A 60,948-nucleotide genomic window follows, 5' to 3' on the forward strand; every position below is an offset into this window, starting at 1 on the left:
ACCTTTGTGCTGCAGAAAATATCAATAAAATCGACTTCAGATTTATTTTTCGTCCTTTCATTTAATTGTACTAACTTGCTCTCTTTTTCTTCTTCTCTTTTTCCTTTTGATAGCATTTTATACTAAACAAGTTTGCTCTGATATTACACTGATACAGATGCTTGTTGTCTTATACTTTTTACTTTTCACAGCTTATTTGTATTGCCTGAGTTGATGTAGTATCTCAGCTCATTTAATGCCTTCTATTCTAGTTCTAGAAAATATTAATAATTGACACAATGAAATCTTTGCTCAGTGGTTGACTGACAGGCATAAAAAAGCTCTCTTTGAGGCTTTGGAGAAGGTTAAGGCCGGTAAGATTTTGTGTTCTCCTCTTCTTATCATATTTTTTTAGAGTGGACTTGTTTCCATTTTGATTGAATGCTCTAATTATTGCAGAGTTGATGGTTCTCGGTTTCATCTCGTTAACCCTTGTATTTAGTCAATATTACATTGCTGGAATTTGTATCCCCCCAAGTGTTGCTGATACAATGCTTCCATGCCCTGTGGTGCACAAAGCTGCCGACAAGGAGGAGGAACACCGTAGGAGACTTTTATGGTATGAGCGTAGAATTTTGGCTGGTGCACAGCCTAAATGCAAAGAGGAGGTAATGTGTACATCACCCTTGATAATATGGGTAAAACTTCACTCATGTATTTAGTTGCGCTTTTAGTAATTAACTAATCCTTTCTTGAATTAGATATGGTGACAAGACTAAATGTTTTTCACTTTTATCAATTGACCTAGACAATGAGATATTCTGAGCAAACCTACTAAAAGTTCTCGCAAACTCCCTTGGGATTTTTGTCTCTTCAATTCATATAAATAGACAGTTCAAATAACGTGATGAATCACTAAAAAGAACTGCAAAAGAAATTTTACACGAAGCTCCTTCAGTCCATTTGGTGTATGACAAGTTGTCTGCATTACACTCGTGTAGCCTAATCAAAGATTAGAAACACTTAGCTTTTTACCATCACTGTTTTACTCTATGATTGTCCTGTCTGAAGTTGGTTGAAGCATTGAGATAACTAGCTGATATCTGTAAGATCCATCCAAAATGATTGTTCTGCTCCGTCTTCTGTAATGCAGTAGTACCTCAACAGCTCCCTAGGTGGTCGGTGGAGGGGTTTGGCTATCAGATAGAATGTGCAGTAGGTTAGCAGAAATTTTGTGACACCATTAAAAGCACAATGTATTTGCTTCAAATGCCTTAGACTACGAGCTTCTAAAAGTTGTTAGGTCAGCTTAGGTTTTGGGTAAATTTTTCATGTAAAAATAATATTTGAAGGTAAAGTTGTTCTACCAGATGCTGCATCCTTGCATTCCTAGCACTATGTTCCGGCCCTTCCTTTTCAGCTATATTTTGGATCTTTATGTTGTACTTCATATTAGCATTAACAGCCTGATTTATTTTCTTCGCTAAACTAATCAAAAGTATTCCTAACAGGGACATGTCCCTCTCATTACTGTTGACGCACTGCATCAAATACACATCCTTATTTTCTTTTTGGCCGTCCTTCATGTGTTATACAGTGCTATTACCATGTGGCTGGGAAGACTTAAGGTAATTCATGATATACTTTATTTAGTTATTCCGCTTTTATGCTTTAGATGCCATCTATACTGCTTCTTAGGTAATCCAGAAAAGTTGTAGATGCCAATTATTGACTGTGCAATTTTAGTAATTTTTCAATTAATTCACGAGATCAATCAAATTTCATGGGCATTCAATACCTGGTGGTATTAATGGAAGGATGCAAAGTTAATATGACACAGTCAAAAATGTTAGGAAATTAAGTTGCATGACGAACTGGTCTTGGTATGATAGAAAAGTGTTACAACAACAACATACCCAGTGTAATCCCACAAGTGGGTTCTGGGGAATGACAGAAAAGTGTTCAACTTCAAATTATTTTATGACAGTTAATTGTTTGGATCATTCAAATTGTTTTCCCCAAAATTTCTGCTGCTATACTCCTAGCTAAAATTGACCAGCTGCCAAGGCTCAAATTTGTTACTGGAATTGACCGCTTGTCTAGAGTAATAGACTATTTTATGATGCTTTTATGGTAATAATCCATTTGCTAAATTCCTGAAACTTTGTTCTTCAGATCCGTGGCTGGAAACGCTGGGAGCAAGAGACTTCAACCCATAGTTACGAGTTTTCAAATGGTATACATTTGCTTGCTGCACAGCCAAAACTTTGTACTGTTGCTTGCTCTCTCTATTTATTTGCTCATTTGGTTCTGAGTCTCTCACTATGTTTCTAACTTGGGACTTGCAGATCCTTCAAGATTTAGACTTACTCATGAGACATCTTTTGTCAGAGCGCATACTAGTTTCTGGACAAGGATCCCGATATTCTTTTACATTGTGAGAAATTACTACGATGTGAATTGCATAGGTTTGTAGCTGAAGGCCAACTAGTGTTAAGGCGACTGATTGTTGCAACTTAATTCATGCAGGGTTGCTTCTTCAGACAATTTTTCAAGTCTGTCAGTAAGTCAGACTACTTGGCCCTGCGCAATGGTTTTATCAGTGTGAGTTTTCTTTGTGCTTTGTTCTGTCTTTATAATTCTTTGTTTCCCAAGAAACTAAAAATGCTCCTTGTGCAGGTTCATCTAGCTCCTGGAAGTAAATTTAACTTCCAAAAGTATATCAAGAGGTCATTAGAGGATGACTTCAAGGTAGTTGTCGGTGTCAGGTAGCTAGATCTGCTATTTTCTCTCTCAATCTTTTTCAGCATATTATGTGTGTGCATGTGCGTAATAATTAGAATAAATCGCCTTGCTCTCTGATTGGCTTTTACTTGTTTTTTTTTTCCGGCAGTCCAGTTTTATGGGCATCATTTGTGCTTTTCTTGCTTCTAAATGTTAGCGGTAAGTCATGTTCTGTGGTGGAATCTATTTCTGGAAATTGTTTAAGGCTTCTGTTTTAGTCACTACCAATTCAGTCTGAGTACAGTTTTCACATAATCTGAAATTACTTGACCATTGCAGGGTGGCAAGCATTATTCTGGGCATCCTTAATTCCTCTAGTTGTAAGATTCTTGTCCATTATTATCCATCTTCCTGAGTTATTTTTAGGGGAATTCTTATGACGAAATCTTTGACAGATTATTTTAGCTGTTGGAACAAAGCTTCAGGCGGTTTTGACTAGGATGGCCCTTGACATCACAGAGAGACATGCAGTAGTTCAAGGCATCCCTCTTGTACAAGCCTCAGACAAATATTTTTGGTTTGGTCGACCACAACTGGTTCTTCACTTAATCCACTTTGCCTTGTTTCAGGTTTGTATTTCCAATTTGCAGAATTCTAAATAAGTAATATTGGTAAAACCAGAGGGCTGGCATATCTTTTTGTTTCAACTTTGCAAGTACATACTTTCCATAAAATAAGTCACAAGAAATGGTACGCCAAATAGTTTGCTTTTCAGATCTTAATCTCTATATATTCCTTGGCTAAACTTTCTTTTTGGCTCTTATCTAATACTAATATATCTTTAACTTTGCAGAATGCATTCCAGATAACATATTTTCTGTGGATATGGGTAATAATTCTTCTCCCTCTAACAAAGATAAAACTCTGATATTGCAAGATATTCTTTTTCTTTTACTTTGTGCCATAAAACTATCGTTAGAGATGAGGATTCTATTTTTTCTGTAGTATGAGTATGGGCTAAAATCTTGCTTCCACGAGGCGTTTGAGCTGGTCATTGCAAAAATTGTTGTAGGGTATGTTTGTTGCTACAAAAACACACTTTTCGTAAATTCATTATCTTAGTTCCTAAGCTTCACGAATCCAGCTTAGTTCCTAAGCTTCACGAATCCAGCTTCCTCTTGTTAAATCAAATTTTCCGTTATATTACAGGGTGGGAGTCTTATTCGTATGCAGTTATATCACTCTACCGCTTTATGCCCTTATAACTCAGGTACCATTACAAACTCATCTCTCGAAAAATAGCCTAATTATATCTACATTTTATTTCATGCCATATAAACCAATAGCACAATTGATAAATCATTGGCCTTTCTGCAGATGGGATCCCATATGAAAAAATCTATCTTTGATGAGCAAACCTCTAAGGCACTGAAGAAGTGGCATATGGCTGTGAAGAAGAAGAAGGGAGCGAGGGGAGATAGGTCTCCTACCCGAACGCTGGGTAATGCAAGTCCAAGGTCCACAATGAGCTCGCCCGTGCACCCAGCTGGCCCTGGTCTTCATCGGTTCAAAACTACCGGTCACTCAGCACGTTTGCAGGGCTACATCAGTGATCAAGAAGCATCGGACCTTGAAAACGATCCAAGAACACCGATGAATCGTGCAGAGACTGCAACTACACGTATGAATATTGATCATGATGACACAGAAATTCATGTGCATGTTCCTCCAAATGGAGAGTCTACTAGGAATGAAGATGACTTCTCATTTGTGAAGCCTGCTCCTCAAAGGTGAAAAGGAAGTAGATAGCCAACTAGGTTGGCACCTCTTTTTTCTCCTTTTCCTTTTCCCCACTTTTTCCTCAAGTCATATCAATGTGCTTATACTTTTTAGGTATATCATATAAGCAGTTAGCAGTTCCTTGGCACATATAGGCGAATTCCTTGTATATTTTCTACATGAAATTTCCATGTAATGATCTGTAACACAATGTGTAATTGCTTGCCTTCATAAGATTTTTATTGATGGTTACCAACTTTAATAAGGTTAAAACTTGAAAAGAATGTCGTAAGTCACAAATGTTAGGGGATTTCTTTCCATTTGCCTAAACTTTCATCGGTAGAGCTACCCGGTACTTGTGTTTGGGTAGAAGATATCCGCTGAAATAGTAGAGGTGTGTGCAAACTAGTCTAGATACCACCGTTATGGGGGGAAATGGTAGCTGGTGCACGAAGCATCTCCTGCATGGGTTATTCTTACTTTAACACCGCTGGCCTGACCATGGATTACATGGAGACAACTTTAAGTTGCTCCTAGGATCCCTTCCAATACCGCCATTATCAAAAAAGGACAAGAAAAATCTCCTAAGTCACATGCAAAGGGTCTTTTGGCTTTCAAACAAGGAGAAAAAGCAAGGAAATGAGTTACAATCAATCATTTTCCACTATTTCCCACCTCTAGATTTTTCTCTCTCTTTAACTTGTTGCTAACATGACTCGCAAAAAGGATGAGAAGCATCTGATCTTTTAGCAATGTACAGAAGCAAATCACATGGAGCACTAAGCAATCTTCTTATGGATGGGAATTTGCTTTTAGGGATTCTCTTCTAATTATGGGAAGTCTTGTTTTCAGATGATATTTGAGTTTGTTTAAGTTGGAAATGGGAATTGAATCCTCCAATAATTCATGAATGAACGAATTTCTTTTGTTACCTGCATTTCAGTTTAAGCTAGACTTTATCTCTCTTTTCCTTGGAACAATACAGTTGGCTAAGTTTTGGACCACTATAAAATTATAGAAGTAAATGCATGGAAAACCTTTTCTGTTGTATGATTTGTTTATTCCTAACTAGGAGTTTTGTTGTAAAGAAGAAGAACTTAAGGTATACAATGTGATAGGGGGAATAATTTTTACTTTATTATTATAGTTTAACTGATCGTAAGTTTAGAAAGAGACTACTTGCCTAATTTACAAGTTACTAATTCATATACATTATATTATAGAGAGTAACAATGTAAGCGTGGAAAAATTAAAACCAAACATAAAATAAGGAAAAGAGCTTAACATGGGTGTGACCGTGTGAGTTATCCTCACCTTTATGAGTTAATTTTTGATGCTTGAGTTAAATTTCCCGTCTACTCTTTTAAACATTGTACCAAAGTCCAACTCATCACTGATTCTTGAGTTATGTAATGTTGAAATTACATAAGTGAAATTCTCACTTACGGAAATTAAAATATATAGAAATAGACACACGAAGAAGCTAACGGGAGCTTGAGAACACACACAACAAAATTTTCAAAATTTAAATTAGAAGTATCTAATAAGACACTTTATCATGTGTTTAAATTTTTAATTGAAATAGACCTCAAGTAAAATATTCTGATAAGTTTAGGGATTATGAATGTATCAAAAAACTATCTATTCACACAATGTAATGTTCTACCGAACGAATATCCTTTGGACAAGGGTGATTCTGGCACGAGCCCATTGAACCTCCGTATTATGTTATCTATGCTTTCATATAAAAGTTGTATAAAAAGAAAAGCAAACAAGAAACAAAACAAGTGGAACACAAGCCAATCATGGGTTTGCACGAAGATATTGAAGAAAAAAGAAACAGTTCACATGTAGTTTAGGCTGTAGGCACGGCCTATAGCCTATACAAACAAAGAAGATGCACCCATTGTTTGTCCAGGTTGTCATTCTCAATTTATTAAATAAAAAAAATCAAACCCCAAATCTAAATCTTTTTAAAATTATTATTTCTCTAAAATGGTACTAATTGTTTAGTATAATATATAATCTCAATTTATGTGAATGTATTTAGAGTATGAGCATTCAACACCTAAATTCAATGTATAATTTTCTTCTAAAAATTTAGATGATATATTTTAAAATTATAATATGTCAACATAATTAATAATTAAAAAATATTTAGGGCAAAGAAAAAATTACTTTACAAACAATAATATATTCATATAAAATGAGAAGTATCAATCTTATCCACTTGAACAAATATCAAATTGAAGTAATTATATGTTTGCAATTTTTATTTGTCACTAAAATACGGAGGCAAGAAGTCGTGTCAGGAATCCTTCTAAAGGTGAAAAGAAGAATCTTTTCTTTTTAAATTAACGGCTGTTCTCACTCTAATTTAGATTAGAAAAAATTATCGCTAACATAATCATGTATTACTTGTCGAATCCAACTTGTTAATTATTCGAGATGAAACAAAACTTTATTGTTAATTATAGCTACAAAGTACGGACATGCCAACTTGTTCTTGGATAATAATACACTTTTATTGAAAATGTCACGCAAAATCAATGTACAACGAACATGTTACCCATCTCATCCTCAAAACTTTTTAATGTTACTTTGTCTTTCACAAAAAGCAAAAAAAGTAACCATGCCACTTTAGCATCCTTAGTCCACACTCCATAAGTCCACTATTACGGTTAGAGTGTTCAGATCAAATTGAAAAATTAAATTAAAGGACTAAAAAAATTGAATACTATTTAATGTGGTTCGGTATAAAATTCAACAAATTGTTATATAAATATATGATTTTTCAAAAAAATATGTCTAAAAATACATTTGTGGTCCTCGCATAAGATGTAATATCCAATAAAACTATAATTGTAATGCATCTATCTTATGTACTTGAAATGATACTTGATTTTAGTGTGCTTATGAGATTGACTCCTCAATATTTCTCCGATAAAAATATTTTAATAGATCATATATTCATCAATTCACTGAATTCTTAGTAAGCATAAATTGACTTATCTAAGTTTTATCCATAACTCTAATAAAGATGGATTGACTCCACATTTTATGTGACACGTAAAAGTCAATAAAAATCAAACCTACCAAATCGATAGAGTAGGTCTGGTTTTGATTTTGGTAAATATCAAACCAATTTAACCAACAAAAAAATATATATATCTAACCAAACCAAGCCAACCCATAAACACCCCTAATTACAATTATAATTTTTTTTTTTACTTCGTCGGGGTTAATCTTTGTTGAGACTTCACTGATTATAAATTTGAAGATCATTCACGCGTTTGCGTTTGTTTTAGATTAGAAAATAGATATTCCGTTCGTGTTCATGTGACTAACATTTCATTTGAATTCATTTCATAAGAATAATAACTTTATAAACTTAAAAACAATTAAACTTAGACTTTCAACTTTATTCTTAATGAGGAGCTTTTATAACCACACAAATATGGTGAAACATTAAAACTACAGGTTTCAAATATTGTATAACCATACAAGTATAATGACATGTTTATGATCACAAATTTTAAAAATCTCACTTTCTTTCTCAAAATTCCGTGCTAATTCAATTTTTTTACATATAAATTGGGACTGAGGGAGCTATAAAAAACAATTGTAACAAGCAACATGTACGTAGCTGACGGTTGAACTTGAAAGGAGATTTACTGTGATGCTTTTAAGGTCGGATTGAGAGGAGAAAATTAGAGGTTATATAAGGTTAAGTTTGTGATTCAATTGTTAGGATGTTATTTGAGTTAAGCCTCAAAGCGATACAATTATGAGAGGGGATAATACCTTAATAATTAGATATGAGTTGCGACAAATTTACGTTATATATATTGTTAGTATATTTAATTGAATATAACATGTTAATATTCTATTTTCTAGGTTACCATACATATTGTTTTAGATAAAATAAAACTATGCAGTGTTCATGTACATAATTTAAATTCGAAAAATTACTCCGCGTTATTTTTGGGACACAAAATAAATTGTTTAAAAATAGCAGAATTGATTTCTAAAAAGTGGTTCTACAAATAATTCAATCCTAAATCACATTCAAACACAAAAATTTGGAACTATTTTGGAATCCGAAAGGCACAAATATTTGGAAGTTTCTTGAATTTTCTATGGACAGTTTTCTAATAGCAATGGTGGTTTTGAAAGACCGATAGTCGCCCTTAGTTTGAACCAAGTTGTTACACAGATCCCTTTCCTTTTTCGTCTTTTACAAGAGCTTTGATAGAGTTGAATACAAACAAAATAAGGTAAGTTCACATGCCTTTGTTCCTTCAATTAGCGTTATCCACCTTTTAAGCACTAATAAACAAAGGGATCCTAATCCATCTTAAACCCTACTTGTTTATACCTTTTTTAATGAAAGTGGTGTAAATAATAATTTATGCTCGTCTCGATTATTTCATCGAAATATTATCAAAATATTATTGTAGTTGACTCTCTCGAATCACTAGTAGATTTAATCGTCGATAACCTTGCACACCAAGAATTTAATAACCTATTCGGCAAAACTTCTGAAAGGTGCCATTCTTTTTAAGATAGACTAAAAGAAAAGTGTGTCATATAAATTGAAACAAAGGGATTACTTATTTTAAAGAATAAAGAAAAATGTGTTTTGGTCAATTTTTATGAATGAATAATTGTTTTGAAATAGTAGAAGAAACTATTTTTCAGCTTTAAACAAAACAAGTTGTTTTTAAAAGTTTAACTAAAAGGCAAATATAAAAAATCACCAACCGATTTCTTGTACTACTTAAATTTGACCTCTAGTAGGCGATTGGCCATGAAAAACAAATATTTTTCACTTTATTTGGTATTTTAGAGTTAAAGTTGAAGATGGAGTTGTGTTTGGTTATAGTTTTTGCAAAAAATATTTGGTTGTTTGAATGTATTGAAAGTGAAAAAAGTGGAAACAAGTTTTGTGGTATTTTTCAAATTCCAATACAACTTCAAGTTGTATTTGGAATTCTCACGACCAAACGTTAATTTTCAAATAAAGTGAAAACGTTTTCCGTAAAAAAGTGAAAAAATTTCATGGCCAAACAGGCTCTAGTCTATCATATCAAAAAGATGCTAATCACGATTTAACCCCAGATGATTATCCTAAGCCGCAAGTTATTTTCTTTCTTGAACTTAAACAACGAAACGTGTCTGCTTGTGATAGCCAGTACAACATTTAATTAATCAATTTGTACTTAAGAATAGTAGGGACCTCACAATTATGTTCTCTCAATACCTTCCATTCAGCGGTCCACAAGATAAAAGGACCCGTTTGGTCATGATAAATTTTCACTTTTCTCCGGAATATCTTTTTATTTTATTTGCAAATCAGCATAGTTATATTTAAAATTTAAAAAAAAAACCTAAAATTATGTTTTTATTTTTTTTAACTTTTCTCACTTTTAGTACATTCAAACAACAAAATATTCTGAAAATTTTAGTAACTCAGTTAATTGGCTACCTTAAACTTTCATCTTGTTGATGAGTATTCGACTTCACACCTTGTAATTTCTTCTCCCGTTTTCCCTTCTTCTACCCCTATATAATAATAATAAAAAAAATGAATATTATTTATAAAAATTATAATCAAATACAACTCCATCTTCACCCGCAACTTCAAAATTACAAATAAAGTGAAAAATATTTAATTTTTCATGGCCAAACTCCTGCCATATCTATATATACACACACATATCTACACACTCAGCAAATTTTCATCTATGTTTCACATCACTTACCGACATTTCAACCACAATATTTTCCCCCCGTTCTTCTATATTACCAGCTACTTATATCCATATTGTTGTTTCAATTAAATTTAATTTGTTTTCAATTATGACTCGTCATGCTAGATTTCTGCTTAGCACCACAAACTCATCTTCAACTTCACCTTCACCGCCGTCACCCACGGCGGAGCCACCGTCAGCTATAACAGTAGAATCCGATTTCGTCGTAATATTAGCAGCTCTTCTCTGTGCCCTAATTTGCGTTGTCGGTCTAATCGCCGTCGCTAGATGCGCTTGGCTCCGCCGTGGAACCCCCGTTACCTCCGGCGCCGGTCAACTGTCATCGGCGGCGAATAAAGGATTGAAGAAGAAAGTATTACAGTCGTTGCCGAAATTCACTTACGACCCTACAAGTACGACGGCGAATGTTGCGCCGTCGTATACGGCGGAGTGTGCGATTTGTTTGGCGGAGTATGTTGTAGGAGATGAGATCCGTGTGTTGCCACAGTGTGGACATAGTTTTCATGTTCAGTGTATTGATACTTGGCTTGGTTCACATTCTTCGTGTCCTTCTTGTCGACAAATACTCGTCGTTGCGAGATGCCGGAAGTGCGGTGAGTTTCCGGCTGTTTCCGGTAAATCTGACTGTGCTCCGGTAACACCTCCGGCATGTGCTACATCGACTAATAGCTCAAGTAATTTCTTGGTCTAGGAAAAAAAAAGAAATTAGATTTAAATTACGTGCAGTTTTACCTGTAGTAACAAATCAGTTACTGTGTTATGCAAGTTAGGTTACTCATGTAGGGGAAGTTAAATGTAATTAATCTTTATTACTACTACATCTTTCAAGTGAGACCTGTGTAAATTTCTATTTTACAGTTTTAGTGTATGTTGAAGTTAAATTATTACCAGAGATAAAGGTAAAAAACACATCTAAATTATCATTTGGTTGTGATTTTCATGCTTCAACTATCGTTCCATTTTTATTATTTGAACTATCATCATCTATGTGTTAAAATAGACGGTGGTAGTTCAAGTAGGAAAATGAAGTAACTGATACCTGGAGTGTGAAATTTGAAAAAAATTGATAGTTCAGATCAGATGTGGTTTTTTACGATTAACTATGATTACTAGTCACATTGTAAAAAAACCAAGTAGGTAGGATGGTGACCTCGTGGGCTAAGAGGAATTAAGCACCGACCAATTATTGTAATAACTGTAAGATGGTGAAGGTGTAATAATCTAGACATGGACTCCATTGAAGCTGGTGAGGGGTATGCTTCAGTTTGTCAAGTAGTAGCAGGAGTACATAATAAAGAAGAAGGAACGTGCTTGTGATGTGAATCAGTAGAAGGTGACAAACGTGAAATGATAGGCTTTTGTTGGCTTCTTGTTGGAAAAGGCCAAGTAGTAATGTAACTCTGATGAAAGTGGTAGGGCAATTGACAAGAAATTGCTGCAACTCTGAGTTGGAGGGCATCCTTTGCTTAGCTAGTTATTAATTGTACATTTTGTTTCTCTAATTTTTTTTTTGATAATCATTTGCTTTTCAAAATCTATTGACCCAAAATATAATAATGAAAAAAGAATTAAAAATAGGTGAATCAGGGCCAATTTGTTGTTCCATATGTGAATTTCTTTTGTTTTTATTCACTTTTACGATAAATTACACCTCCCTGTAAATTTAGTAATAGCTCATTTTGACTAGCTTCGTACCGTAAGAATAGTCTTCACTAAGATAGTATTAATTATTGAATTATTTTCAATAACAGTAGAGCGTTAATTGTTGCAAAAGAAGTGGAAAGTTGACCCCGTTTCCCTTACGTAATAAAATAGTGCACCACAGCCTTATCTAAATGGAAACTTCTAGTTGAATGTGAATACGGTGGTTAATATAGGAGGAAAATTACAAAAATGGTCCCTTAAACTTTGGGATAGGTCTAAAATAATCCCTCAAGTATACGATTGAACAGTTTGTTCTATTAAAATAGCACCTCATTTGGAAATCTTCTTGTTTTCCACTGCCAAAATTTGTTAAATGGAGACCAGAAGTGTTCACTTTTGACAACTTAAAGGGTAAAAATGTTCCAAGATTATACTTAAAAGACTATTGGCTTAACCTTCTCCGCTTAGTGCATTTCGTGCTCAATCTTATTTTTAATTTTTTGTTTTGTATACACATACATAATCTGAGTTAAAAGTAATGGATTAGTTGAACCCACTAACTCACTAGTTTAGATCCTCCTATGCATAAAGTGACTACATCATCTTAACCATTTTTAACTTGAATAATAGAGATGCTGGGATGTCGAAGCATAGACATAAGTCCTAGTAATAATCTCTTTGAAATGGTAGTGGTTGACGAGTTGCCTCGTCTATCATTTAGTCATTGTTCACAAATGATTCTAGTACTATAGATTAAAAGGTACTTTACATGTGGGCAACTTGCGGTAGTAGGAAAAGAAGGATGACCAAACTATAAAAAACAGACTTCAGCTTCCTTTTACAATCAAAGAAAGAAGATATAGCCAATCTAAAACGGATCCCACGACTGTATGCGAAGTTAAAGGCGCAAGGGGTTCGTTCGGACCTCTGTATTGAAAATTACGCTTTATATATAAGTTTAAAATTATTTATTATATCAGAGTCAAATGCTTTCTGGCTTTTCGTGTGTATATATTTATATTATGATTTATGAACCCCTTATTGGTGAAAACTCTGACTCCGTCATTCTCTATAAATGTAACTAAATTCATTATTTTTTACACGAACTACTACACACATACCAAAAGATTAAATGTATACACACAGCATATCTGACTTCAGATTTTGGATTTGCATATGATATCATCTATGCACGACCTTGAAAGCAATTTCCAATTTCCTCCTCAAAAGGAGGAACATCTCCAAAAGAGAACTGGAAATACTAATAAAGCTAGCTAGATAGAGACGAAGAGTGGATGCAAATTAATGTTTCTTTATTGCACCCAACTTGTCATTCTCTAGCCACAAAAACACTCGGAAAAAAACTAAACATCTCTTTTACAAAAAAAAGACTATAAAAAAATAATTAACTATGTGATCGAAAAGGGGAGATGAATATCAGCGTAAGTGCCTTTTAAGAAGATATTTATGAATATCAGCGTAAGTGCCTTTTAAGAAGATATTTATACTTAAAATTAGTAATTTTGGCCGACAATATTATATGCTAAGTATCCTTGACTAATAACCACCATTCTTTTCTTAGAAAGGTTTGGCTAATGTTGGGAGAGACATTGTTCCACGGGCCGGCCGGAGTAAAGCGTTGCACTAAATATATAGGTATTGTAATGTGTGCCATGATTTTAAAATACTCCCACTGTCTCAAATTATCTGTCGTGAACTCGTAATTTTTAAAAATATTTATCTTAAATAATTTATCATTTTAAAAGTTCAAGAAAATTAATTATATTTTTTCATTTTACCTTTAGTAGTTATCGTTCTTGAAGACTGCAAATACCTCAATTATGAGAAGAGGACACATAAATAAAGTAAATATCTAATAAAGAGAGATTATATCTTAAGACATAAGTAAGAGTAATCAAAACCCCTCTTAATTAATATTTGTTTTTAAAGATATTTAAAAGAGAAATATGACAAATAATTTGAGACCGAGAGAATAATAATTTCACGCAACCCTTTGAACTTTCAGGATTTGTTTGGACATCACTGTGTAATTATATATTGTATAATTATTGCTATCGATGCTTTCAAAATGTCTTCCTTAGGCTGGGGCAATACAATAATGAGTAGTTCTCTTCACGACCTCATTCCCTCGAGAGCAAGATATCGGTTGAGATGAAGTCACGAACAAACCTAACATCATGTTTGATTGCACACAAGTGATAATTATATGGTTACAAATTTTTAAAAATAAATAGTAATTATCAAAAAGTTAAATAAGTGTTTCTTAGTATGATCAACATGTGTTTAATTATTGACAAATATGCGTGTATTTGAGACACATTAAATAATGTTATTCATTTTACTCCATATTTGAATTTTGAAGTACATATTTTTATTTTGAAAGATATTTTGAATATAATTACATTATATTATTACAAAAACTTTGACCCAACCCCAACCCCCAAAAATTAAAGAATGTAATTTACATCACTGTAATTACAATCAATTCAGAAGTTATGCTATCGATCATAACTTTTAACTTTATGTCACATATTTAACTAACACTTAAATACTATTATCAAGCTTTAACACTTAAAAAGTTTCATTTATACACTATTCTTTTTGTTAACAGTATTTTCAATCTTTGATATAAAGTTTTTTTCCCAATCAATACCAAAATTTGTTTTTTTCCTCCTCCACGGCCCCCCTTTTTTGGCGGGTGACTGTTAAAGGGTTAATGATGAAAAAAAAGTGTTAAATAAAGGGTTAAAGATAAAACAAAGACTAAAGTAAAACAAAGACAGGCGAAAGCTTTAAAACAAATGTAGTGCGCATTATTTAAGGTGATTGATGTAGCTTCCAAGTTTAACTGCCTACCAAATTAAAGTTAGAAATGCTTCGACATAGGGAGCAACTTGCTTAGTCTAATCCCAAATACTGGCAAAAAGTTACAAAAATAGATAGAGATAAAACCCCACCACCATAACCAAAAACTCTTATCATTGGGTTAAATACAAAATGGAAGGTGAAATACTCAATGGTCAATAATACAATCAACTTGTTCCAGTCAAATAATCAAGCATCAACTTGTATAGGCAAAGGCTGGCAGGTAAATATTTGATCATATTCGATGTTTCTATCAAATCGAAAAATTTAATTTTAGTAGTTAAAATCAAAGTAAAAATATATATATTACTCAACTATGGTCTAGTGATAAATTTGTGTATAAAAAGCACATGCCTTGCATTTATTGATTTGATATAATTACCGAGTAAGATTAAGTTTTTATCAGGATTGCACAACTAATTAAGAAAGTTCCCAATAACTAATGTAGGCAGGTAAAAATAGATATTATTTGCTCTACATAGGTATATCAAGAAGATATCTCCTAGGATAATCAAAAGTTTATTTTATAAATAAAGGGGATGCAGATATCTAGTTTTTATGACAAGGAAAAGTGCACAAGATATTTCAATGTTTCACATAATAAATCATGATTACATATTACTATTAAACTATGATTGAGTGCTAAACTTATCCTTGTATTAAAAATAAATGAAAGTTTCCAATAGCTAATGTAGACAGGTAGGAATTGATCTACATAGGTAAAATCAAGAAAATATCCCCTCGGACTATCAAAAGCTTATTTTATCCAAAAAGGGGCTGCAAAAATCTAGTTTCCATTACAGGATAAGTGCACAAGAGATATTTCTATTTTTCACATAAAAAAGCATGATCACTAAGCCCACTTCCAAGAACACATCCTAAAGATACTTAGGAAGTTGCAGATCCTATTGAATATGACATCCAATTAGGTTGTTTTCATGGCTTTCCCCCATATATTCCATTGCTTTTACTGTTTTATCTACATTGCATTCTAGATGACACCAGAAACCAATCTTTAAATTTTTAGTAAACCAAAGTAAACTGGGATGAAATGTCACGGAACTTTAGTGAAGACAAGAAATGTCTAAGTACCTTAGGTCATGGTCTCATGGATGCCCTATCCCATTGGCATATTCTGAAAGGAGTTGAACTATGTGAACATTCATTAGAAAAGACATATTGTTGGTGATATTACAATGAAATTACAATTACAATTGAAAAATAAAAATATCTTCGGCTGAGGCCTTGATATCTCGCTTCTCTTTAAGGAGATTCAAGCCCATCGTAGCAAATCTATTGGTCCAACAAGAATCTTTCGACTTGTCCCTCCGGGATACAACGCCCGATCACGTCGTATAACTCAACAAACTCTGGACAAGATGTTGAGTCCAAAGCTCCACCAAAAAGAAGAACACCTTCCTTCAACTAATAAACTCTCTTTTAATTTCCTCACTTTTTAAGAACTCTCCAAAGTATATATTTTCCTCTACCTCCACAAAATAAAGATGACAAACTATTTATAGTTGAAAAATTCATCCTTAAATTGAATTGGATGAAAGAGTGGAATAATGGTGTATTAAAATGATGAGAATGTGGAGTAGTAAATAAGATAATGGAGAGAAGAGTTTCATAAGAAGTAATGGCCATACTCAGCCAAGTAACGTTGGGAAACTGAAAGACTAAAAGGACACACCATTACTGCCTATTAAGGTCACTTTAAGGCACACAAAACGTAAGAAATCAATCTGCTATCGATGCTCTTTAATATTCACAACGTGCAGATCCTAGTAGGCCTTAGAAAGGCACTTTATAACAAGATCCTATTAGGCCTTAAAAAGGCACTTTATGACACATTCATTTTTAATATAAAAATGTCCAAAAGAACCATCAATCCCCCACTCATTTTTAATATTAAACAAGAGAGTATATCAGTTGAAGGTAGATTATTATGCTTAATGAAGGTGTGCTCTGCATTGAACCTCCATTTAATAAAACAATAATCTTTACTCCAGAGCCGTAGTGGTCTCAGACTTGAACTATGACTGCTTTAGAGAAATAAAGAATTACTGCTTACACATAATAATCAAGGTGTTGACATGAGCTTTAACAGCCAGCACATTACGGCCTTGTGCTATCCCGATTTTCATGAGTGCATTTGAGAATGAGCCCAATTCTCATAGGAAGCGGCCTACTTCCACACTCACATAGGTGAAATCTGTCAAGTGTGCTTCTGTAACTTAACACCCCACTCATACGAGCTACAGAATTTCATTAAGAGTTTATAAACTCAACCTCCACAAACTGTTACAGAATAATGCACCCACACCATAGGGAGGGAATAAATAAAATAGTGCATTTTTCTCAACAAGTCATCATATGATTCGTTTTTCCCATTGAACCTGGTTATAGGATCTCTAGTCGCCAGGTTGGGTTTCCTCATATACGACTCATGAATTTATGAGTTTCAATCCCATCCCCCTCGATGTGCTCCAGACTCTTTCTCTTGCCAAGACCTTGGTTAGTGGATCTGCAAGATTATCACAAGATTTGACATAATCAACGTTAATGGTACCACTTGTCAAATATGATCTCACAAGATCGTGTTTTCTCCTTATAGTCCGGATTTACCGTTATAATAACGGTTTTGAACTCTACCAATTGCGGTGTTATCACAATGAATTAAAATAGGAGGAATTGGTTTTTCAAAATAAGGAATTTGAAATAATAAATCTCTTAACCAATTCGCTTCTTCACTAGCTGAAGCTAAAGCAATTAGTTCAGCCTCCATGGTAGAGTTAGCAATAATAGTTTGTTTTTTTTTTATTTCCAACAAATAGCACCACCTGCCAACGTAAAAATACAACCAGTGATAGAACAGGAATCACCAGATAAAGTGTTCTAATCTGCATCAGAAAAGCCTTCAAGCACAGCAGGATATTTTTTTATAAAACAAGCCATAGGTTTTTGTACCAACTAAATATTTCATAACTCTCGTTATGGCATGCCGATGTTCACTACCTGGCTTGCTTGTAAACCTACTAAGTACTCCAACTGCATACGCAATATCGTGCCTCGTGCAATCGGTCACATATCTCAAACTTCCAATTAAGCTAGCATATTCCTTTTGATTTATCACATCATTTTCAGTTTGAACAGGAAACAAGTGAACACTTGAATCAAAAGGAGTTACAACATGCTTGCAATCAAGAAAGTTATATTTTTTCAAAATTTTCTCAACATAGTGTGACTGGTCAAGGAATATTTCATCACATGTTTTAGTAATTTTTATTTCAAGAATTAAATTTGCCTCACCAAGATCTTTCATGTCAAAATGGCTTCTAAGAATATTTTTGGTTTCACCAATAACATTCATATTAGAGCCAAAGATCAATAAATCATCAACATATAGGCAAACAATAACATGTGAATTATTCCAAGACTTATGATAAATGCACTTATCACACTCATTTGTTTTAAAACCATTCTCAATCATGCAGGAATCAAATTTCTCATGCCATTGCTTTGGTGCCTGTTTCAAGCCATATAGGGATTTAGTAAGTTTACATACTTTGCTTTCTTGGCTGCTTCAACAAAACATTCGGGTTGTTCCATATAAATTTCCTCATTTAGGTCCCCATTTAAAAAAGCAGTTTTTACATCCATTTGGTGAATATGCAAATCAAAAATTGCAAAGAATAGCAATTAAAAGCCTTATGGATGTAATTCTAGTTACTGGGAGAAAAAGTATCAAAAAATTCTAGGCCTTCTAGTTGTTTAAAACCTTTAGCAACTAGTCTAGCCTTATATTTATCAACAGAGCCATCCGGTTTTAACTTTTTTCTAAGGACCCATTTACACCCAATTATTTTACAACCCGGTGGTAAATCAACTAACTTCCAAGTTTTATTGAAAATAAGTGATTCCATTTCATCATTTACAGCCTCTTTCCAAAAAATAACATCATGTGAAGATAAAGCTTCTTGTAAATTGAGAGGGTCATGTCCAACATTAAAAACATAAAATCAGGACCAAAATCTTTTTCTACTCTAGCTCTTTTACTTCTTCTTAGCTCAAAATCATCACTTTCTTTATTTTTCAAAACAGAAGTAGAAGAACTAGGTAGTGATAAAATATTTTCGTTAGTCCTATGTCCCCCACTATTTTTAGAATCAAATGGAAATTTATTTTCATGAAAAATAGCATCACCTGATTCTATTATTATATTATCTTCAAGACTAAAAAATCTATAGGTTGTACTATTTGAAGCATAACCAAGAAAAGCCCAAGTAGTAACTCTTTTACCCAATTTAGTTATTTTTGGGATCCATTAACCTTGCATAAGCTAGACAACCCCAAACTCTTAGATATCCCAAATTTGGCTTGTGACCTTTCCACAATTCAAATGGCGTTAATTTTGTCTTTTTATGAGGCACACGATTCAACACATAACAAGCAGTTAAAATAGCTTCACCCCAAAAATTTAGAGGTGCACTAGACTCAATAAGCATGGCATTAGTCAACTCAACCAAAGTTCTATTTTTTCTCTCCGCTACACCATTAGACGCAGGAGAATAAGGTGGAGTAGTTTTATGAATCATTCCCAATGATCTAACAAAAGAATTAAACTCATTAGACTCATATTCACGGCCTCTATCACTTCTAATTCTTTTTATTTTTCTACCAAACTGATTTTCAACTTCATGGAGATAAATTTTAAAATTTTCAAAAGCATCACTTTTATTTTTCATCAAGAAAACATATGTATACTTAGAAAAATCATCAATAAAAGTAATAAAATATCTATTTCCTCCACGAGTTAAAATTCCTCCAAGTTCACAAATATCAGTATGAATTAACTCTAACAATTCAGTTTTTCTTTCAACTTGAAAATGAGGCCTTTTTGTGATTTTGGCTTTACTACAAGCCTCACATTTTTCAAAATCCTTTTTAATCATTGGGATTAATCCTAGACTACTCATGATTCCCACATAACGATTATTAATATGACACAAACGAGCATGCCAAAAATTAGTAGAAGAAAGCATGTAAGCAGAACTAGTAACTTTATTCATCTCAACATTCAACTTGAACATCCCATCACAAGCATACCCCTTTCCCACAAAAATACCTTTTTTCACTATTACATATTGATTAGACTCAATAATTTGCTTGAAGCCTGCTTTATTAAGAAAAAAACTAGACATTAATTTTTTTTCTCATGAAAGGAGTAAAAAGTACATCTGTTAATGTTAACACCCTTCCTGAGGTAAAGCTCAACTCGACATCTCCCTTTCCAAGCACTTGAGTAGTGTGAGACTCACCAAGCATGATGGTTTTGAGCTCCTCAAATGGAGTATACACTTTGAACCAATCTTTGTCATAGCGACCATGACGGTTTGCACCGAGAATCAGCCCACCATCCATCAACATTTTCAATCATATTTATGTTCGTTATCACCGCCACAAGTGGCTCTTTGGTAACGTTCGCCTGAGGTGTAGGACCACGTTTCCGAAACTTGCAAAATCGAGCAATATGCCCACTCTTGCCACAGACAAAGCATGGTCCTCCATTTTGTGCTTGGTTGTTACCACCATTATTTTTCTTGGGAGGTCTACCATTATTTTTCTTGAATATTTTCTTCTTAGGCTTCATTGAGGTATTTTTGTTAGCATTAGGAGCAGCATTATTTGAATTAACCAAATTTACCTTATTTGTGATGGGTTGTAAGTTGCTCTCTTCCATTTGCAAAAGTTCATCTTGGCCCCTTGCCTCTTCCTCCATGCGGATTCGCATAATCAACGTCTCAAGAGAGGTTTCTTTTTGTTTGTGGCGCATAGTTTTTTGAAATTCCTTCCATGAAGGTGGAAGTTTATCTATTATGCCACAAACAACAAGGTTATCTCTAATTTTGATCTCCTCGGACCTAAGCTCTTCAACAATCATTATAAAGTCTTGAGCTTGATCTACCACTGATTTGTTGTCCACCATTTGAAAACGAAAAAATCTACTAGCGAAGATATTTTTTCGCTCCACCTCCTCGGTATCATATTTACTCGCAACGCTTTCCAAATTTTCTTTGCGGTAAAGAGAGTAAGTTCTATCATAATAATCATAAAAATTATCTGATAGACAATTAAGTAAATAATACCGACACTTGTATGAATCTTTATCGTACTTTTCAATTTTTTCTTGAAGAGAAATAAGTTCTTCATCATTCATGGAAGAGTTGTCTACTTTATTTGGATTCTTCTCAGTTAACACATAAAAAACATTGAGAAGACTTAAGTAGAAAAGTACTTTACCCTTCCATCTCTTAAAATGAGTACCGTTGAACCGAAATGACTTGTTAAGATCTCCTACTTTGACATCCGCCGATTTTTCAATTGTAGCCATATGAATCTCCTTAAAATTGTTGGTGATATTACAATGAAATTACAATTACAATTGAAAAATAAAATGAAGAAATAAAAATATCTTCGGCTGAGACGCGGATATCTCGCTCTCTTTAAGGAGATTCAAGCCCACCGCAAAGAAATCTACTAGTCCAAGAAGAATCTTTCTGACTTGTCCCCTCCAGGATACAACAGCCCGATCACGTCGTATAACTCAACAAACTCTGGACAAGATGTTGAGTCCAAAGCTCCACCAAAAAGAAGAACACCTTCCTTCAACTAATAAACTCTCTTTTAATTTCCTCACTTTCTAAGAACTTTCCAAAGTATATATTTTCCTCTACCTCCACAAAATAAAGATGACAAACTATTTATAGTTGAAAAATTCATCCTTGAATTGAATTGGATGAAAGAGTAGAATAATGGTGTATTAAAATGATGAGAATGTGGAGTAGTAAATAAGATAATGGAGAGAATAGTTTCATAAGAAGCAATGGCCATACTCAGCCAAGTAACGTTGGGAAACTGAAAGACTAAAAGGACACACCATTACTGCCTATTAAGGTCACTTTAAGGCACACAAAACGTAAGAAATCAATCTGCTATCGATGCTCTTTAATATTCACAACGTGCAGATCCTAGTAGGCCTTAAAAAGGCACTTTATGACAAGATTCTATTAGGCCTTAAAAATGCACTTTATGACACATTCATTTTTAATATGAAAATGTCCAAAAGAACCATCACATATCTTTCTTTACGTAATTAAATTTTTAACATACCCTTACGTGGGGTTTTGATTCTTTTTCATAGACCAAATGCGTAAAAATTCTTTTTGATAACAATGACGGTAGAAATTGAACTAAAACTTTTGTTTGCTCTTGATACCATGTTGAACTGTAATCACTTCATCTAAAAACCTAAATTGTTAGAAGGAACACAATTTTATTTATCTACTTATATCTCCAACAAGGTAACATATTTGTTAGATGGTTCATGAATTTAGTGCACCACTAGGGTCATATGGAAAACAAAAACAGCTTCTCTGATTAATCAAATCCTCCTTCATCTCCACTGCTATCACCAAACATAGCAGCCATTTTCATTGCCAAATTTGCAGCCATTTCCCTCCTATGGGAGTTTGGCATTAAGCTTAAGCTGCCTCGAATGTTTCCAATCTCGGACATCAAGTGTTCCAGATCCTCAAAATCAAATGATGTTCCTTTATCAGCTTATGATTCGCCTACAGCTGCATCTGCTCTGGGAATTTCTTCTGTGTCAATATTGCCTTTCAACTGCGATGCTGAAGACGAGAGTTGCAATTCTCCTCCATTTCCCCTGATTTCACTCTTTCCACTGGGACCCTCATCATCAGGATCATATGCAACTGATTCCTCACGACCTGTGGTTTCAATTTGACCATCTGCAGATACCCAAGCAACATCTCTGTCATCCCAGGGTCCGCTGAGCCAGCAGATAAGATTTCATATTCAAGTTCATAGTCAGAATCTTCATCTGACAGCTCTGCAGAATGCGGGTTAAAGCATTTCAGTTAATTGAATAGCCTCCTAGAAAAGAAAGAATAAAATTTTAATCATTCATCATCAAGAGAAAATTGCACAACCTTGCTATTCAGGTAATGAAGGTTCATTTATCTTACCACTCGACTTCAAGATCATTCCAGGCCACATAAAAGCTGAAAGAGCCCCATAGAGCCGCTCAACACCCTGGAATCACCATCCACGGATAGCCCTGCATAAGAAAGATTTCTTCCTGCTGAACTAAAAATAAAAGAAACGACATAGGTAGAGGAACGCTCCCAGTTGGCTGGCATTGACTAAAACTAGCTCATGTAGATGCAACTGAAAATTACGAAGCATATCTGTTGGTGAAGTGAAGCAGGCACGATGCCCCCATGTAACACCATATCGAGAATAATTGCATTAACTGCATAACGTGACATTTGTAGAGACATTGAACAGGAGGTTTATGCCATCTTTCAAGCAGTATGTGACACATTCTCAATTTGCCAAAATAGAGGCAAGCTACAAGATAAATCAAAGGCATTACTAGAAACATGTATACTAAATACCTTCAATGACACAGACCAAAGATTCAACGAACATAAATGAGTTGCTCCTTTGGTAACATGTAGATCGGGTTGAGGCATGGAAACAACCTATTTGTAGAAATGCAAGCTAGGTGCATACGGTACACACATACTATACCCTATCCGGACACTGGCCAGGGAGCATTACATATACATGGTAAGCCCTTTTAGACATATTAGGTATGATAGACTATGTAATAGTATAAATATTGTAAATATTCCCTTCCTTATGTATTGTAATCAGGTCCTGTAATTTAGGCTAGTATCATTCTAATTAGGGATACCTACTTTGTATATAATAACTTTGATACGTCAATACAAGCGCACGGATTGATTTCCTACGTGGTATCGAGCTAGGTTCCTTCCCAAACCCTAGCCGTCACTCTCTCTCTTTCTCTTTCAACCCTAACCCCAGCCGTCCTTCCTCCTTCCTCTCTCCCTCCCATGGTCGACAACAAAAATTTCCATTTAACCGTCACGAATGTGAAATTTAATCCCAATCACTGACATAAAACCGGCCATTATCACGAATGGGCAACCCTATTCAAAGTCCTAGCCCGCGTTCACTCCGTACTCGAGCACATCATACCACCCGGCCGACACCGCCGAACTCACCGCGTATGACGCAACAAAGGCGGCTAACCTTCCGCTGCTCGAAACGCCTAGATGCGGTAGCCCTTGATCAACGGATATACGCCACCGTCTCCCATGATATTCTTCTCTATTCTCGTGGCGGATGATGTTGCCGAAGGCTTGGAATCGAGTTGCTCAACTTTTCCAAGATAACAAACACTCACGGGCGGCGTACCTTGAAACCGAATTCACCACCACAAAAATGGCCGACTTCGCTTCCGTTATGGCTGCCTATTAGGCTCGAGTCTCTCACGGATCGCTTGCCAACGTCGGTCGCCGGAGTGTCCGATCAACGTCCGGTCTTGCGACTTCTCGCCGGCTTACCGGGAGACGTATGCACACTTTGTCACCACCATTCAACGAAGATGTCTTGCCTTCTTCTCTGAAGTGTGCTCCGGACTCGAAGCTTGAAGATGCGGCCGCCGAAGAACGTGCCCGCGATTCCAACCCCCGCGGCCACTATGTGATACGACACTCCTCTCCACCCGCTGGCGGTCACAATAATTCCGCTAACCGACGTGATAATAATCGTGGCGGGAATTCTAAGCCGGAATGAGGGCAAAAATAACAACAACAACGCCAACCGCGGGAAGCAAGGCCGCGGCCCGAGCACGGGAGGCGCCGGTGGTGGCCGGTGGCCGACGGGACAGACCCACGGCGGGGGCTGCCACCTGCCCGGCCGCCGCCGGCGGCCAGCGGCCACGCCCCCGCCCGTACCCGACGAGGCAGGTGGCGGCGGCGACCCGCCACGTCGCGGCCGGCGGCCGGCATTCTTGGCGGGTCCTCGGCCTCGCGAGCTCATTCCATGCACGTTCCTCCCAACTCGGGGTACACTCCGACGTACGTGGAGCACACGCCAGCATACTCTATCCTTGCATCAACCGGATGACAATTGGTACAATGGACACGGGGCGACTTCTCACATGATCGCCAACTCGGTACTCTCACGTCTTATTTTAATTTGAGCAATAATTCGGGAATCATTGTTGGTAATGGTAGCACTATTCCGATTCGAGGCTATGGTCATACATCCCTTCCCCACCTAATGCTCAATTACGTCTCGCAATGTCTTGCGTATGCTCCAAAAACTCATCAAAAACCTTGTTTCCGTACGTAAATTCACTAAGGATAATAATGTTTGTTGAGTTTGATCTCTTGGGTTTTTCGTGAAGGATTTACCGACGGGGAGCCGCCTAATGAGATGTGAGAGCAAGGGGAATTGTATCCTCTCAATGCCACGGAATGGTCCACTCCACCATCCACCTTCTTGCCGCATCACCTAGCTTTGTGGCATTTCCCGCCTCGCCCAAAGGAAAAGCTATCCTTAGTTCTCGTAGTAATGCCTTAATTGAATGTAATAGGGCCGTACTTCTTTTTGCACCTCTTGTCCTTTGGGAAACATGTTAAATTGCCATTTTTCGATTCGTTGTCGTTTACTACTATGCCGTTTGACATTATTCATAGCGATTTATGGACATCTCTCGTTTTAAGTTCTAATGGGCACCGCTATTATGTTTTCTTTCTTGATGATTATAGTAATTTTCTTTGGACTTTTCCTATCTCTAACAAGTCCCAAGTGTATTCTATCTTTCTATCTTTTAAGGCATTAATACGGACTCGGTCGAAAGAGACATTAAAAACATTCAATGTGACAATGGGCGGAATTCGCAAATGGGCAATTTCAATCTTTTTGCGCCTCAATGGTATAAATTTTCGATTTTCTTGCCCCCATACATCCCTCAAAATGGCAAAGCGGAACGAAAATTAAATCCATTAACAACATAGTGCGCACTCTTCTTGTCCACTCCTCCGTCCCCCCTCTTTTGGCATCATGCTCTCCAAATGGCCACCTACCTCCTCAATATACTTCCCACTAAAGTCCTTAGGCATAAATCACCAACCCAAGTTCTCTATCAACGAACCCCCTCCTATTCTCATCTCGGGTTTTGGTGTCTATGCTATCCACTTTTCCCATCTACGACTATTCATAAGTTACAAGCGAAATCCATGCCCGTGTGTTTTTGGGCTATCCGTTGAATCGTAGAGGATATAAGTGTTATGATTTGTCCACCAACAAAATCATCATCTCACGCATGTCCTCTTTGACGAAACTCAATTTCCCTTCTCCAATTGCACTCCCCTCCCCAACGTCCTGAATTCTTGGACCATGGCATTTCCCCATATACCTTGCATTTTCTATCTCCACCCTTCCTCCCGTCGTTCCCTCGGTCCACCCCTCCACCGCTCGCGCACCGATGGACACGGCCAGCCCCCCCTCCCCCCACCGCCCCACCCGTGATGCCGAGCCACCGGCTTGTTGCCACCCACTGTCCTCCCCTCGCCTTTCCACCTTGGATCGCCAGGCCCACCACCACCCGCCGCGCCCAGCTGCCTCCCGCATGGTTACTAGAGGCCAACGCGGGATTTTCAAACCCAAACAACCTTTCAACTTAAATACTTCGACCCTCTCTCCATCTCGCCTCTCCGCGAAATCGTCAATGCTCTAAATGACCACAATTGGAAAAGCCGCCATGGTTGATGAATATAATGCTCTAATTAATAATAAGACGTGGGAGTTGGTTCCACGTCCCCCTGATGTGAATCTTATTCGTTCTATGTGGATTTTTCGTCATAAAAAGAATTCTGATGGTTCTTTTGAGAGGCACAAAGCCCGTCTTGTCTGTGATGGCAGGTCTCAACAGGTTGGAGTTGACTGCGACGAGACCTTCAGTCCGGTCGTCAGCCGGCTACTATTCGCCTTGTCTTGAGCATTGCACTTACACGGCACCCCTCTTGGCCCATTCATCGGTTGGATGTCAAGAATGCTTTCCTACACGGTAATCTTAATGAGGCCGTTTATATGCATCGGCCTATTGGGTTTAAGGACCCACGGCATCCCCATCATATCCGTCTCTTGAAGAAATCGTTGTACGCCTTAAAAACGAAGCTCCGTGCATGGTTCCAACGCTTTGCGAGACTATGTCTCCACCATTGGTTTTTCACATAGCGCATCCGATCACTCTCTCTTTATTTATTGTCGAGGTTACGACATTGCTTACATACTGCTATATGTCGATGATATTATTCTCCATGACTTCCTCTCGATGCTCTCCGAAATCCATCGTGTCTCTCTTAGGTCTTTGAATTTGCTATGAAGGATTTGGGCCCTCTCGGCCTATTTTACGGGTATCGGTTACCGGACTTCACACGGCATGTTTCTCTCTCGGAAAAATTATACGCGGCGGACATTATGAGCGTGCGGGCATGGTTGCCTGGGCTTTATCGGACACCGGTCGACACCAAAGCCAAACTTGGTGCCACGGCCGGCCCTCCTGCGATGATCCCACCCAATATCGTAAGTTGGCGGCGCGTTACGACAACCTTACATTCACACGACCGGACATCTCTATGCGGTTCAACAAGTATGCCTTCACATGCGCACGATCCTAAGGTTGCCCGTATACGCATGCTCTTAAACGTAGTCCGATACATTCAAGGTACTATTGACTTTGGTCTCCATCGTACAAGTCCTCCGTTGCCTCTCTTGTATCTTATACCGTGCGGATTGGGGTGGTTGTCCAGGACACTCGCCGCTCCACATCGGTTACTTGTGTCTTCCTCGAGCGATAACCTCCTCTCACCGGTCATCCAAACGGGGCAGCCTACTATGTCTAAATCGAGTGCCGAGGCCGAATACCGTGGCGTTGCTAATGTAGTATCTCGAGTCCCGTTGGCTTCGCAACCTTCTCCGGAGCTCCGTTGTCCAATCTCGGTCGCCTACATTAGTCTATTGTGATAATGTTAGTGCCATATACCTATCGGGTAATCCAGTTCGACCAACGCACTAAACATTGAGATGGACATACATTTCGTACTTCGAGAAAGTTGCCCGTGGAGAAGTTCGTGTCCGTCACGTCCCGTCCCGCTCCCCGGATCGCGTATATCTTCACTAAAGGTCTTCCGCGCGTGCTCTTTGATGATTTCGGGGACGTCTAAGCGTACGACAACCTCCGCTTCCATTGCGGGGTGTGATAGACTATGTAATAGTATAAATATTGTAAATATTCCCTTCCTTATGTATTGTAATCGGTCCGTAATTTAGGCTAGTATCATTCTAATTAGGGATACCTACTTTGTATATAATAACTTTGATACATCAATACAAGGCACGGATTGATTTCCTACAAGGTATCACACACAAATGACACAAGTTTGATTCACAGTACGATAAACTAAATTCAGCAGTCCTTATATTTCTGTGGCCACATATCACACCAAGGTTAACACAGTAAAATAATGATGATGATCTGATTTTGAAAAAGAAAACATGAACTTCTGGGATTTGAACACACCGAATTCCTGGAAGGGATGCATCCATCAGCAATTATATCACCAAAAACCGTAATACACTAAGGCGAATCGAGAATCCTTTAAGGTTCTTCGCATTGAACCCATTATATTTTAAATTTATGGGTTCATATCTACTATTTTTTGTAATTTCAGTGAACTAAATTTATGCTCTGCGTCGGAAGTACTAGGTTCAGATGAACCTAGTACTAATTTGTTGCATCCACCCTGATAATACATGACCTTAACCACCAAAATTCTTGTATGTCCTCTTTTCTCCCCCATGAAGTGGATGCAGCAATAGGGGTTATTTTCAAAATATCAAAAGAAAGAATCAAAATACAGTAGGACTACGAAGGGACAGGAAAAAATGATTACAAAGGATATCTCATGACAATTAAAGGCCATACATTTATCAAAATCAGCATTTGCTGCACAGGCTTCAACATATTCTATGTTGTGTTCGATGCACCAATCCAAGCAGGACCTCTTGATATCCGATGATAAATCATCATCTCCTAATAGACTGCTTCCTTCTGCCGCAGATATTCCAGAATCTAATTCCGTATGACTGCCAGACTATTCTGCACATTTCAACAGGTGTCTTCTGTATTCTATGTGAGCTGCGTGACCAGGAAAAAGGTCCACTTTGTTGCCAATGCATAACAAAATCTCAAATTTATGGATATCATTGCGGGATACCCAATCTTTAAGCGCTACAAAAGATAAAAGCTGCAAACGATGGCATTCATCAGAGGGGGGAAATATTTGTCGAGTATATTTTACAATCTTATAGGCCAACCTCCAAAGAAGCTTTTGTTAACAGGAAAAGAAACCAAAAGAAAGAATGTCCGTCAGGCTCACATTACTAACGTCAAAAGACCATAACCAATGCGACCAGCTGGTCAACTGCAGGCAGTGCACCAGCTGAGAAGTCCTCATGAAGTTGGGCCATCCACACAGAAACATCTGCATCATAATACTTCGTGTTGATCGTCCACCTGCTTGGTAACCCAATGGTTTGTCAGAAAAGCATAAACATCAAGTTATACAAAGATACTGCAGTAAGCCTATGAGAGCTAGTTCGGGGGAGGGGGATGTACTTAGTCAACTTACGGATAGGCCAGGACATCAGGAGATGAATCAGAGGCATCTTCAAAATCTAAAGAAAGTAGCCCTGCAATCAAAAGGAAATAAAGTGTGATTATTTAGATTGAGAAAGATCAACACATAGAAATTAAGTCATTAGCCATCCTACTTTACTCAAGATGTCTCAAATAAAGCAGTTATTGACTCTGAGGAGCAGTAGTTACAAGTTATTCAAGATGCCACAGCCAATTCATAGCATGTCCAAAAATAACACCATATGAAAGGCGATATGCTATACAGTCAGACACTAAACAGGAATGACAACCAACAAAATATTAGACAACTTAATCTGACACCCTTGCATGTATCATAAATCAATAAATATCATTGAAGCCTACAACTGAAAACAAAATGAAGTAGGAATAAAGAGTACGGGTTCATAGCAGATCTTAGCTGTAAACCTGCAGTCATAGCATAGATACCAGGAGTTGACTTGAATACCACCACTTTACAGACTGATAAAGTAGAAGGTCAAAAAAATTAGTTTTTTTTTTTTTTTTTTTCCCTTTTGCTAGCCCTACCCATGGAATGAACAATGACTTACAATAAATCATAAAATGGAGCTAGTAAAGGTCCTTATAAAACAATGTTTGTTTATGTACAAGTGATCCCTACTAATAACTATGTGAGCTGCCCTTATGACCTTAAATCACTTCTTATCACGCTATGGGATTGTCTTTTAAAAACTTTTAAGATAGCTTATTACTGATCCCCTGTATTCTCAATGCCACGTCACCAGATGTCTTAAAAACACATTCAGCCAACTTTCATTCTTCCCATGTTCTGTGGAAAGATAGTAACTTGACTGAGCCATTAAGCAATAAAACTTAGGTAAGCGATGATAACTTTTCTTCCTCATACCTTTAACAAGACTATGAACTTAGCAATCTATGGCTGTAACTTGGATCCATATGCTGGACTTGGCCCATATTTTGCAACCAACGCAGTTCGGCATCAAAAATCAGCTTCTCGACGAACAAATCGTTAGAGACCTATTCAAGTTTTGGTGCAAACAGAGCATATCTCATTAAGTGGATTATTATATCAGCCAATGTTCCAACGTGACATTAATTGAAGGACAAAAAAAAAGTGAACTTGCATAGATTGTTTAAGTTGAATGGGAATTCACTGTCATTTTCTGATAGTCTTTTTTTCCTTTTCTGTAATCCATGAACCAAGCATTCTATTCTTGACCAGAGTACCCAAAATGACAAAGATAAACAAGTATTTGCTACCCTTCAAAATGAAAAAGAGTCAATTTTTGAAAGAAAATCATATTCGACAAAAATTTCAGGAATTCCCCAATCAAACACTAAAACACCAAAAGTCGAGCGACTGCATGCTTTAATATTGTGATCTCATCAGAATCCTATCAACCGTTGGTTTTTCTTGTTGTTGATCATCCATTTGCTTCTTTGATTACCAAATTTAAAAAGACTACGATTTTTGCTTCTCTTAACCACTAGTTCTAATAAAAGATTCAGTTTTTATATGGGTATATTAGCCAGCCTCATACTTCTGGTTGAGGGAAAGTATACCTTAAAACCCCGTGTAAATGTCTCCCCGCGAGAAAAAAATACTCTCTCCCTCTCAATATAAATAAATGACAATTTTCGTTTGTTGAGAGTTAATTTGATTAGTTTTTTTTTAGCTAATAGATTAGATTAACTCAATATTTTAAAATTAAAATTTAAATATCAAAAAGTTGTACGAAAAATACTATAAATTGTTGTTTTTCTCATGTCAATATAATAAAAAATACATTTTAAAATATTGATCAAAATTTACATAGCGAAAATGCTTCAGAAATTGAGAGAGAGGGAATATTCTTTGCTGCTTGATGAGATGGATGAAAGAATCTTCGTTTAATAGTTGAACTTTGCAACTGTAGCAGCTCATGCACCAGTTAATTTTGCATTTCCTAAAGAAATCAATTAATGATGTTCTAGCTAATCTTTTCTGTAGTATGAAAAATAAGAACATCTTAGGTTATATTTGATGAATGTGTATGATAAAAGGAATATTCTCTAGATATTAATTTGATTATGTGTGGTCAAATATACGTTTTGCAGTTGTGTAAACATGAAAATCACACTTGGGAGGCCAAATGTGAAAGTATTTTAGCTACATAAAAGCCTCAAACAACTATAATTGAGCTTCACATGGCATGTTCTAAGTCCATATTTATAGCCTGTTTGGCCAAGCTTCTTAAATTAGCTTATTTTGAAAAGTAATTTTTTTTTTTTTTGAAAAGTGCTTTTTGTGAGAAGCAGTTTATGTTTGACCAATTAATTTAAAAAGTACTTTTGAGCAGCAATTAGCATTTGGCCAAGCTTTTAAAAAATATTTTTAAGTGTATTTTTCTAAAAAGTGCTTTTTGGAGAAAAACTATTTTTTTAGCTTCTCAAAAGCTCCTTCTCCTACTCCCCAAAAACACTTATTTCCCCCCAAAAGCTTGGCCAAACACCTCACTTTTTTAAAAGGCAAAAGGGTCAAAAATACCCCTGAACTATTCGAAATAGGTCACTTATACCCTCCGTTAATTTTTCGGGTCAAAAATACCCTCGCCGTTACCAGACGAGGCCACAAATACCCCTCGTGTTAACCTTCCATCGAACTGATGTGGCGTCTGCCAATGGCAAAATTTTATCCACGTGGACGGCCACATCAGCCTTTTGAATAGTTCAGGGGTATTTTTGAAACCCCTACCCCCACAAAAAAAAAATTAACAAAAGTTTTGAATTTTTTTCTTTTTTCACCAACAAGCCCTCACCCCCCCCCCCCCCAAAAAAAAAATTTTGATATTTTTTTTTTACACCAGGCCCCACTCCTCCTCCCACCCCTCAGCCCCCCCTCCTTCCTTCCCCAAAAAAAATACATAACTTCTTTTCAATAATTTTTTTTTTGGGGTGGAGGGTGGGTGGGAGGTGCAAAAAATCAAAATCAAAAACTTTTTTTTAGAACAAAACTAATTTTTTGCGGTGGGTGAGGGGAGTAAGAAACCAAAAGAAAATCAAAAAACAAAAACTCTTTTTTAAAATAAAATTAATTTTTTTCGGTGGGTGAGGGGAGTAAGAAACCAAAAAAAAAAAAATCAAAACTTCTTTTGAAAAAAAATAATTTTTTGGCGGGGGGGGGGGGGTGGGGTGTAAAAAACCAAAAACAAAAACTTTTCAAAACTTTTTTTTTTCTAAAACCAAATTTTTTTTGAAAAGAAGTTTTGAATTTTTTTTTTTTTTTGGTTTCTTACTCGCCCACCCACCAAAAAAAATTAATTTTGTTTTAAAAAAAAAGTTTTTGTTTTTTATTCAAAAATTTTAATTTTTTTTGTGGGGGGGGGGGAGGGTGGGTGAGGGGTGGCTAGTGCAAAAAGAAAAAATTTCAAACTTTTGTTAAAAACATTTTTGGGGGAAGGGGCGTGGGGTGGGGGGGGGGTTAAAAATACCCCTGAACTATTCAAAAGGCTGATGTGGCCTTCCACGTGGATAATTTTTTCCACGTGGCACTGCCACATCAGATTCAGTGGAAGGCCGTTAACCAGAGGGGTATTTGTGGTCTCATTTGGTAACGGCGAGGGTATTTTTGACCCAAAAAATTAGCGGAGGGTATAAGTGACCTATTTCGAATAGTTCAGGGGTATTTTTGACCCTTTTTCCTTTTTAAAATAAGCACTTTTTGAAAAAAATATGTACTTTTGGAGAAAGATAAGCTTGGTCAAACAAGCTATAAGCGGAAGCTTATGGTAGGTTAACAATTAGCATATAAATAATCATAAAACTGTGATTTTTATACACTAAATTTATCGAGGTGTGTTTAGCCGAGCTACCTTAAACTCGGGTGAAGTAGTAAATGGAGTATGTAGACCCAAGAAAACGAAATGGATATAGCATAAAGCTTATTCCAACGACTTTTGAGTTTGAGGCGCAGTTAATTGATACTTGGGGAAAAAAATCAAATGATGTAGATCTTATGATAAAATTGTTGTTAAGTCTAATTTTGTAACTAATGACATAGTTTCTTTTCCGTGAAAGAGTCAACTCACGAACAAGTTACCAAAATTTAAAAGTTTAATCAAAATTTGTGAGGATGAAAATGAATAAGCTAAACAAACCATTTCACATGAGATGAAACAGTCTTTGTGTTAATGTCTCAAGATTAGCGTAATTCTTGATTGTTGTAACTTGTTAGGCTATCCTATTTCTTGCAAAAAATCGGAGGGACTTGATGAGTTCAAATAAAATGTAGTAATTCTTTATATCTTACAATTGAGTAATATATTTTTATTTGTTATACAAGGAGGAGTGACAATCAATTTTATATTTCTGTTTAACTATTTTCTAAATAAATCATCTAAAGAATAGAGAGAGAAAGACAAAGCATCAAGGCGACGGAAAGTGAATTTAGAAAGACAACCTTGAAAATGATTTGAAAGTAAATTATCTTTTTTACTTTAAACGCCAGCAATGGTAACTTTGAAAATTAGATTACCACTTCATTTCCAACAAATGAGGAGCATATAAAAGCAAAGTTGGGAGTGTAAATATTTAGTTGAAGAAAACAGTAAAAGGAGAAGAAAAAAATAGGAAGGACAATAGTGCAGTGTCACATTAACAACTTTTCATATGTTATGAAAGATCACATTTTTCTTTGGTATAATAAGTGATGAGTGGTGCGTATTGCTATCTAAAATCTTAAGCTTTTAGATTAGAGAGTCCGCTCTCTAATAGTATAAACTTTTATGCAAGATCGACCATCACTTTCATAATCAGCATACTGAAGAACTATTTTATAAACGAACCAAAACAACATGAACTGCTTCTCTAGTGCATCCAACTTTAAGATCATAATTTAAATGAAGGAGATAGAGAATATGTGAGCGTATCGATAAACTACTACAAAAACTAGCATCATAAAGTGCCTTTTAAGACAAACTTATATTCAAATCTGAGCTAAATTCATGATGGAAGCAAATTGAAAAACTAATTGAAACCTCTTCTGACCATAATCCTGTTAAGTGGTTATCTTTCTTCTGAGCAATCAACCACCATTTTCGTAGTTTTACCGTGAAGCGCCTTCAGTCATGATAGAAGAACAGTTAATCACATCGCATACCTCACATTCAGCAAGGATAATCAGACAAAATTTGAAATCTCAGCGCGTTTATTCTTTTGCATGCTTAGCACCAACAGCAAAGAATTCTGTAATGACTTCAAGGGGCATGCCTTTTGTTTCAGGAACCTTAAGGAAAACGAAGACCCAAGCAATAGCACATACGATAGCATAGATGCCAAAGACGCCAGCAAGTCCAATGGAGGTGAGCATAACGGGGAGTGAGTAGGTGACAATAATGTCTCCAATCCAAAATGTGAGAGCACATATAGCGATACATATGCCACGAACACTGGTGGGGAATATCTCGGAGCAGAGGATGTTGGGGATTGGACCAAAGCCCGTGACAAAGCAACAAAAGTAGACGACAACACTAATGGTAGAGATCACAGCATGTGTGACAGCGCCCATGTTAATCACATTACCTAGGACTAGTACGATCAGTGACACCAACAGGACAGGCAAAGTAGTCAGTAGAAGCAACCTGCCCAAGAGAAGTCAACATATTATTACATATTCAAAAGTGTAAAGTAATACATGTTAAAGTTGAAATGAATAAGTTTGACTAGAGTTGGATTATGGGAATAAGAGAAATAATGTTACCTTCTGCCAGCAATGTCCATGAGTCTCATTGCAATGCCTATACTTGGAAGCATTAACAAAGTTGTGACGCCACTTATGAGGAGAGATGCCGAGTCTGAACCAATACCCATATTTGATAGCAGAACTCCTACTCCTGCTTGTTCAAGAATTTGAGGAGTATAATAGAGAACCCCATTTATACCAGAAAACTGTTCATGAAACAAAAAAGATGTGAGTAACCACATCATCATCGACAACAACAATCCAGAACAAATTGAGTCAGCTATATGAATATTCTATATACAGTTCACTCTATTTGGACACATTTCACTCTAACACCGAATAAGTTATCTACAAATTAGGGGTTCTCTAAAGCTTGAGGTTTTCTAAATCTCGCACTTTTCCCTACACAAAACATATAAAACTCTTAAAATAACTAAATAGACTCCTAACAAACACTACGACCACATGATTAAGGCTTACACCCAACTAGTTGATATTTGCTTAGACGAATCTTTACTTCCACTTTCTTATGATCTTCACTAAGTCCTCATCTGAGAAAAGTTTAAGTTTAGCACAAGACATGGAGATAAAACAAGAACATAGTAGAAAGTTAATTCACTAAGAAAATTTTCTGACACAACTGAGCTTCTTTCATTGATGACTCTAAGAAATTGCTGGTATATGTGAATATGGTCCCATGAGACCTTATCAAAACCCAATCGAACAAGGGAAAGTAATTATTTCATATGGAAAGGTAAATTGGGTGGACTTCCAGTAATGTCTGTTACGTAAAGATTGGTGGCAGCCAATAGCTGCCCCAGGAAAAACAATCAGACAAGACAAATACACATGGTCGCCTTTATTGAAGGCCAAAGCGGCAAAGAGAGATTGTGATTTGACATTTCAGGATGATTCTAGGTCCACAATTGCCAAATTCATTTACAAGCATTAGATATACAACGATGACAGATCCTTTACTAAAGAAAACTACTGTAATGAGATATTAGGATTTTCAGCTAAAGCATGTAGCAACAGTGACGTAGTAAAGAAGAACCCCCATTTAGCAATATCTAAAAGTATATCAATGAAAAGGGAGTTGACAAAGTAACTATGATGCAACAAGTTCATCGTTGGGTGCTCAATCTATAAGGAACTGAGCTAAATGCATGGTGACTGGTATTTCATTTCACTCGATAGATACCAATTTGTATTCGCACTTCATATACTTTCTGGTTTGAGCATGCAAGTAGTATATGTAAAGCTTACTGTCAAGCCATTGCCTAAAAGAAGAAGCAGCAAATTCCTTGACAAGTCATCTATGGGAAAAGACCAGCGTCATGTGATTCTCTTTTACATGTCAATGATTATGCAGTAATTAGTTCTCAACACTAATTCGACGAGTGATACACTAGCCCAATAATCGTGATTATCCTTCTTTAAAAACCAAGCTAAAATTAGGCAAAATTTCTGATGGTTCTATTCATATAAGATGAGAAACTAAAACAACATAAGCCCTTTACCTGCTGCAGTATTTGAATTCCAACTCCAACGATGAGGGCGTGCTTAACTCCCGGCTCAAAAAGAGCTTTCCAGCCTGGCCCCTTTGTAATAGGTCCAGATTGCTTCTCTACTGCTTCCTCAATTGTCTGTTGAGCCAAGATGCTCTCCGTTCGAAGTACGGACTGACTCACTAAAGCAGCAGCATGTATGACCTCACCATCTGCAGGAGCATCACAACCTGGAAGGGACATAATGGATCCACGACGTGATCCAGCACCAGCCTCCTGATGCAAATAAATCCTTTTCAGTGCTCCTTCCTTTTTCTCATCTTTTCTGTATGCTAGCTGCCAACCGCCACCTATACCCATACTGGCTTGTTCTCCACCATTTGCAGTAGTAAAATTGCTACCTTGTCTCATGCTTAATGAAGTTGGAGGCCCTTCTGCACCTGTCCCTTGCCGTGAGAGCAATGGGCTCCTTAGATTGTCATCAGATTCTGCTCCAGAAGCATCGGAATGCTTGTCACCATCCTTTTGACTTTCTTCATCCCAGTTTTCATTTTTAACTTGATTTTCTGAAATATTGAACATGCTGCCAAAATTTGAGAAAAGCATGCTGCGCATGCTTCCCATCTCTGGTAGCTTCTCATGAACACTTCCAAATAGAGTGACCATCGGATCCATAAGAGAACTTTGGTTTGCAGCACTTCCATGACGGGAGACCAGACCAAGAGTACTTTGTCCAGTCACGGGTTTGGCTATCCATGAAAGACCCTCTTCAGCTCCATATAGCTTGATCCGATCCTTCTCTTCTGCATGCTCCTGGTTATCAGCAAGGTCATCGTCTGGACCAATTATGTACTCCTCTATGGAAACTTCACCTCCAGCACCTAAGCCTTCCATTAGCAAGGCCATTTCACCTGTAGGCGGAAAGGGTTCTCGTGCACATTAGAATTTTGGTTACTTCAATTATTAGAACCCAAGAAGTAACTTCTTAAGATTGGAAAGCTCTTAATTCACCTATCACAAAACCTTAATATTTTCAAGAAATAAAATGCTTTTGTTCATAAACTGGAGAAACTAGTTTTGCTGCTAAACTTGAATTTGGCTAGGTTCTTTTGGGAGAGATTTGCATTCAAAAAATATAATGGCTGCTTTCATCTAGAATTTAGTGACACGTGACAAATTGACAATGGGCCAATACTTTGATCTGGAGTTCATGAAAGTTTATTTCCTTAAATACAGTAGGCAAATTAATTGAGCAGAATGGGTTGGGGCGAAACAGACAAGAGAATATAGGCATTCAAAATTTGCAGCCTGGACAAAAGTGGGTTCTGCAATGTGGCATACAAGCTTCACTGAGAAAAGAATGCAGAACATTTTTAAGAAACTGGGCTTTAGTGTTTGCTAATTCAACTGCAAATTTGAGCTTATAGCTTGCAATAAACCTCTGTTTATGAATAGTTGATATTTCTGTATCAAGCTTGAGCTAATTTTCCAAATGGGAAAGGGATAGGCAGGGCATTTAAGAGTTAGTTAAATGCTTGTAAGACTAAGAAATAAGTTATCTCTGTAAAGAAAAATGGAAGCCGGAGGAGGCGTACCTGAGACGTCATCCCTGCCACGTAGTCTCTGTAAAACTTGTTTAGCTTCTTTCATCCGACCTTTACTAACAAGCCACCTCGGAGATTCAGGCAAATAAAACAAAGCCAAAAAGAAATAAGCAAGAGAAGGGATTGAGAGAACCCCAAGCATTAACCTCCAACTAGGTGACTGCGTCAACGACATTGAAAAGACCATACAGTATGAAAGAAACATTCCAACACATCCAGTGAACTGAGGGAAGGTATTCAGACGCCCTCTTATCTCTGGCGGGGCAGTCTCAGATATATAAACGGGAACAAGTGTTACAGCAAGACCAATACCAAATCCATCCAACAGCCTTGCTAGAAGCAACACATAAACATTTGGAGCCCACAGCATTACTAATCCACTGAGAAAATAAAGGACAGATGAAATAATAAGCATTGGACGCCGACCAAACATATCAGACACAGGTCCAGAGAACGTTGTGATCACAGTCGCTCCAATTAGTGACATAGCAACAATTAGCCCTTCTATGGTTGGCTGGGTTTGCAAATTGAATTCCTTCTTGATGTAAAGAACAGCTCCTGAAACATATCACATACAAAGTTCTTCTCAAAAAACGGTAACTTGCATTTGGATTAGCATGTCAAGATCTTGGTAAAGTTGGAGCATATAGCTAAAAAGATGTGAAGTTGGAGTCTCGATGACCATACTAGAAATCACTGTAAATTTCCTAAACCATCGACAACTATCAATGGAAAGCAAGTTGGGTCGGCTATATGAATCCGCACTGTCCATTTTGCTCCACTTAGACTCATTTTGATCCAAATATAAAATAAAATTAAAATAAGAGCATGAACGCATAGAATTTCTCTATGGCTTCTATTATTAGCATATAGATTTCTGGCAAGACAAAAACTGTGAAAGATAATTTTTCTAGAGAACAGAAACACAAAGAATAAACACCAACAGAAGGAACATGAGATTAAGCAGAACATACCTGCTATTGTTGCATTGTCCCATCCTTGCAACAAGTTGCCAATGGCAGCAGCAAGTGCAACTAACACAGCTCCACTCATCCTTAACAAATCAAACCTTCTGTTTTATGTGGAAAAACGAATCCCCAACTTCTCCTAATTGCAGAAGCACCTAGCATCAAAACACATAGAAGATTTTATCAATAAATATATAAAAGTGCGCTATAAAAATCAAAGCAATAACTCCAATTATTCAATGCAAACAAAAAAAAAATATTCTAGAATGAGAACAGGAAGAAAGATCCTATAAAAAGGTTTCAAGAATCCTACATGTAGATTTCAGTTAAACCTGACATTAGGATCCAATACAAAGTAAAATTTCTACTACAAAAGGAAACCAATTCCATAAGGATTAAAATCATCATAAGCTTATAATCAGGAAAGAGCATAAAGAGATATCCATTTTGCATATTCTCAAATCTCTATAAAAGAACCCTTGGATTACAACAACTTTAGCATTGCAAAATGAAGGAGATGTCATGTCACAACCTCATTCCAATGTTGTGAAACATAAAACTTAAAAAATTTCTTATTTATGCCAACCTCAAAGAAAACTAATCGTAGAACACAATTCATAAACGAGTAATGATTAAAACAGAGGAAATACCTGGGAGACAAAATGAAAATGAAGGCTCCCAGATGTGAAAGTGGTGCACACATTAAAAGTTGGTATTGTAAAATGCCATACAAGGGCTATAAATATATAAACAATCTGTCAGGGAACATTCACAGGCACAAAACAAAAGATCTTTTTTGTAATATTCCAATAAACAAAAGAAAACAAAGCTCTAGTTTTTTTATTATTTCCTTTTCATCTCATTGGGAAAGAAAAGAAATGGGGTTAATGTAATAGAGACAATGAAATCATATGTGTATGAGAGAAAAGACAGAAATATGCAGACAAAGAGAGGGAGAGATGGGATCGTAAAATAAGTTTAGGAAAGAACGTTAATTGCTGATCTGTTCTTTAGGCTTAGAATTATATACTCATTGTCCACTTGGTTCTCATTATTCTGTTTATTTCCATACGTAGCAAAGATTCGGAATTTCATGCGTTTTGACGTCTGATGTTGACAGTTGTCGCTCCTGGGATTCCTCATTTTTCACTTCTCATTTTCCCTTTCTTGGTATTTTTCTTGATATTTTTCTTTTTCTATAACCGTGTTGTCTATCCCAGCTTGCGCCCGTTTCTACGAATTTTACATGCTACATGCTATGTGCTACCTCCGGTCAGCATAGGTACCAAAAAAGCTCTGTCCACCTGACATTGTGTTGAGATTTGGGTATGTAAGCAAAAAATATTATCCTTCAAACATTTGTATATAATCTAGAAAAATACTTTGGGGATGGAGGTAGAGGTGTGGGGTGTTGGGGGTAGGAGCTAGGCCGGTACAGGTGAAGATGAGGTGTGTTGGAGCCTTGTAGGGTGGGGAGGATACAGTTAGTGTGGAATACCGTCTGGGGAACTTATTTTCCCTACTTCTACTAAGAAAGTCATTTTCCTCATTTTTATGGAACTTGTTACCTAGAAAAAAAATTTGACCAACCGAGCCGAACACACCCCAAGTGTTGTTGTTTTCATTGGAATTTAAACTTGAAACCTCCTGATTTTCAACTTACCTCATTGATAGATTTCGAGTGTAGAGAGTTAAATTTGTCTAGCTATATGCTATATTAGAAGTTAAATAATTATTTTATTAATTAAACTTTAGTTCTAATATTATTCCGTCTTTAGAACACACTTCCGTTTTTGTACTTGATCCCAAATGAAACTTCAACCCGTCGAAAGTATTTTTAAATCACAGTAAAAAGGATATGAACGGACCAAAAGTATGACAGAGTGCAAAACTAAACAATTTTGAATAATGCTTTAAATTTGATTCGACCTTTTCACAAACTTTTATTTCTCATGAGTATATATTTTTCCTTTTTTTGAGAACGAACTTAATTAGATTATATGATGGAAAATACTATTTACACTATATATCAGCTTACTATAGTTGGTGACAAAATTAAAATGACAATATGTATTGTTAATAACAAGTAATGGATTTATAGGTAAATTATTAATGTGTCAAAAGTACTAATATATAGGCTAGCTATGTCAATGCAAACACTTTTAATCCATCTGATCGAACGTGACGACTGAAAAAAAAATGACAAAATATAATGCAAAAAAGGGGGTTCTGTTAATAATTTGAACACTTATTGCTCATCAAAATGAGCGGTTGCACCATCATATAGAAGCTAAGGTGGGTGAAATGTAACATAGCAGTTAATTAATCTTTAATTACACAAGTACTTTAAAAAATATTTTCTTAAAAAAATGAGTAACAAAGAAGCGCTTAAAAGGTATGTATTCTGTCAATGAATTAAAGTTGGTGCATGAAAGTATTACTATAATTGAAAGGATCAGAAGATCTGATACGTTGTGAAATACGTATTAGTTAATATTTTCAAGTACTATTGTACATAGCTCCGAGTATCCCTTGATCCCATGTGTTAACAGAGACTATATATATATTATACTGTGTTTGGTCCTTTAACTTTGGCCCATATGATTCTGTGTGTGACTCGTAGACATATGAATTGCCTAATTAAATTAAATAGTGTTAATTAAAAATAAGTTTTAAGTCTTGCAATTCTGCAAGCGCGGAGGGAGAGTGGCGGTTACAGATTCGACGACCGAATAATTAGTAGTTGGATTCAAACTCTATGTTTGTCATGAAAATTCATTGAATATTTACAGAAAATTCATAAAATTCATATCTTGACTCTGCCTTTGCTGGTTTGCATAGGCACCACCACATATGCTATTCATCACTTTCGGTACCTTCTACCTTGTCTAGGATCAACAGCAGAGGTGCCAACTTATTAGCATTAATATCAATTAAGCTAGCACCACTTATAAGTTTCGCTATATTGATGACATAATTAAGAAAAAAAAAATTAGCTTTTAATGACATGATAACAAGGTATAGGAGTTTGTTATCACTTATTGGAGAAATGAACTATTAACTAATCATGCATGTTTTGTCTTGTGGTGTTTTCCATTTTCTTAACTGACAATAGTCATAATAAGGTGGCACATGCATGACATGTTCATGTAACGTGATATCACGACAAATAGTGATCAGCGGTCTCTTTCTTTTAATCTCATAATTAAACATTAGTTAGAAAGTTTGTTTTGCCAGCTAAGTGTTAATTATATACTTAATGGTGGTGATTGCATCACCAAAATCAGTCTGCAGATATAATATGATTTTCTATATGTTCTTTTGCATAATTTATTATTATTATTATTATATTGTTATGTGATACTTATTTGAATCTTGACCAATGTTCCTGGTTTGAAAAATGTGATTGAATAAGTACATGCGTATCTCAACAATGTCAATTGGCAATACATCAACACCTATTAGAGGGCAAGTTCAGCCTATTCATGCACTGTCAGTGTCCACATGAAAAACACTTGGACGCACTTAGAATGGAATTTTTCCACCATGTGTGTCACATATTTTCAGCTAAAGACATTTAGTGATGCTGGTTAAGCTGGTTGCCATTGATTTGGAAATTAACCAAAAGGTATTTGGTTTTACTTGAGAATTCACCAATTTCATCGCATTCTAAGAAGCAAATAATTGTACCTCGTTCATTAGTAAACGCCGAGTACATATCTACACCACTCTTTTGTGACAATCAAGCAATATTACACATAGTAGTATATTCAGTCTTCCATGATCGAACAGAAAACATCGATATTGATTGTCAGTTAATTCATTAGCATTTACAACAAAAGAACATTTCTGCATGTTTCATCTTCCGCCTAATCAGCGCTATGAAGTGATTGATTCCAAATGTTAATAAATAAGTTGGGCCATCATGCATCTCTATCATATCCTTAGTACAAGTTTCAAAATTATTTGGCAGCCTTTGTGGGACTCTTTTTTGTATATATCTCGGGGCACTTTCACATTGTAATGATGCATAAGAAATACAAAAGGCTATTCGTTTATAACCTTATGCCTAAATATATTAGCAATTGTCTTGTTTGTTTTGTAGCTTTTCAAACCATATATTGTTCCACTATATTTGGTTTTTTCCTTGTCCCTTCTTTTACAATGAAGGAATATAACATGTAAATTATTTATAGTTTCAATATACCTTTATGTCAAAATCTAGAATAATTTTTTTTTAGAAAAAAAGAGAGAATCGAAAGTCGAAAAGCAACAAGGCATTGGCGACCTCGAAGCAGTTTCGTAGCAAAAGCATTAACTATCCCACTTAGAGATTACGCAGGAATGAAATTCAAAAGATTTGACGCGAAACAATAAAATGTTTATGCCTTTTTTTATTCTTAAATTTAGTGGACGGACATTAAAGTAATGAATACTTTCTTTACAAAATAAAAAGGAAGATTTACTAATAGGTTCCAGATAATTATAACTAACGGTCTGGAAGAGAACGAGAGAGACCCTCTAAAGCCTTGCATGGGGTAATATACTCAAATTTTGTGATTGCAGGGTGGTCAGTGGTCACACAAGTGTAATTGACGACAGATTGTTTAGTTCTTTTTTCGATCTTAAAAGGAGTAAGGCAATAGGAAAGAGCAGCAGCATACTTACTGCGCCTATGTCTCCAAGATTCACAAGGAGGGTGTTTGGCCAAGGATCAACTGCAACAAATTCACCAGATTTCTTCATGACCTCAAGACCGCCAACATTTTCATCATCCTGTAGAATAGTAAGGAATCCTGAGTCTGTGTGTATCTGAACGCCAGAGGAACCTACAGCTTCCGGGGTGAAGTGGTACTTGTTTATCCTAAACTGACAAGGCCATTCCTTGAAGGAATGAGAGGGTTAAGGCAAAACATCAATGGATTTAAAAGGCAAACCCACTAAATCAGGTCCGCAAATGTTTCAAAAGAAGACATTACCCTGTGAAACCCCGAGTCTCCTAGTGGCTTCTAAGTTGGAGCTGTAAGATGCCTCAGAGCTAATGTGCTTAGCGCGTCCAAAGTTTTGGCTGATGACAGTAAAGATTAGATGATACACAGGAGTCATTTGCGGCACTTTTTTCATGATCACCAGATATTAGTCAGGTGGTTCACAAGCATATGTACATTACGACAGAATGAAACTATTCAACCCTTTCTTTAGTTTGAACAAGATTGCTCACTACTCAAATGTGGTTGCTGAGCCTGGATTCTGTCATTACTGCACATTCGAATAAATTCTATTAGAAGTGAGAAAAATAATCATATTTAGCAGAAGAGATGAACAACGCTCCAAATTGTCAGGACAAGAAACAAATGCAATACTCGGACTTCTTAGCAGGATACTAATCTGAGAAAAGAGATTCCTATTTCACCATATAACAGTCTCTCAGATTTTATCTAGTATTAAAGAATTTGTATCAGTGCAAGAGTCGAAATGGTGATAGTGTAGGAGGGAAGAAAGAAAAGTTAAATCTCAACTACAACTACTAACATAGAGAAGCAGCTAAATAGCTTGTTTCAGCAGTACTCTACTAACATATGAAAGAAAATGAATTATTCCACTCACCATTCAAGGTCATTTAGATCAGCTACAGCCTTCTCCAGTGCATATAAAGCCATCTTCTTCACCTAATGCAGACAGCAAACATGAAAATTTATACCCCACAGCAAATACTGGAAACAAACTTCATAAACAAAAAGGAAAATCTTTAAGTTAAACAGAATGGTATAGTTGTACTTTCCGTACCCTCTTTTTTTCTCTTCTCTTTTCTTTCAGTTTTGCTCCTCCTTGACCAATTCACCACCTAATTTCACTTTACAATGTTCTTCCTCTATGGTCAGCAAACATCAAAATTTGTCCTCTCCACTATCTTAGTTTATATTTCATTCTATTCTCATCTAGGCCGCATAACCTCTTCTTCCATCAACTACGACTAATATATTGATTAGCTCAACTACTACACATCTAAAAAGGAAATCAGCCTGAACATCCTCTTTCTTCCACTAACCATAGCTGAGGCCCACAAAAGTGTAAAAGTCGTTATCCCTAAGACCCTAACATCTTATTACTGTTTCAGACTAAAGCCTCATTTGTTTGCACTCAATGAAGGTCAGGATCTGAAATTTAAATCTCAGGCTATTGAGCGTATTTGCTTTTTTTTAAAACACCACGTCTAAATAGATCCAGATCCTTAAGACTATGTATAGTTAAAGATTTTTATGATAATGATTTTTCACCACCGCCGGCCACCACTGCACAAGCACCACCATCAGCCACCACCATTGCCAAACACCAGCGCCAATCATTACCGCCAACCACCTCCACCATCACCACTGCTCACCACCATTGCCAACAACCACCACCAGCCTGTCAGGTTGTCACCATCACAGCCACTATTAAACCACCATTGCTAACAGCCACCAATGCAACCACCACCACCATCCTACAACCTTATATCGTGTGGATATAATTTTTTAATTATTTTTTTGAATTTTATATTTAATATTTTTTAGAATTAAAATAAATTATAAGGCAGATGCTGAGAAAACAATCTTAATCATTGAGTATTTCAATCTAAATAAAACATCTTAATATCCAAATTATATTTTAAATGCAACAATTTTAATCAAAATAAAAACAAACGGCTCCTAACTTAATCATGTGAAACTTACAATTACAACCTTTGTAGAATCTTACTTTTTGTTTGAAAACATTAAAATTTTGCAGAATCTTTAGGATCAGTAAAACAATGTACAATAAATGAAGCGCAAGAAGAAGCTAACGAGAGAAACATAGTTATTTTCCTACAATAACACCTAAATTATCAATTAGCTCGAGTAAATAAAACATACTATAGCTCATAAGGAGAGTAATCGACACATCCTCTTCTACCACACTTTGCTCTAACCATAAAGAAGAAAAGGAAAAGAATCATTAATATCTTATCACTATTTCAAACTACCTTAAATCCTTAAAATTTAAGCAATCTTTTCTAAATTTGTGTGTAAATAAAATGGTGTTAAAGGAGAAACTACAGAAAGAAACTTTGTTAATGAGATGTCATACTTTTGTCAATGAAGGGTGAAGAAGACATTTAGAAAGACTTTCAACAGCTATCGCAGTACACGAGAAGGTAAATGGTACGCTTTAATAGAACAAGACATCACTTCTACAAAATCATATCCCAGACATACTCAAGTGAATCCTGACATAGAAAAAGAAAAGGAGAAGGGAAGAGATGGGGATGGTAGGGGTTATCATGGCTTTCACTGTACCAACAAAATTCCGACCGTAGTTAATTTACGCATTTACAAACTACACCAAAAAGGCTTAAACATCTCGGAAAATTACAAGATCATGAAATGAGTCTAGGATTAAAAGCGTGAAATTCCGTGAGATCATCCATTCTTTCAAAAACGGTAATAATTCCGGTTTTGCAGTATATAGAGAATTCAAACAAAACACACATCAGCAAAGATTTCCCCTTATTTTTCAAATTTGTAACAACACCTTGTTGAGCTGCCTCAATTGAAAGTATCATATCAACAACCATTTCCTCAAGGTTTCTTGTCCAGAACTCAAAATTTAGAGAGTTACTGAAGATCATCAGCAGAAGCATTTGGCATGCCTCTAGAATCAAGAAAAAGAGCTCACCTCCAATTTGTCCTCTTTAGCCCTGTGCTTTTGGGGAAGAACACGAAATTCCTCAGTCAAGCGAATGCACTTGCCCACATTTTCAGGTGAGACAAAATCAAGAGCAACCTTTATACAAGACTGTAATGCCCAAAAGAGGAGACAGATGAGATGGAAGGGGAAAACAGAATCATGATATAGAAAGAAGCCAGGAGACTTGTAAAATTATTCACGTGTCTACTAGTGTAATAATTTTAGACCCAAGATCACGAAAATTTCACTATACCACCCTCTGTGCTCAACCTGCTAGTTGAAATAGCAAGGAACAGTTCACAGTTGTAAGTTACAAGTTTATGTAAGAGTTCTATCGTGGTGATATGCACTTTGATATTTCCAGTAATGTAATGCAATTGATTGCATAAGCAAGAAGTAGCCTAGAACAATTAGTTACAAGAAACAACATATTTGTAGTTCTCTCTTTTTTGGTATACTTGTATACGGAGTTTCCCAATTGTTACTAAAACATCTGCAAAAAAAAAAAAAAAATATGTAAGAGTTCTATCGTGGTGATATGAACCAGAGATGTGATGACTGCATGCATTAGCCTAGAAGATGAGTTACAAGAAACAACACCCATAGCTGTTCCATCATTAACATTTTGCATAAAGGTCTTACTCTAAATTCCAAAGGAGATCAGAAAATTATAAGCGGAAAGTGTTGAGGTTCACGTGGCATGAATGTGCATGAAGTTGAGAGGATATACACCAAATTGTTGTCTAATGAAATCTATCATGACAAACCCATAGTGATAAGAAAAATCAATTTTCCAATCTTGCCTCTGTTTCATTTTCCCCTATTTCTTTGTGCATGACTGGACCTTTTTAACAGGTTGGGGCTGCAGGCGCAAAGCAAGCAATATGGTACATGTGAACTCACAGCTTCTATAATTAGGTTCATGATTAAGAAGGATATGACATAAAAATGATAAAAGGTATTGTACCTTCAGATTTCTAACTTGATGGGGACACCCAGTAGGTATGAAAACTGCCTCTCCAAGTTTTTGTACAAATGTCCACGGTTCAACGCCTAAAGTATCAAAATAAGTTACAAAGGAAAACACAAAACTAATGACGTTTAACTAGGTATCACACTAACCAAACTCTTGCTTGAGTTTCTTCTTGTGATAGGCGGTTAAGTAGAAAATTTGATCATGAATTGGATGAACAACCTACAAAGTTAAATTAGCAAAACAATAATCATTAGTGACGAACATTTCAGTTTAGAAAAAATCTTAAATTATTTGGCAGCATCAGAATGTGTATGTGCTGTTTAAGACAACACAAATAGACCAGAGAAACAGTTAAAGGATTTGATAGCAAACAAAACTACATACTGCAGTTCACAAGTTAATGAACAGCAAAGTAAACAAGATAACACAACTATCACCAGCCAGCGTGCACTGGCATGAAATAATGCTTCTAAGCTCTATAATAATGTACTTTGTTTTCTTTGTTTTTTTCATGGACATATCACTTGTTTATGGGATTGAGGAGGAAGCACCGTGTATACAAGTTATATACAAAAAAAACAGGATCATGGAACGAGACATGTTTCTCTACAGAAAACATCCAATCCTCACAACTTTTTGGAACGCTGGATGCACTACAAAAGTGTAAACAAAATACAAACGAAGCACAAATATCCACATAAGAGCTTCCAATTCCTAAAACGCTCTTATTTTTCTTCCATACATATTATACATATGGCCAAAGGAACCACCTCCCCTGCTTTCCTTCTTTTTCTTGTTCCCTATTTATTGTTGCATAGTCTTACACTGCTATACCTTATATTCATCATCATGCTTATATAAAGAATTGCTTCAATTCCGAATGAATAATTATAACTGTCTTCGCCCTCTGGAAATCAAATTGCAGTTTTCCTTATTCTCCTTCTCAAGTAATATGTTGTTAGTAGGACTAGAATGTGAACACCCCATCTCTATGGCTTTTCCATCTCCAAGTGTCCCTTTCAATCAATGAAACATTTTGATTTTTGCAAAAACACATGTTCTTCCATTAATTAATCTTGGGTTCCCATGTGACCCATACAATTGCACCTTACCATACTAAATATCTGGGCAATGACTGCTGTCATTAGAGAACATGGATGGAAAACATTCAACTGATTGTTATCCCACACATGTATTTAGATGATTGCTGACTTTTTCAAAAGAAATCTTCCATTTTGATCTATATTTCATGCCCCAAAATGGTTGCTTTATCAAATTTGTTCTCCAGCCCCCTTTTAGATTCCACTTTCATAAAAAATGACCCCTGTCCACAGAGCACGCCTTCACTCCAAACCTTCATATAATAACGACATATTGAACACTTCTCAAATCCTTACTCGAAAACCCCCGACATTTATAGGGGATGGGCCTAATTCCATAAAATGAGATGATACTTTTTCACCAGCCCAAGATCCCCTAGAGATATATTTCTTTGTAAGTTCTTCAATTTTGGTTTAATAACGCATCTAATATAGACTACTGGACAAAGATCTCTTTCTTTAAATGATAATGTTTCTCTCAGGTTGCCATGTGACAATGAGCTCGTCCTGTTAGTTCATTTTAGTGCATTACATAGATGATTGGTGACAACGGTCATATTTTGATGGGTTACTCTACTATACTGTCAGGAAAAAAATTGAGACATCAATGAGACATCAAGAAAGGTGACCTATTTTGCTCTTTTGGTTTAATCCATAACTATCCACTTTTTAACATTTCAAACTACTTTTTCATATTACTCTACCAAACTATCACTACAATTATAATTCAAATTATTTACTCTTAATAATAGCGCATCTCGTGCTACCTACCAAGGTTGTGAAGACGATAGAAGAAACATGTAAAGTTTCCTATGGTATGGAGGTATGGATGTGACTAAGAAAGCATTACTAGCTTTGGGATAAACTCTGTTACCCCAAAGCTGCTGGTGGGATTAATTTTATGGACATTACAACCTGGAACAGAGCTGCTATTAGGTTCTATTGTGGAACTTATGCTGCAAAAAGGACAAATTATGAGTTAAGTGGGTTCATACATACTACACAAAGGGGAGGCAAAGTCTGGAATGTAATGCCTAAGCAGACTTCTTGGATGGTACAGAAAATTCTGAAAATGAAGAGCTATGTAGAGCAAGTTGGTATCATGGAAAGAGATCTAGTGATTATGTCAGTCTTCTCTATCAAAAAAATGTATCTTCTAGTGAGCAGGGAGTTTTATGGATCCCCTAAATGGATTTTCTTATTAAGACTAGTAGCTCATGGAAGATTATCCACAAAAGGCTGGCTCATGCATTGGGGTGTGACAAGCAATCAGGACTGCCCTTTATGCATTACACAAACTGAGAGCATATCTCACTTATTTCTCCAATGTAACATCTCTGCACAAATCTGGAGTGAACTCTTGCAGTGGCTAGGAGTTCATCGACCAGCACTAAATTGGCAAGAGGAGCTAAGATGATCAGAAATGCATGCTAAGGGGAAGAATGCAGGAACTGAAATATATAGAATGACAATGGCTGCATGTATTTACTATATTTGGCTGGAGAGGAAACAAAGAGGTTTTCAAAACATGCAATCAGATCTGAGATCTATCACTAGGAGAATCATCCAGGAGATCAATGCAGAAGAGGCTGCAAAAAGGCTTCAAAAAATGAATTTCTATCCTTGACAGTAGAATTTAGATGATCAGGAAGTTGGGTTTGAGCAGAATTGTTGATGTTCGGGTACTGCAGTTTGGGGCTGTCCAAATGCAGTTTTTCTTTTCTGTACAAAACGTTACTTGGTAATAAAAATTTTATTTACCAAAAAAAAAATTAGTGCAGCTCATAGTAGGACACATTTAATGGATTGAAGGAATATATTCTTTCTTCCCACTTATGCATATGCTTCACATTAATGAGGTACGCACCTGCTCCACCGGAGAACCACGGGTATGCCTGAATTCCTTGTGGTGCTCTTTAAGATATTCCTCGAGCTTGGAAACATCCTGTCTCCTAAAGATATCCCAAACAGCACCACCATTTTCTTCCTCTGGTCCCTCAAACTTGTTTCCAAGATCAACCACCTGATCAGAAGATAAATCGCTCTGCAATTGCACATTCCGGTCAGAGGGAACAAAATCACTCCATTTTTCTTGTTCTGCAGATGCAAAATCACTCTTAAGAACTAGATGATCATCTCTATCTGTAATATGGAGTTCTTCTCGATCACGAAGAGCGTGTTTTTCCTTCAGCTTATCAAGTTTTGAAAGCTGCCACTTATCAATAGTTACATCAGCAGTATGCGTTAAAACATTTACCTGCAACATCAAGAAATATAGCAGTTAATTTTTACAATTAAAACTAGACCGGAAAATGGTGTGAAACTATACTGAATGGATAATTTAAGTTCTTCGGAATTACATACAAACACAACCAGGTTTAGGAGAAGGAAATCCCTGCTGTGAGTTTTCAATGCAAGATTCTGAAGGTATCGGGTTTTGAAGGTGAATATAGAGGCCACCTTAATGGCTCTACATTTAGGCATAGAAGTGATCTCAGAAAAGTCTAATTCTTTTTTTTTTGTAGTGGATCTCAGAAAAGTCTATTCTTTATGTTACTGCATATGAAATAATAGTTCTAGTCCTGAGAACTCCTCTCTCTTTCCATAAGTAGAAGCTTCTCTTGATTCACTATACTTTTCTCCAAGTTCAGTAGTCCAGTGTAAATCCAGCATTATTTAGTTCATCAGTAAATCCAGTATCATCAATTCTGTTTCGGATATATATTAGAAGCTGATTTCTTATTTTCTTTATTCTTTTTGCTTTCAAAAATAAAACTTAAAAGTTTATAGCAACAGGAGATTTTATATTTTAAAAAGTAATTATGCTAGATAACATTAAACATTTCAAGTTCCTCAAATATTATACAATTCGATTCTCAGCAAAGCAACAAACCTAAATGGGACTGGGGAAGTGCCAAGGAATACCCAAACCAATATATATCCTCCATCTTGGAACTGTAAGTTTTCCATTACTTAGTCACTCTGTATTTTTTATGATGATGACACACTGTTAAATGAATAACTAAATCTTGTATAGCCACCTCTCGGGACCTGTTTTCACATAAGCGCGTTCAAGCATAAGATTTAACCAGATTCCAATGACATCAAAGGTAATGGGTAACTAATGTGCTGGAAACCAACTATTCAACTCATAATGATTAATGCATACCACATCAGACATATCACAATGAAGCTTTGTCACAGAATCTCCATGTCCAAGTTCTTCAGCAAATCCATATGCTATATATGTTTTTGGACCCAGATCTGGCTTCAGTATACCATCTGGAAGTTTGGAAGCAACATTAAGAATACCAGAAAGTGGATGTGTGTATTCTTTGTATGGCAAGGCTCTAATGAATTCTGCTCCATGGCGTGGCAACCGTTTCTCGAACTCTGTAGATGGGGGCCAGTCCTTAAGCTTAAGCAATTTGGGCCAGAAATCTTTGTGCCTTCGACCTTCAATATAACCCTTAAAAAATTGATGAATATTTATATCCACCTGAAAGACATGAAGATAAAAGAGAAGCTTATCTAAGCATTGACTGAAGACACATTTTAATCAGCTAGATGAGAGACATGGTGATTCCTTCAACCAAGTATCATGAACTCCTGAACTAACAATATCATATTTCAAGTGAACCTAGCATGAATTCTCTGATGATCTTTTATAGGCAGACCATGCAGTGGTATAATTTACTGTCTCTACAACGAACATCTTCCTCCCGTTTCAAGCATCACCTCTCAATTTGGGACTTCCCAAAATGTTAGATACTTTTAATTTTTGATATAACTGGTAGGCAACAAAAGGCTAGCAAACCGTATTTAAACATTTGATGAGATACTCTTCCTGCTCTTATCATACGAAGTTTTAGAGGTAACAACTTCTAATTTAACAGATCAGTACAATTTACTGATACAAAAAAAAATAATGGATCAGTTCAGCACATGGCCAATCACTCTAGCATCAATGCGCATTAAAAAGGAAATAAAATTGATAAGGGAGGATTATCTCACCTCAAGTTTATACATATCAATTTCAGGCTTAAATTATATCAGACAACACCGTGGTTACGACAAAGCTACATTGGATTCTATAAATATCATTATGTGGCATCAACATGGAAAATATAGCTAATTGCATCCAAGGAATAAATTACGCAAAACCAATAAACTCAAAGCACTAACTGATATCGCATATCTGAAAGGAAACCCACCAGACAGCAACTGCACATCATAGCAATAACTCATGGGAACGTATGAGACTCTTAAAAGTCCTCAATAGGACAAGGTACCTTAAAAATTTTATTCCCAGATATTTACATTCTCAATCAACAACAAAATGCTACAGTGGCAGAGGTATGGTCAAATCAGGGGTGAAATTTGACTTCCAGTACAAGACTTCTAAATGACTGGGAGATCCATCAAAGTTAATGCAGATTTCTACAAGACCTTGGAGCTATATAAAGGTCACTAAAGATGTTGAAGATTGCCTATTCTTACAGAATCACATCACCATTGGTTCCCAGTTAATTCAATTATGAATAGGCCTATAAGACACTCAAAATATTCAGGTTCCAGATTGATCACTGGCCCTATGAAACTGATATGGAAGACAAAAATTTACAAAGTGTCATGCTTTTCTTCTATTTTTAGCTAAGCAGGCAGTTCTGAACAGGAGAATCTCATGCCAAGATGGGTATCCACCTTTGTCCTAGATCTTCTTTTGTGAAGAAGAGGCAGCAAATGTTTGTCACCTCTTCATTCACTGCAGGGTTACTTATCAATTATGGAGATTATTTATCAATATGAAAGGGCTATCTTGGATTATGCTAGGGAGAATTGTCCAAGTCCTAGAGTTGTGGAATAGCTATGGCAGTTTCTCTAGCCACAAAGAGAGATGGAGAATTATACCAGCTTGCATCTGGTGGACTGTTTGGAAAGAAAGGAATCTCAGGTGTTTTGAAAACAAATGTAATTCTATTCAGAAGATGAAGATGAACTGCTTAGCTTTATTCTATTTTTGGTGTAAACAGGAGTATATGGAAGATCTAGAATCATTCTTAGATGTCTTAGGTTCTATATAACTTTTTGTTATAGGATTGAAGATCTTCTTTGTACTCTTTGTAACTAGGGAGTTCTGTCAGTTTTTGTGACAGATCTGTTTTTGGATATAAATACAAGTGTTACCTTATCAAAAAAAAAAAAAAAAGGACCTGAAACTAAACAATAAAAAGGAATACATGATTGTAACTGGGTTACTCACAGACAACTAAATATGTCTCATAGAAAAACCGCACTTGCACAATATAATGTTGTAATTCCAGAAATTACTACTCATTTTGGTTATGTCCTGCTTAAATTCTTAAAGTTCTGTAGATTAGAAAACACAAGTTTTAAGAAAAGATTACGACTTCCAATAAGACAGGAAACAAAAGAGAAGGGACCATCAAAGATGATGCACCTCACACCAATCGAGACAATCAATTGCTGTCACCACCAAATCTGATGAGCCCCCCTTGATTGATATATTACGGAATGCACGCCACATCACCATTGGTTCCCAGCTTAATCCAGATGCTAATTCAAGAACGTTGCGTACAATTACAGGTTCTCCCATTCTCCAGTGTGTCTGGAAGTGTTCCAGGTGCCCTCCCTGTGTGTCACTTGAAGGGCAGAACAAATAATTGTCATCAGAATCTGGTCTGGAAGCTGCTTTTCTTCTATTTTTAGAGTTACAGGCACACTGTTCTTTAACAGAGCAGGTCTCGCTGACAGATGAATTTGCTTTGACTACGTTTTCAACTTTCCTCACTATCTGTTGAACCCGCTTTTCACCAAAGAGACACTTGAGCACCAGGCAGTTATTTCCACAGCCACCTCTTTCCTTTGGCGGGCAAGGTATATCACCAGTTTCTGTTGCTCTCCATTCAGGGAGCCTTCTATCTTCATCTGCACAATCTGCATTATTGATCAAACCGGAAGAAGTTCTACAAGGTGAACATGACGCAAGAGACAAACTCCTAGCAGGTAAAGTTCTCATCTATTATAAAACTAAACAAAACCACTATCTCACCTCCTAGAAAACAACCTTCTCGAATTTCCTGACAGCAGGTCAGACAGAGATCATACGAACAAATCGGACAATTTCTATGGAGATCAACAATGGAGTTGTTGCAGTTGTCGCTGCCATGAAACATAGCATATTAAGGCAATGGTGACGACAAACAGAACCAAGGGAGAAGTTTTGCAAGTCAAAGAAATGGCGTACCAATAAACACGCTCATCCAGATAAAAGGATCTTCTTTATAGGTTTTCCACTGTCAATATCAATAGCTGCACCATAGCCACGATTTTAACTGAATAAACAGGTAACCACTTTTCAAAGTACAAATAATTCTTCTCAGAAAATAGCTCTCATAATAAGATTTAACAGTGAATAAACCAACTCACAGGTAAGATTTAAAGAAAAAACTAAATTTCTTTAAGTAATAACATCATGTAACTAAAAATCCATCCCACACTTAAGCCCTCAAGGAAACAGGAATTAAGTTTTGCATCAAGCTGACTAAGACATATAAATGCAAGGAAATAATTTTTCAAGTGAAGTCGCACTGTTATTACACAGAAAAGCATCTCAGGCATTGCTAAAATACTGCTTCCTATTCGAAAGGCTTCCCAACTATTTGGTAATGAATCAGACTCCTTAGAAAGGTGATAAGATATAGTGAAATGAATTCAAGTTGCCCAATGGACTTTGGTCTGGCCTCTAAGCTTTATTAGAGCTACAAATGCCTCCACCAATAAGCATGGTGGAAGAAAACTTGTGTACACGGTTCAAGCCTAAGAAGGACCAAATAATACCTCAAAAAAAAAAGCGTTGTGTACAAATAGCACCAGATGGAAGGCAAAAGTCACTAAAAGGATATATCACCAGGAGACCATTTATGTACAGGAAAAAGAGTATGCATAATACCTTTAATTTTTGCCTCCATCTCCTTTTCAATGGTTTGATCATGGATAAATGTTTTCAAAAATGGATAAAGTGCATTCACAAGATACTTCAAGCAATTAATTTTTTTGTTGTTTTCGTGTGGTATTCCTAAATATTTTGGTTCCTGTAGTATAAGGAGAAGATAATGCATCAGCATACAGCAATCACAAGCCCGGATAGCGGAAAGTGGAATGTAGAAATATATTTGTGGCAAAATCTAACCTTAGGGATAATATTTTTGTGTAAACAATCTTTGCAATTGCAGTTCCCATGACAAACTGGGCAACGATCCTCAGCGATTGCTTTCTCTGACAGATGAGGGTACCTACATTCATAAATACATCATCTACCAACAAAATAAACATGTGTGTGTATGTTTGAAACTAGATTAGCCAACACATTTTATGATCAGATGGACACTTGTTCAACAGTACTTCTTTTGTTATTAATTACAGTTTCAAACTATAAGAGACCCGCGATTAGCTTTACCTAATTTAAATCAATAAATTCATAATGTAATAAATGGAAAGGAGAAAAAACATTTGCAATGTCCATGAAGCATGAATAGCAGTTCTTAACAAGTTTGATCCATCTTTCAAGCTAGTCAGTTGGAGGTGGATGCAGGAATAGGTAACTCCAATATCACCCTGTGGAGACTGGAGGAAAAAAAATTAATTGGCATTCTACTAAGCATTTCTCCACATACATCCCCCTCAGTAAACACTAAAATATCCAGTCACGGAACAGCTGATTATCTGGCCAGTTAGGCCATTCAGCTGGGCAAGACATTCGCTATTGTGGATCAACCTCCACTGGACCAAACATCTAAGAGATGTAACCGTGTAAGAGATAAAGTGGAAATATCCTTAGATTAAACCCTCCATCCCACATCACAACATTAATGCTGGCATGGATATTATACGGTTATGTTGTGCATAAACAACAGCACTACTTACAATGAAGTGCATCTACAGCTCAGAATGACACCAACTAAATGACTGCAGAAGACTCATAACAAAGAAAAATTGATCTATCTAATCATTCAAAAACACAAAGCAAGGTAAAATGTTGTACTTTTCCATGTGTAACTTACACATTTGAAAAGGGTGTTATTATCAAGTATTCTTATTACATGTAAACTTCCCAACCAAAGCTCAAACACGCACTAGTAAGAAAATATAGAACAGCCACTAAAAGAAACACATTTTTCCTGTTCTATCAATCTACAAGTATGTTGTTCAGTTAAAATATGAGATGACACCAAAAAAGAAGCTTCTTTAACTTAACAAACATAATTTTAGTAGCCAAGAATAGTGAGAAACTCTCAAAGGTAAAACCAACAATGTTGTTCAGTTAAAATATGAGATGACACCAAAAAAGAAGCTTCTTTAACTTAACAAACATAATTTTAGTAGCCAAGAATAGTGAGAAACTCTCAAAGGTAAAACCAACAAATCATTACCATCTTTCAATACATGGGCTACAATAGCGTTTGCCACATCTGTTTTTACACCGAACAACCTTTCGATCACTTTTCATGCACTGATGGCACATCTGGCAATCATCATATGGGTCCTGCTTAGTAAAATGATGTCAGGTTACGCTCAGCAATTACAGCCTACAACAGAAAGATTAAATCTGGAGTAGAGTAAATGAACTCACATCAGTACTGAAATGCTTCCTTCTTGTGTCGACCTTCTTTTTTTTACCTTTATCACTTCTTCTAATTACTTTACCATTCTTGATGCCCTTTGGATCTGCGCAGTCATCTTGGTCATCATCATCCTGCTTTTCCAAAGCAAACTCCACTCTTTTTTTCTCTGTTAATTTCCTATTATTTCTCCTAAGTAAAGACTCATTTTTAACCCCTTTTGCAATAGGTTCCAGTGATTTAGCTGAACGTTTCCTCTTTGAATCATAAAAAGTACTACCATTCTTGATGCCCTTTGGATCTGCGCAGTCATCTTGGTCATCATCATCTTGCTTTTCCAAAGCAACTTCCAATCTTTTCTTCTCTGGTAATTTCCTATCATTTCTCCTAAGTAAAGACTCATTTTCAACATCTTTTTCAATAGGTTCCAGCAATTTGGCTGAACGTTTCCTCTTTGATTCATAAAACTTACCACCATTCTTCTCCTCATCACTTTGAATCTCCTTACTCTTCCCCTTTAACCTTGACTTATTCAAATCACATCCAACCCCTTTCTTAACCACTCTACTAACCCTCTCAGCATCCCCACTTTCTTCTTCCTCTTGTAAAATCATTTTTTTCCCTTTCATCCTATCCTTTTCATTTGAAGAGTTTCCACTAGTTTCCCTTTTCTTTCCCCTAAACCCCACATTATTCAAATATTTCTTCTTGTTACCATCACCCCTTACTTTCATGTGATCATCTAAACTATCTTTATTTACAGCTTTCATCATAATACTACTATCTTTCATCATCCTCAATGAAGTAACAGCCTCATTCTCCTCATAACCCTCTCTATTTCTCCTGATTTTCTTCACCTTTCTAACCAAACTCTCACCAGAATCATCACTTGCATCATGTTTCGCAATGCATTTTCCACGCAGTTTCTTCTGCGGTTTACTACGTCTAGCAGAAGATACATGTTTTTCACACATGGACTTACCTTGGACTTTATAGTTTTTGCATCTCCATTTCTTACCGTCTGATCTTATGCAACGGAGATCATCATCAGGCGGCACAGATTCGTCCGGCTTCATTTCCGACGTGTTGATCTCCGTACAAGGTGAGCTGTGGGTTTAAGGTATGTTGAAAATGAGTTTTTAGAGGGAAAAATGAAAGGGTAAAGAGGGAAAGTTTCCTATATTTGTGTTTGTCTTGGTTGTCGTGTCCACTGGGGATTTACCTCAAACAGAGACATTCTTCTCGCAGAGGCGGTTCCTTTTTTTTTTGTCTTGGAGTAGTAAATAGTACTTAAGACAATTTAAAATCTTTCATAATTAAATTGCCTTGCATAAATTTACAGAAGCAAAATTTTCATTTTTTTTTTAATAGCATCTTCTTATGCTAGTAAAAATTATCTTCATATACTCCGTAACTTCTATTTGCCAGAAAATTTTTCCTATTCATTTGTTTCTCTTAAAAGGTGTATAATATTTATCTTGTTGACTTTCATCTACTAGCATTTGTAATTTGTAATTAATTCTAATAGGATTGTATTATATGCCTCCTTCTTTGATAAATTTGGCAATAGACAATTCGTTTTCACTTTATATCATTATGGGTGTGTTCGGTACGTAGGAAATTATTTTTTTGGGAATTTTTTTTTGAGAAAAATAAGCGAGTTTCTTATTTATTTTCTTGTGTTCAAGCAAAAATATTATCATAAAATCATTTGTATATAATCAAAATAAATACTATGAGGGCTGGGGGCGGGGGTACACGGGTGGGGTCGTGGGGATGGGGTGTGTTAGAGGATGTGGAAGACACAGTTAATGTGGAATGACACATATAAAATTGTTTTTTACTCCCACTATGAAAGTCATCTTCCTCATTTTTAATAAACTTGTTTTCCTAAAAATTATGCAGCAACAACATGAACAACAATGACATAACCAGTGTGATCCCATAAGTAGAGTCTGGAAAGGGTAGGATGCACGCCAACCTTACCTCTATCTTTGTGGGGTACAGAGGTTGTTTCCGATAAACTCTCGGCTGAAAAGAAAAGAAGAATTCAAAGCAAGGTAGCAAGAAAATAAGACGGCGAAATAACAAAATATAAAGCACATGAAGCGATAGTTAGTAATAAGCGCTGAAGAACGAAGAAACAACACGATTACCAAGTACTACTACTAATAAGGAGAAGCGAAGGAGGGGTTAGCCTCCTTCCTCTCCCACAAAAAGACATTATTGGATAATTATACAATATTTTAATTTGAACCAACTTTCTTCTTAAAAAAATGAATATAAGAGAGATGTGCGTAATATCTCAAACCACAAGGGAGGTCAGTGTGATAAAGATAAACATGGAGGGAGTTTTTTGAAATTATTCATAAATCTATTGTAGCTAGTGGCGGAGCCAATATTGCCCTTATTGAAATTTCTTGTACTTTTTTTTTTCTTTTAATTGGAGTGTTCTACTATATTTTACACTTTTAATTTTTTTTTATTGCAAATCTTGTCCATTCAATCATATATTACTTTGAAAATCGCCAAGATTCTTTAAAAAGGTGTAAGGCAAGTTACTAATATTATAATACATATTCAGAGGCTAAATAAATGGCATCGCCGATTTTGAAGTTCATTTAGTTCAATTTACTAGGTTATTCATTTGAAAAAGAAAAAAAACAATGGATGAGTAACTCAAATAAGTTTAGTTTAGTTTAGTTATCCTCTCTTGAGAATAGAGTTGGAAAAAGTTGTTACACCCCGTATCTTAAAACTAAGGTTAGACTCTTATCTTTAGAGTTTTAGTGGAAAAACTGAAGGTTTGAACGTTTTCCGAAAATCTTTGACAAGCCTACTTCGGGAAACTATAACCCCTTTGTTAGTTGGGAATTTGGGAAAGTACCCTTAATGAAAGTTGTAGTACATAGAAATACCTTTCCAACCATATAAGGAACAGGCCTATCAGAGATCAGAGCAAGGAGATATGATCACCTCAAGATGACTAATAGTAAGGCGCTTAAGATTCGATAGAATCGGCTTAGTTTTCGATATGTCTGGCTTCCATCCCAATTTCGTGAAAACCGTTTAGAATTTGAGAAAACTTAAAACATGAAAGTTGTAGCCCTTTGAAATAGCTTTCCAACAGTATATTGTGGAGCCCAAACAAAGCTTTGTGCTAGGAGTTATGCCCATTTTACCGAATGCTATCAGAAATGGCCTAGGGCGCCGCCCCAAGCCAAAATCCCATAAAAATGTAATTTTCAACAGGTCCTATAACATAGGCCCAGTGCACCGCCCTGGGCGACGCATCAGGCCAAATTATGCCTGAAACGACTTTTTTTCGAATTT

General features: G+C 36.2%; 5 protein-coding genes, 1 long non-coding RNA gene and 1 pseudogene across 6 annotated transcripts in view; 3 read left to right on the plus strand and 4 right to left on the minus strand.

Annotated features, from left to right (window-relative positions):
* The window catches only part of LOC132040077 (MLO-like protein 8), a 6,328-nt gene extending 1,562 nt beyond the window's left edge, over positions 1-4,766 (plus strand). The window contains exons 2-15 of the mRNA XM_059430696.1: positions 296-353; positions 439-647; positions 1,491-1,607; positions 2,155-2,215; positions 2,328-2,416; positions 2,509-2,583; positions 2,659-2,747; positions 2,873-2,922; positions 3,043-3,083; positions 3,159-3,332; positions 3,557-3,592; positions 3,709-3,776; positions 3,913-3,973; positions 4,081-4,766. Of these exons, the coding sequence (XP_059286679.1) occupies positions 296-353; positions 439-647; positions 1,491-1,607; positions 2,155-2,215; positions 2,328-2,416; positions 2,509-2,583; positions 2,659-2,747; positions 2,873-2,922; positions 3,043-3,083; positions 3,159-3,332; positions 3,557-3,592; positions 3,709-3,776; positions 3,913-3,973; positions 4,081-4,497 (1,545 nt within the window). The 3' untranslated portion in view covers positions 4,498-4,766. The remainder of the gene's footprint in view (positions 1-295; positions 354-438; positions 648-1,490; positions 1,608-2,154; positions 2,216-2,327; positions 2,417-2,508; positions 2,584-2,658; positions 2,748-2,872; positions 2,923-3,042; positions 3,084-3,158; positions 3,333-3,556; positions 3,593-3,708; positions 3,777-3,912; positions 3,974-4,080) is intronic.
* A 5,436-nt stretch (positions 4,767-10,202) lies between these two features.
* On the plus strand, positions 10,203-11,088 carry LOC132040087 (RING-H2 finger protein ATL80-like). Its single transcript, XM_059430706.1, has one exon. The coding sequence runs from the start codon at positions 10,345-10,347 to the stop codon at positions 10,945-10,947; it is 603 nt and encodes a 200-aa protein (XP_059286689.1). The 5' UTR covers positions 10,203-10,344; the 3' UTR covers positions 10,948-11,088.
* Positions 11,089-22,028: 10,940 nt separating this feature from the next.
* Positions 22,029-29,827, minus strand: LOC132047638 (uncharacterized; annotated as a pseudogene).
* On the plus strand, positions 23,332-28,246 carry LOC132040097 (uncharacterized). Its single transcript, XR_009410558.1, has 2 exons — positions 23,332-23,467; positions 28,109-28,246. It is a non-coding gene; the product is annotated as an uncharacterized LOC132040097 (long non-coding RNA).
* Positions 29,828-34,231: 4,404 nt separating the features above from the next.
* LOC132040104 (monosaccharide-sensing protein 2-like) lies at positions 34,232-40,192 on the minus strand. Its single transcript, XM_059430723.1, has 6 exons — positions 39,841-40,192; positions 39,197-39,345; positions 38,214-38,780; positions 36,631-37,529; positions 35,129-35,316; positions 34,232-35,009 (listed from the first exon to the last, which is right to left on the minus strand). The coding sequence occupies exons 2-6, from the start codon at positions 39,273-39,275 to the stop codon at positions 34,577-34,579; spliced, it is 2,166 nt and encodes a 721-aa protein (XP_059286706.1). The 5' UTR covers positions 39,276-39,345; positions 39,841-40,192; the 3' UTR covers positions 34,232-34,576.
* Positions 40,193-43,679: 3,487 nt separating this feature from the next.
* Positions 43,680-44,296, minus strand: LOC132047639 (flavanone 3-dioxygenase 2-like). The gene is made up of 3 exons (XM_059438657.1): positions 44,165-44,296; positions 43,859-44,074; positions 43,680-43,814 (listed from the first exon to the last, which is right to left on the minus strand). The coding sequence occupies exons 1-3, from the start codon at positions 44,294-44,296 to the stop codon at positions 43,680-43,682; spliced, it is 483 nt and encodes a 160-aa protein (XP_059294640.1).
* On the minus strand, positions 44,114-58,859 carry LOC132040111 (lysine-specific demethylase JMJ26-like). Its single transcript, XM_059430732.1, is given in 16 exon segments — positions 44,114-44,406; positions 44,408-44,449; positions 44,798-44,859; positions 46,886-47,005; positions 47,865-47,950; positions 48,020-48,092; positions 50,841-51,230; positions 52,143-52,472; positions 54,435-54,922; positions 55,047-55,156; positions 55,242-55,271; positions 55,605-55,632; positions 55,947-56,088; positions 56,187-56,289; positions 57,427-57,539; positions 57,627-58,859. Coding segments are annotated over 16 exon segments (3,216 nt in total). The 5' UTR covers positions 58,692-58,859; the 3' UTR covers positions 44,114-44,372.
* Between the last annotated feature and the right edge of the window lie 2,089 nt (positions 58,860-60,948).

This window comes from Lycium ferocissimum, chromosome 2 (genome assembly GCF_029784015.1).
Source record: "Lycium ferocissimum isolate CSIRO_LF1 chromosome 2, AGI_CSIRO_Lferr_CH_V1, whole genome shotgun sequence".
Classification (NCBI taxonomy): Eukaryota; Viridiplantae; Streptophyta; class Magnoliopsida; order Solanales; family Solanaceae; genus Lycium; species Lycium ferocissimum.

Excerpts from the sequence above, each read along its gene's own strand:
- LOC132040087 (XM_059430706.1), top strand. The coding sequence starts at position 10,345 with ATGACTCGTCATGCTAGATTTCTGCTTAGCACCACAAACTCATCTTCA.
- LOC132047639 (XM_059438657.1), bottom strand. The coding sequence starts at position 44,296 with ATGACTCCTGTGTATCATCTAATCTTTACTGTCATCAGCCAAAACTTT. Across the intron at positions 44,075-44,164 it reads TCGGGGTTTCACAGGGTAAT|GAATGGCCTTGTCAGTTTAG; the intron begins GTCTTCTTTTGA and ends CATTCCTTCAAG. Across the intron at positions 43,815-43,858 it reads ATCTTGGAGACATAGGCGCA|ATCGAAAAAAGAACTAAACA; the intron begins GTAAGTATGCTG and ends ACTCCTTTTAAG.
- LOC132040104 (XM_059430723.1), bottom strand. The coding sequence starts at position 39,275 with ATGAGTGGAGCTGTGTTAGTTGCACTTGCTGCTGCCATTGGCAACTTG. Across the intron at positions 38,781-39,196 it reads GGACAATGCAACAATAGCAG|GAGCTGTTCTTTACATCAAG; the intron begins GTATGTTCTGCT and ends GATATGTTTCAG. Across the intron at positions 35,010-35,128 it reads ATGGACATTGCTGGCAGAAG|GTTGCTTCTACTGACTACTT; the intron begins GTAACATTATTT and ends TCTCTTGGGCAG.